The 60,948-nt window shown below is 35.4% G+C and overlaps 4 protein-coding genes across 5 annotated transcripts; all 4 read left to right on the top strand.

The window, feature by feature from the left end:
• Positions 1 to 4,161: 4,161 nt before the first annotated feature.
• On the top strand, positions 4,162 to 7,427 carry LOC135682856 (ATP synthase lipid-binding protein, mitochondrial). The gene is made up of 6 exons (XM_065197932.2): positions 4,162 to 4,319; positions 5,079 to 5,104; positions 5,881 to 5,930; positions 6,200 to 6,231; positions 6,442 to 6,574; positions 7,061 to 7,427. Exons 1-6 carry the CDS (start codon positions 4,275 to 4,277, stop codon positions 7,228 to 7,230), a joined length of 456 nt encoding a protein of 151 aa, XP_065054004.2. The 5' UTR covers positions 4,162 to 4,274; the 3' UTR covers positions 7,231 to 7,427.
• Positions 7,428 to 7,577: 150 nt separating this feature from the next.
• On the top strand, positions 7,578 to 29,252 carry LOC135682851 (uncharacterized). 2 transcript variants are annotated; one of them, XM_089113013.1, is made up of 23 exons: positions 7,578 to 9,681; positions 10,492 to 10,534; positions 12,060 to 12,096; positions 13,087 to 13,226; positions 13,957 to 14,029; positions 14,342 to 14,550; positions 15,579 to 15,736; positions 16,043 to 16,158; positions 16,364 to 16,409; positions 17,023 to 17,085; positions 17,445 to 17,529; positions 17,741 to 17,773; positions 17,926 to 17,958; positions 18,725 to 18,769; positions 19,068 to 19,184; positions 20,082 to 20,129; positions 20,909 to 20,998; positions 21,342 to 21,407; positions 21,787 to 21,866; positions 22,860 to 22,938; positions 23,567 to 23,617; positions 24,146 to 24,190; positions 25,197 to 29,252. In XM_089113013.1, the coding sequence occupies exons 1-23, from the start codon at positions 9,545 to 9,547 to the stop codon at positions 25,257 to 25,259; spliced, it is 1,857 nt and encodes a 618-aa protein (XP_088969139.1). In that variant the 5' UTR covers positions 7,578 to 9,544; the 3' UTR covers positions 25,260 to 29,252. The 2 variants fall into 2 exon arrangements, with proteins under 2 accessions (XP_088969139.1, XP_088969138.1); XM_089113012.1 differs by having other exon boundaries at positions 16,043 to 16,167.
• A 1,003-nt stretch (positions 29,253 to 30,255) lies between these two features.
• Positions 30,256 to 37,179, top strand: LOC135682848 (glutamate receptor ionotropic, NMDA 3A). Its single transcript, XM_065197920.2, has 5 exons — positions 30,256 to 31,715; positions 32,063 to 32,619; positions 34,525 to 35,509; positions 36,128 to 36,291; positions 36,623 to 37,179. Exons 1-5 carry the CDS (start codon positions 31,347 to 31,349, stop codon positions 37,017 to 37,019), a joined length of 2,472 nt encoding a protein of 823 aa, XP_065053992.2. The 5' UTR covers positions 30,256 to 31,346; the 3' UTR covers positions 37,020 to 37,179.
• Positions 37,180 to 43,770: 6,591 nt separating this feature from the next.
• Positions 43,771 to 50,360, top strand: LOC135682849 (glutamate receptor ionotropic, NMDA 3A). The gene is made up of 5 exons (XM_065197921.2): positions 43,771 to 45,444; positions 46,035 to 46,591; positions 47,154 to 48,138; positions 49,375 to 49,538; positions 49,858 to 50,360. The coding sequence occupies exons 1-5, from the start codon at positions 45,076 to 45,078 to the stop codon at positions 50,252 to 50,254; spliced, it is 2,472 nt and encodes an 823-aa protein (XP_065053993.2). The 5' UTR covers positions 43,771 to 45,075; the 3' UTR covers positions 50,255 to 50,360.
• Positions 50,361 to 60,948: the final 10,588 nt, after the last annotated feature.

The following is a 60,948-nucleotide window of genomic DNA, read 5'->3' as shown; positions in this document are numbered from 1 at the left end:
TTTTTCATTATCGAGGAAGAAGAAACACACAATCTGACCTTATGTTCACAATAATTTCATCCTTTACTTTGCTGTAAACGCAATTATCAAATGCAACAAATCTTATGCGTGAAACCAATAATATAACAAATTAATCTCAAAGTTGGTAAAGCACTACCCTGGGTACCAGACTCACTATATATGAAATGAGTCTGGTACCCAGGGTAGTAAAGCACTTCCTTATTTTCTAGGAGGGGCTCAGCCCCCCTCGGTTTTCGTCAGGAGGGGCTGAAGCCCCAGAGCCCCTCCTAAGTTTACGCCTATGTTCAAAGCTAACTCCCCACATGATGCTTCCAATTACCATCCAATATCTTTGTTGCCTTTAATAAACAAGATTTATGAGAAACTCATGTACTCTCGCTCAATTAAATTTCTCGAAAAAATAAAATACTGTATCCTCATCAATTTGGTTTTCAAAAGAAAAAGTCGACATCGTTGGCCATTTTTGATGTTTGTGCTAAGCAAATTGAAGCAATTGAAGCTAAAAAAGTGTCTTGCTGTATATTCCTTGATTTTGCAAAAGCTTTTGACACTGTTGACCACACAATACTATTTCGTAAACTCGAATATCATGGCATTAGAGGTGTTCCCTTGGAGTGGTTCAAATCCAATTTAAATGAGACATCCCAAAGAGTTTCTGTAGGTGGTGAGCTTTCTAACGACATGGATGTTAAATATAGCGTGCCTCAAGGTAGTGTTTTGGGCCCACTGCTCTTCTTGCTTTATATAAATGACATGCCAAATGCATCTAAAATTTTAAATTTTCATCTATTTGCTGATGATACCAGTTTGCTGTATTCTCATAATAACTTTAAAACTTTAGAAGAAACGTTATGTGCCGAATTGAATAACATCGCTGACTGGCTTGCTGCTAATATGTTGACCCTAAACACAAGTAAATCTCACTTCTTGGTTATCAAGCCACGTCATAAGAAAGCACCTTAAAACCATTAATATATCTTTTGATGGTGAACAATTAAAAGAGTCAGATTATGTTAAATACCTCGGAGTTCTGATAGACAAGAATCTCACCTGGAAACCACATATCCAAAATGTTAACATAAAAATTTCCATAAGCCTTGGTATTTTAGCCAAATTAAGACATTTTCTACCCAAGGATATATTACTTAGTATTTATAATTCTTTTATTTCCCCACATAATCATAGTCTGATAAACTGGGGGGGGGGGGGCATACTCGAATACTCTGGACCCTTTGAAGCAGAAGCTAAAACACGCCGTGCGATTAATTCTTTTCAAAAATAGTACATGTCATAGTAAGGCTCTCTTCAAGTCATTAGGCCTCCTAAATTTCGATTATATGTACAAACTTGAATGTGCTAAATTTATGTTTGAAGTTTCAAAAGGCAACATTGATAGCTACATTTGTGACTTCCTTCTTCTCACTACCGAGAGTCACAACATTGGAACCACAGACATGCTACTAGCGGTAACTTAGAACAAATTACAAATCTTTATTCATAACAAACTCTGGTATAAAAATTTGGAATAACATACCAAGTAACATAAAAAGCCTTTTCACGTCTTTTTAAACAATTGTTACTTCAAGAATACACCTAAAAATACAAGATGATCCTTAACCCCTTTTCCCCTTTCTTTTTTTACAATCGATTTAGTTCATTTTAATCTTTTCAATTTTTATCATTGTTTTTATCTTTATCATAAAAATGTCTTCTTAATTTTTAGTATTTAACGAATGTATATTAACTGATCTTGATCTTAAACATACTGGGGTATATGGCTCGAAAGCTATTTCAGAGCTCTTTCCATATATATATCCTTCAGCAATAATCTGTTAAATTGATGTATTGTTATTCTTTTGTTTGCATGATTGTCTAATGTAGCTTTAAAATATCAAAATTTTATTTTGATACTGTATTTAGTTGATTATTGTTGAAAATATACATGAATTGAACTCTTGTGACTATGATAAGTGTCCATGTACTGTAGGCAATGTCAGTTGGCACAACTCGAAACTCTGCTACCAATTTCATCCTCTGTGAAGGCTGAAGCCCCCCAACATTTTCAAAGATACAAATGTTTTGACCGTTTTCTATACTTATTTTTGAAACAGCGTATGTTATTTTTGAAAACGACAAAAAACTGTTTATTTACTGCTTGATTTTATTTTATTTATACTTTATTTATACTATTATTTGTCTATTGCAAATATCAATTCAGTAGATAACTCTCTGTATCATTGCAGTGTTTGCATTTTGGATGTGTAAACGTACAATGTTTTTCCTAAAAATAAATAATAAATAATTTTCTGAGAAACATTGAATTGTTTATTCTGAGTGGTATAGTGGTATATTTTGTTAAATTTGAATCTGGGAAGTGCATTTTTGTCCATTCTAAGAGGCTTAATTTCAAAATATTTTCTGCTGCGTCGGACCCAACTATGGGGGGGTCCTTCTATGTCACTTATCTTGAATCTTAGCCCCAAGGTCGCAGTGCCAACTCTGTATGAACTTTTCATTTAATAATAAATTACATAATTTACAATTTTTACACCTCAAAGTAAATAATGTTGAAATATTCTTTATTCTTCTAATCTGATTTCTAAAATTTTTGTTACACTTTTGCTACACGTTTTGATATGTTACACTTTTGTGTATCTGTGGGTGTTATTAAGTTTTCGAACTTTGATCAAGAATATACTCTACAAATTTCATTCCGTGGGCGAAATTTATACGTTAACATCCTCCACACCCCCCCCCCCTCCTTCCTAACATGATCCATGGTCCTTTATAAAACATTCAAGATGGGGTAATTTGAAGCATTAAATTTTCAATATTCAACGGCAAAGCATCCCTAGATGGCAAAAATCACACGATCAACAATCGTATATGGTAAGTTAATCTTTTCGTATACTTTCCATTTAATACGGTCTGATAAGCCATACTTCTTTAGATTTTATTCTCCCCTGCCTTTCACACTCTATTTTGATAAGAGTGCTAAAAATTTTGTCCAGCCTCGATATTCTTATTAAAGTTTTGTTCTGAACTTGAATATATTCTTCTAAAAATATTCTAATTTTCCAAATCTAGTATGGTTTTAGGGGAAGGTAGCTAAAGTAGAAGATTCAAACATCAAGAAAATGTTTTACAAGCAATACAAAGTGATACAAATATGTGAGCTAAAGCTTATCAATATTCTTATAAAATTTTGAAAAATTGGATGATTCTGACTTTCTGCGTCTACTTATAAAAATAATTTTTTGTTAGAAAGGGTTGTATTTTTAAAATCTGCATAAAACAATGTGAAACAACTCGTGATCTGAATGTGGCTCCTAGTTACAGCTTTAAATTTTTTGTTCTCATCAACCCTCCTCGTGGTCGTCAGCCATGTGCCATTGGTAACAGATTATGAGATTTCTAAGCAGAAGTCCTGGCAAATTATTAATTTAATGAAAGCTCCCTAAAAATTGTTGTAAGGCACTGCTTACCAGTCTAAAAGTTAGGGGGGGGGGGGCTTAAAAGGGGGCGTGACTAAAATATTTTAAGGCTTCGCCCTTTAGAACGCCAGAAAGCATCCCTTTCAGGAAATAACTGCCTATTTCTACTAATTTCTTTATAAACAGTTTGATTTAGAGAAGATATAAATACTATAAAATAAGATAAAATTAGCTGGAGGATAGTAAAACACCAAGCTAACCAAGTGTATTATGTCATTAAACAAGACAAAACACCTGGAAAATGAACAAAAAGGAGTCCTAGTCAGGATGTACGCTACTTAAAATCCTTATAAGGTAAACTTTCCAAAGTTGAGTTAGAGTAAACTTTCTAAAACTTTTCTAACCAATTATTGCAAAAAGTACGGGGCTATAGCCCCTGTTAGCCTAATGGCTGCGCAGTGCCTGGACCAGTCTGCCCTTTTTGCATCAAATGCCATAATTCTTATTCTTTTACGAAAGAGGTACCATCATTTTTCAAAACCTCTCGTGTCTTTTTTGCATCAATTCATAAATTTATTGTCGGATAAAATATTTTCCCTGTAAGATTTTTTGAACTGTCTTTTTTCGAATTTGTCCCGTCACCAGTCCCGTTTGAAGGCAGTACACGTGACCTAACGCATGCGCATTAAATGGTTAGATTAGACCTGGGCACGCGGCTCTTGTCTTCCCTCTCGCAATTTGCCTTCAAGTTGGTGGTAGTTGCAGGCTGTCGTGCAGTTCATACTTACCTTACAACAAGTCTCATTAAAAGCAATAACCATGTACTCTGCATCAAGATTCACCTTACCTCTTGTCAGGGCAGCGGTAAGAATACACAAAAGTTTTGTAAATTTCTTCAGTTGTTTCTACGAGAAACATCACAGCTTCGGACAGCTAGCCTGTTCTTAGGCCGACTTATGCTTGGCGAGGCGCTCCACGGGAAGGTCGACAAATGTGCTCAAAATTAAAGTGAAATATAGTTGTAAGGCCAGAATAAATTTCATGTAGTTCTTTTTTATGCATGCCAGCAACTTTTCAAGGAAGTTTACTGTCTATCTCGAAATTGTGAATGTTCTTTTCGGATTGTTTCAAGGGAAGAGCCTTCAGTAAGCTGCAAAAATATGTCTACAAGATTCTTAATTCAACAACTTATATCGACAGAAGTGACTTCAATCTTTGGATAGCTTCGTTCTCGAAGTTGATATGTCAAACTTGTAGCATGTTGTAGAGTAGACTTAGTCAACAACAATAACAGTAATTTTCTAACTGGCTATCCTTAATTTTTATCAATCTGCTCAATGTAAATCTCTCTCTAATCTATTTTCTTTTACTCTAGATTACAATAATTTTTTTCTTGCTCGTTTAACAGCATTTTGGCTGCTCTTCTACATCTCAATAATTCATATTCTGTTTACTTTGTCAGAAAGGTCAAAGTATATTTCTGCTCAAGCCCCCACCACCCCACCCCTACCGAAAAACTTCTTTCTTTTCTCTATCTTTGTCCATTTTCTTCCCTTGAAAAGCAAGCATACTTATAAGCTGCTGCAACATAGCTGAAAATAAATTTGCTTTTTTACATTCTAGGGATGCACTGGAAGGGTGGCAGCAAGGTACAGCCTTCCCCTTTTTGCATTTTTATGTCTATATTTTGCATCTTTGTGCTTTTACTAAAAATTAGAAATAAGAAAAACTCATTAGAATTTAGAAATTGAATTTAAGTTAAGTGTCTGGAGTGTAGTTATTGTATTGCTCTAAGTTGAAATGTTCAAATTTGGTTGAAACCTCTCTTGGGCTACATGTGGTTTACATATCCTACAATTTTTTATATCTGATTGTTGTGATATGTATATATAATGTATGCTTATAATAAATTGGTTTATAACAAGCTAGTACTAGGATGCCCTAAAATTTAAGAAACTTTCATACTTGGTCAAGAAAAATTAAGAAGCTATATATATATAAATTTTCCTTTTTTTATGAAAGAGTCCCAAAAGTTTTTATTTGGTGTATTTTTTCTTTGGAAAATATAGTATACTTTGGATTTTGATCTGCATGGGATTTTTCATAATAGCCTATGTTGATATTCTTCCAAAAATGCTAAACTTCAAAACAATAAGGCAATTTTAGGCCCCAAAGTAAGACCAAGAAACTTTTAGTAATAAAACACCAAAATTGTATGTACAATTAACAAACCTTAGGTACATAATGCTGATTCAAGTTTCATGTGTTTATTTATATATAGATAAATCATATGTAATAAATATGACTTAACTTTAATGAAGAAAGACATCAAGGTATCAAGAAAAATGTCTTTAAATTGTATATAATTTTTGTTTCTTGTATTTTAGTATCCTTAGTCTGATTCATTTTTAAATTTTTTCACTAGACCTATCCAAAGCCAGACTTTAATGACCATGTCAAAGGCAGCATCTGCAGGTACTGGTTGTTAAACTATGTGTTTGCCTGTTAATGCATCACACAATATATTAATGGAATAACTATATATATATATATATTTTTTTATATCTTTTTTGCTATTTTGGTTTCTGTTTTTGTGAAAGCTGTGTCAGCACCTTGCTCCTTTACCCCAGTTTTAAGTATAAAATGTTAACTTGGTAAAGAAGCGTCATATTTGCATCAAAAATTCTTTCCTTGCCATCTCTGAATCCTGTATAGATATTTTTTATCTTACGTTGTTTTTCCAGGAGTTGTTTCCAGCAATGGGGAGACCTCTCAGGTTTGTTGTTCTTTTCTGATTATTTACAATTACAATTACATAAGGTTTTAGGCTTTCAACAAAAACTGGCAACGGATAACAATCCTTAGCTCTAAAAAGATATAAATTTTATACTATATATATATATATACTAGAAAGTATTTTTCATATTAAAAATGTCATTTTTGTAACTTTTAAGTGTCTGATACCATAGCGTGTAACCCTTTGTAGGCTGCTGGAATGCAACTGGCACCATTAGCTAATCCATTCCTTGCAAGGAATTTTGGAACTACTGCCATTTCCAGGGACATTGAATCTGCTGCCAAATTTATTGGTGCTGGAGCTGCCACTGTTGGAGCTGCAGGTAACTACTTAGCATTTGCTTGTACTGAGAGGTTATCAGATGAGAAAAAGGCGCGGCAATTGCCATTTCATGGTTTAATTCTGTGGCTACCTCAACTTGCTCTGTTACAAATAGAAAATAAAATAATCTGTTTTAGGATCAATTCCTTAAACAGATTCCTTAAAGGAGTGATTAAGATTTAACTGAGAATAAAACACTAATTTTATTTGTATTCAGTAATCATCCTGTTTGTTTAAATGGTACTTATATCTATGATAGCCTTTCAGTAGAAATATATTTTTTGTCTTGAGCTCTATCTTTTGGAGGTAATAAAGTAAATCTATGACTCCAATTAGTTTCCATTCTCAATGTCATATCTTTTTATGTATAATGGTCATACAAATTTAAAGTAAAATTTGGTGCTACCCTTTTCCAGCAATTATCCCCATCATGGGAGGTATTAAAAAGGTTTTTCAATAATTAGTATCATCTTTTTTGTGTTTTTAGGTAGTGGTGCAGGTATTGGAACAGTCTTTGGTTCATTGATCATTGGTTATGCCAGAAATCCATCATTGAAGCAGCAGCTCTTCTCTTATGCCATTCTGGGATTTGCTCTTTCAGAGGCTATGGGACTGTTCTGTCTTATGATGGCATTCTTGATCTTATTCGCTCTTTAGACTGTTCAAAATGTTGAAAATATAATGTGTGTTATGATTCTTTGTCATACATCCAAGCCACTTCTTTACGAAAATCCCAACCATGCCCTTAAACTTGTGAGATATTGGTCTTATGAATGTTAACTTCCAAAAGTAAAAGTACTGTTCGTTTATTCAGAATTTCATATAGAATTTTAATGTGAAGAAGTGTGTTTGAATTGTTGTATTTCTCTGTGGCTGATTATACTGATCAACTCGAACTTTGAGGTGCAATTTAGAACTGTTCTGAGTTATACGCCCAAAATGTGTACAGCTTTACCTGTCACAGACCCACTAACAGTCACTCTTTTTTCTTTCTGGTCTTTGTCTATTTACACATCAATGCCTAAGCAACCAAATAAACCATTCCTTGCAAGTTTTCCATCTTCCAGTTCATTTTATTTGAACCTCATCAACTAAAGCTTTAACTGTTACTACAATGACATGTTCATGACAAGCTCAATAATTTTTCAAAGAAAAAGTGCAGTGAACGGCAAGTCTTGGGTTACATGTAACATGTGCAAATGGGTTTTTAGGCATAAATTTGATGTTTGGAAATCCTCCTCACAATTATAGCAGAAAAATCATATTAGCTAATGGTTTTTTTCATACAATCTATTAATCATTCAACCTTTTCATGATGATTTTAATAGCAAGTAATCCTTTGGATACAATTTTCTACAATAAAGTTGTTGTAGCATCAAAATAAGATAGCAGTATTTGCTTCAAGAAAATTCAGAAAGCTGCGACACATTGATAGGCATTTCTAATATAAATTTTGTCTGGTGAGTAAGTAAAATAGGTTCTGCAAAGCTATAAAATACAAAGCACATCAGAGCAGCCTTGTACATGATGTGAACTCTTGTCAACAATTTAAATTGCAAGCAATTTTTTAATTAATCTGTTAAAATATACTGTTAAAATGCAACCAATTAAACATTAACTGCTGTCTGTTAGACAACTGAATAATCTTTCACAGTAACTGCAATTCCAGATCTGTTGTTTTTGTTGGCTTCAAGGGTTTGATGATTTCTACTCCTTGGCATTAATTGCAGCATATAAACAAATATACAATATCTATTCTAATATTCATTTGATTTGAGTAATACCCACAAGGAATCATATGCACTTTCTGGAAACTAACAAACAGAACAGTGAGCATAGAAAGTAGGAAAATACTCAATTTGCCACCAGTGTTGTAGTGCTATCAAAATAACAATGTGCTCTTGCACATACTGTAATGTTGCTAAAACAATAGCAAAAGTAGAAATTGGCTAACTTTTGGCATTGCAAGGGGTGCAGCCCCTTTTTGTGACAATCCAGTTTGTTACTGTTGCCACTAATTGGGTTTTTTGCTGTTGCCATAGCCCATTAGGTTTACAAAATTCCCTTATTTTGCATAAAATAACACTTCAAAGTTTTTTCAACTTTAACAAAGTTTTTGTTGACAATGAGATATTTCCAGGGACGCTGGAGAGGGGGAGTTGCAGGGGGGGGGCGTCCTTGTTGCCTTTTAATAAGAGGAGGAAGAGAGTCCAAGTGCCCTTAGCACTGGCCATTTGTAATTTAAAAAGTTCATATGAAATTCTGACTGAACTGACTTTTTTATGACGACATTTTTCAAAACATTCAAAGAAATATCTTATGCCAAAAGCCAATTTTTAAGTTATCTACAAAAGATTGTAACAAATGACAATTACAAAAGAATTGTAGCTGGGAATTATTTTTCAAATGCCCTTTTTCTCAAGCCTGCCCCCCCTCCCCCTTAGTCGTTCCGGCATCCCTGGATTGTTCCAGACTGAGCTGGTGTTAAATCGTGAGACAACAAATTTCTTTGATGCTAAAGTGGTTCTCTTCTTTTCAAAAACTGAATGACTAATAACAAATAGTAATCAATAACAAGTAGCAAAAGGTAATGTCGAAAATAGGCACCAATTGTATGGTCAGTGGTATGGTCTCTTGAACTCAATGGCAAGATATATGCATATTAATGATTGTGACAGCTTTTATTTAGAATTGTCGCAGAAACCTGGGCAAAATAATGGAATTCTGGCATCATAACGAGCATGGAGAAACAGCAGAACCAATTAAATAAAACAATCCAATGTACAGGAATTTAAAAGGTAAGCAGGAAGGAAAAACATAAGGAAAATGTTCCCTAGTGTCCACATTTTCGAGTCGAGGCTCATAGAATCTGAAATCGAGGTGGATTTCAAATGGCGCTTGATTTTGTTTTGGCGCAAAAGAAGATGTGTTAACGTCGACAAACCTTGTAATCTGCCAGGCAGAGTAAATTATGCTACATTCGTTGAAGAAAACTATATCAGGAGCAATAAGTAGTATAAAAGATAAAGTAAGCCCATCGCTGCCCGAAGAAAGAATACAAGGGAAGTATGATAAACCGAACCTAAAAAGGGTCCGCCAGAGCCAAAGGTATAAGTTCTGGTTTTTTAGCCTGGTTTTTCAATAACAAGCTATCTTATCATGTATGGAAATTTTCCTTATCAACAAGTATGACATTATTACTAGGCAGGGTCCAAATTAGCATATTGCTCAGAGTGCAACAAGAAAATTGAGCGACTAGAAAAATTGTCGTTCTTGTCATCAAGATTCGAAAATGAGTCGAGTCATCAATTCTTTTATCTAGCATCTAAGAAACAAAACCATGTTAGACGCTTCGCTTCATTTTTCTATCTTGACAATTCCTTGCTAGTCTTAGGAAGGCTTACGGTAATTCTGTGATTGACTGTTCTGTGTAGATCTACATATGATAATCATATTGTTAAATGCTCATAAATTCAATTAATGGCCTTTTTCATAATATGATTCCTTCTGATGTTGTGATCACATATGCACACGATCTCAGTGCAAATAAAAGATTGGTAGCCTGTCCCAAAATATGTTTTCTTTCTTTGATATTTTATTAAAGTGTTTGATACTAAAAGTTGAATATCAAAAATTAATGGCTTCCCTAAGCTTTTGATCAGTTCAGTAATCAGATGCAGCTAATAACTTAGAAAAGAATGAAATGCGCTATAATATTATATAGTCCTAGAAAGTTTGAAAAACTTACTGGGCCTCTGAAGACAGCATATTATTTGCCTTGGGTTGTTTCTGCAAGATTGAGATTCACATGCACAGATGGTATCACACACATGTCTGTTTATAACTCTTGTTTTTTCTAAGGTCTATGTCCTGAAAACTATACTTTTTAGACTTATGTTTTGTATTTCTTTCTTTCAGCCAATTTCTTTCTGAGTCAAATTTGGACCAAGACATTTTTGGGGTATTCCAAACCATCAAAGATTTGTTCTATTACCTTGTCTTCTGGATAAGTTCTTTTTGAGTTTCTTCAATGAAAATGAAGTCTATTGATGGTTTTGTTTGCATGAAAATAATATTGACAGACCATTTATTAAGTCTTATGATAAATATAAAAGCAAACTTATTATATGATTAGATCAAGCTTCATGCCTTTTATGAAATAAAATCATAATCTTTCTAGTAGGGCAGTCCAAACCTTCGGATATTCCTATTTGGTTATTCGGCTTAAAATTTAACGAATATGGGTGTTGCAAAATGGGTGTGACAGGGTGGTGGTAAAAAGCTGCAATCTGAAAATTTCTTGTAATTTAACCAATCTATGAATATAGCTAATCAGTCATTACTATTCAACAAGTCAAAACCATAAATTTTTTGTTTTCCTATTGATATTTCCTGTGTTTTACGTAACTTCAAAGGGTGTGCTGCAAAGCAGCTTTTAAAACGATTTTTTGTCAAAAATAAATGTTTACTCGAACCTTCTCTAGCAATTTGTCACCTCTAATGGCCAGAAGGTCAGTATCAAATTAACAACAAACCAAAGTCATAACTTTATGACAACTAGTTTCAAAAAAGGGTTGTTTCCAACATTTTGAAACAAAGTGAAAAGCTTTCTAGCACAGGCTTCGACACAGGTTGGGAAGTGGAGGGGGTGGCAAGAGAAAATTTAACACCCATAACAAAAAGTTTTGTGAAAAGTTATATTATTCTGCAAAATAGTGGTAGGGCCATAGCCCCCTGGCTTCCCCTTCGTCGGAGGTCCTGTAGCACAAAAATTTCCTGAGAAAAAGCCCCATGACTCCACCCGCTACCAACACTCCACTTCCCTGCCCCCTTCCAATCTTGCTTTATTGGCTTTGTAACTTTTTCTTGGGTTTGCAATTTTTGAAGAAGGCCCATATCCATGAAACTCTCTCAAAGATTGAAGATAGGAAGTTGCCTTTCTCCTTTAGAACAATCCTTGCTATTTGACTAGTCAATGCTATTTGGTTGGCAATTGCTATTCGATCAGCCACTGCTATTCGATCAGTCACGGTTATTCGAACAGTCACAGCTATTTGATCAGTCACGATTATTTGAATAGTCAATGCTATTCGATGAGTTGCGGCTAATTAAATATTGTGACCTCCAACAGTGAGGTTATACGCACTATTCATCTCCAACCGAATAATCATACTATTCAAACTATTTGTTTGTAACTGAATAATTGTACTATTCGAACTATTCGCTTGTGACCGAAAATTTTCTTTGGGCTTCAGCTAGCCGAATAGTGAAACAAGTAACCAAATACCGATTATTCGACCTGCGGTGGACAGGCCTACTTTCTAGGTATTTTCTCTTATTTACAATGGCTAAAGTTTCTGTCTTAAGAAATATGCTGTACTCCAAAGTTATGTAAGTTATTGATACTTGGCCATTTTTAGCCTTAAAGAAAGTTGTCATTTTGATTTTGATTTATGAATATAAAGCCTCTTTTTCCTCTGTTGTAGGTGCCAACTAAAAAGAGATTGAAAAAGAACAATGAAGGTATGTAATCGGTACTAATATTTACATCTTATGTTTTTTTTAATGTTCTTTTACTGCTTATAGTTTTAATTTTCTGACTTAATTACATATTTCCCTAAACAGTTAGCATGAAAAGCACCCAAACTTTTAGCATGTTTTCTTTTTTGGTTAGGCTTTATCAATGATGTATTACCTAACTAAGCTGTTATGACGCTATTAGTAGAGAAATTTATGTAGAGTTTAAGTAAGTTGGTCAAAGTATTTTCAAATGGCCTCACAATTTGAGGAAAGTTCATTGTGAGCAGAACTTTTTGAAATAAATGGGGTCAAATATGAGATAGTATGAGGAAGTGGGTCAAATGGCCTCACAATTTGAGGAAAGTTCATTGTGAGCAGAACTTTTTGAAATAAATGGGGTCAAATATGAGATAGTATGAGGAAGTGGAAAGTATGAGATATATAAGATAGCAGAAAAAGATGGACATTTTTGTTGGTTTTGGTTGGTTAGAAAATGAAAATGTTCAGTGTTTTTGCAATCAACTACTTTTAAAAGCTCTAAAGTATTGTAGCATTGTAGCAAAAAAGTATTGAAGTTTTTATCAAAGAAAACACAGGTGACAGCAGTAATAGTATCTAAGGACCCAACTACTTGCCATCAGAAGCATGGGCTGTTGCTTGGTCTGTGTTTCATGCTTGGTGTCATCATCAGATAACTGACTAAAAGCATGTGCAGTTCTGCCTAAACAATATTGAGCATCTTATGACAGACTGGTAAACAATAATTTTCAAATTGCCTAAGGACATCTTATCTATCAATTTTTCTTTTATGTTGTACATAATAGCCCTGATTTGTTATTTTTATCATCATCATGGCAACTTTTGTGCTTGATCAACATTTCAAATGAAATTTTGAACATGGATAGCTGCTATAATTTAGAGATGTGTTTTATCATAACACTGATTCATCTAAGCTAGATTTTCTCAATTGCATTGTGTTTTTTTCTCGATCAGGCTTGAATAACTTTCTTGAAACAAACAAGGGTGGAGACAATAAATCAGATTCTACTCCAAAAAATTTACTTAGTTTTAAGGCAAGCCAGGCAGTCACCTCACTAGCAATGGCCTCTACAAAGGACCCTCAAAATTTTAAAGTAAGAGACTTTCAATACTATTTATTTTATATTCTTAGAGTAATCACATATACTGTTTTTGCCAACATCAATATTCTGGATATCTCCAGTACCATCTAATTGTATAATCCCCCATGCATATTAATTTTTTGACCCCCCACATTTATTCCAATCTATTTTTATTAAAATTGAATTGATTGTGAATTTTAATTTTTAAATGATTCCTCCTGAAAAAATATACTTTCATAAACTTATTAACTCTAGCCTATAAACTTAGTCTTAAGATGTCCATGTAACAAAACCAGATTTCATGAGTACAATGTGTCAGTAACAAAACCACTATAGAAAGCAAGGGGGTGATCTACAGTCCCCCTGATTAATTTCATCCCCTTTTCCGTTAATTTGGTACTCCAAATAAATAGGTCCATACCTTTTTCATTTGAATGTTGAGTTCTTTAACAGTAGCTGAATAGTTACAAGACATTGTGGTATTTTGATAAGCATTACATCATGCTAAAATATTTGAAAAACATTAAAAGTGGCCACATGTCACATAACACTTCAGTAGTTTTTGTCAAACATTCATCTAGCTATAATCAGTTAATTGCCAAAAAGTTAGAATTTTGTTCAACTGCAGATGAAAAGTAAATTGAGAGCAAGAAAAAAGCAATTGGTTCCTTGTTTTTGACAAACTATTAATGATTGATGGTTAATAATTGCACATAAAATGGTCTATTGCATTTTCTGCTAGAATCCCTTAAAGTTGAAGAAGATAGAAGAAGCCAAGGTTAGGATCCCTTCTATAGCACTCCAAAGAAGAAAATGTAAGTATATGTTTAATACTGCATGTTAAGTATCTTTTTACCCCAAATGCTTTATAGCTGGTTGCAGCCACCCGCTAATTTCACAAAATCAGAGCAAGACTTTTTACAGTTGTTTTTTGAATCAATTGAATTAATCATAACCATAATAAATATGTTAAAGCAATGTGTAAAAATATTACACTCCTCCTGTCAATAGGAAGGCAGAGTAGTTGTGTTCTTTCGATGCTGAATATATTTAGCTTATACATATAGTGTAAATCATGTTTCGCAAGATTCACTGTAGGTTTTATTGTAATTCTGTTAATCTCTTAGCACTTCATGGAAGCATAAGTGAAGATGATTCAGAATTGCTATCTTGTGTCACTGGAAAAGAGACAATAAGCAGTTCATTGCAGTTAAGTAGTGATAGAATTCTTAATGGAGCAAAAGGAAGTGGAAAAGTGTCTCTTCAAGAAGACAGCGAAGGATCAATGTTTTCAATATGGAATAGACAGAAACGAAAACTATATGCAGCTGAGACTGTAAGTATTGCATTGGCTGTGCTTTCTTCATTGTAAAAAAACATATGACTCCCTTTACGTTTTACACTATTGGTCATACTACCAGCCTGTTTCAGTAAGCTAAAACTGTGGGAAACCACATAATGTCTTAATTTGATTTAATTTTAATTGAATGCTGTTTGATTCTAATATTATGTTTATTTCACATCAAAATGAAGATAGATTTGTACTTCCAGTTGTAATGCACCCTTGAATTTTTAGAATTTCTCTAACAAATTGTTTAATTTTCTTTAACTTAACTGCCCACAGAATTTGTTTGTCAGTGTTTTTAGAATGAAATTAAGCTCCCATTCCCATGAAGAAGTGTAAATCAAATATGAATCAATGTCCCCAAACAGTATTTAGAAGTGTACATACATTTGTCCATTGTTTACTCTCATGTAAATCTTTATTGAATTTTGTAATAAAAAGCTGTGTCAACGATTAGAATAACCAATTTAAATGTTGTAGTGTCTGGATAGTTAACATGTGAATACAATGAATTATATATTATTGCTATTACTTACTTTTCAAAGGCAGTAGGTCACTTTTATTAAAATATCCTTGCTTCTTTTGGGTGTTCAAGGATGAGACATAGTTTGATACAATCTTGTAATTAGATAAAAACTTTACTCCTAAGAAAATTTTATTAGCAATTTCCAAAAATGGCTCCGTCAGAACAATGGGTACAGAATTAATGTCTAAATGCGCACATGTTGTTTAAAAGTAAACCTCCTGAGAATGCATAGACATAAATCCGCAGTATACATTTTGGTACAAAGTGGTGATGGCACAAATTTTAACAAAGCACAGTCTGTCACTGTCTATTCCTATTAGTTTCGAAATCGTTTTTATGCATAAGGAAATACTGGCAACCAAAGCTTTTCAGCTTACACCGAGAGTACCAGGTTTCCTAATTTCAGTTTAAGTATGCAAGAAGCTAATATGTATCGTTTAATAACACCTACTGGAACCTATTTCATCTGCTGCTACGCATCTGTCTCTTGTAGGTTATTCGACTAGAAGAGCGTGATCGATACAAAAAGCTTCTTGAAGAGTACACAAATGCGTCATCGGCTTTTTCATCGAATTCTGTTCCTGAATCAAGACTTAACAAGGAAATGCACGAAAGATCTCAGCACTTATTTGAAGATGACAGTTATCCAAGGTATTTTAATTTTAACTTGATTCGTTTTCAGTGTTTACCTTCTAAAATGTTTAATAGTAATAAAATGTTTTACATAACCTTCTTTAGTATCAGCTTACTTACTTGTTAAAGAGATTAAAGAACAACTCTAAAGAAGAAGGTTAAAGAAGAATCTGTGAACCTATTTGTAGTTTGATATCTTGCTCTTAAATAATAGATATGTACTAATTAGTTCTATTTGTATATCTTAATTTCTCTTATTATTAAAATCTAAGATTATTTCCAATGCCATTTTTAACAAAGCCTTTATTCTTGTTGTTATTCAAGGTTGCGAAACGCTGGCGCAATTCTTGACAAATTCAGCAAGGCATTTGAAGTGAATTCGTCTACAAATTCTCTACTATCATCCACTGCTATTGCTTCAGAAGCCGATTTACTCAGAAGTGCGAACTGTATGAGAAAAATTTAACTTATTTATCTTGAAATTTAGGATTTATAATACTGCTAGGATAGATACTTCTATGTTACATTCTGTAAATCTTTGTGATCCATTACATTTTTCACGGTTACATAGCTAATTTAAGAGACAATAAGATGGTAAGATTTTATTCTGTTGCATTAGCTAACTTGCTTTATTGCTTTTTTCAGCCAAGGCAAGAAGTTTTAATGGCACGGACACAACTAATATCAATAGGTATATATTATTTTGTCATTTTTTCTCTTGATATATTGATATAAACATTGTTATTTTTAGTCCGTATTATAGAGCAAACTTCAAATTTATAAACTTATTAGGTTGGTTGTTCGTTTTTCTGTTATTTGAGATTGAATAATTGCGAAATAAGTCTTGGGTTAATATTTTTTGTGTTGTATTGATCGGGGTGCAGGTTCTTGATATAGACAAAAAAGGATTCTACGAATAGTCCCTCCCTTCTATTTGCTAATGTTATTTGGCGAAACGCAGTGGCTACACTAGTAGCAATACATCCTTGGGTTGAGTAACATATGTAACGTCGTCACATGGGCGACTCATTAAAAAGCAGAGAGCATATGTTTTTCCTTATTCCTTTCCCAACTTCGTTCTTTTGATGCAAGGAACAAAAAGAACAGTTACTTTCTTTAATAGAGCATTAATCCCTTTTCTTAACTTCTGAGTTTGGATGTAGGGAGTCATTTAAATTTCCTTCGCACAATCGCCGGTTCCCTGGATCTGGGTACGCTATTTGTGGCAATACATAGGCAATAAATTTTGCAGTATACATCAATAAGGCAGTTCATAAGTACCGGGCTTGTTACTTATGACGTAGGTCTCCTGAGAGTCCACTACATGAAGACGCAAACCCATTAGGGAATATTTGGACGGCAAGATGGTACGTATACATCTTCTTTTATTCATGCATACTTTGTTTCTATATCTTGTATTTCGGTCACGCAAAATAACGATTGTCATGGGTCAACACAAACATCAAGTTGAAGACTTTGTTGTACTAGTTTGCTAAAAATTTGTCAAGTAATTATGTTTATCGTCATCATTATGAAATGTGTAAAGATATGATCGCAAATTAAGATTTCGTTGTACTTCGGATTTTTTAGGCACAGCCATGTTGTCCTCTCCATTGCATAATTTTCAATTTATTGTATGTCTGCTGTAGCAATTTGTCATTTCACCTTTTTTTCGATCATTTCTACCTAGCGGCAATCACATATCTCATAAGATATTTTTTATTAGGAGAAAGATTTTAGACGAAAAAGAAGTAGATCGACAAAAAAGAATTCAACACGAGGAATCCAAACTGAGAAGTTTAGAGAGAAAGGTTTTTTGAGATTTTGAAGTTGTTCGACCTTTATATTAGCTTTTCATGAACTGTTAAGTAACCTTGATTGTTATTCTTGACGATAGTGAACCAATAAGCGTTCTAATATCCACATTTCTATCTCCTTTTTTGTATCCAGAGTATTTAATAGGGTAAAAATGTTACATGTCGATAGATTGTCGAAATAACAATGTAATATTTGACTTTTCAGCGGAAAGAAAGAGAAACAGAGCTGCTACGAAAGGTATACTCACCACGAAGCGATTATTTTGATATCAGTGATTAATACTAATATTAACAAGCAGCATTACTCTATGTAATATCGATTCATCATTGATGATATGTTCTTGGTGTTTGCTTCTTGCCATTAAACGTTTTTTTATTCATCATTTGTAGATCGAAGATCGAAAGAACCTTGACAAGAAAAAAGTAAATTTTTCCTTCAATGTCTTTTTTTAAGTGTAGTATATTCTTGCTTTATAATTGTGGTGTGAGTTAATATCCAGTATTTAAGTCAAAATTTGTAGATTTTTTTGCTTTTAAGCAAAACTATTTTACGCGTTCTTAAAGTATTACTTCTGGCGAAGGAGTGTCAATTTTATGTTTATCATGTTGTTGTGTATATCAACTGGCAGCTTTATTCTAGTTCTTGACTTTTTAGCATTATGAAAACTTTTGTTTACAATTCAGATTTTTGAGATTTCAAGAAACAACAAGTGCTATTATAATTTTATATCGCCTTGTTGATTAACAAATAGGCTACAATCACTGCCAAAATTACTTGGAACACCCGACACGTTGCGCTGTGCTTTTCTATTTCTCAATTGTTTTCCCGAGTACTACTACTTCCGTCCCCTTTTTCCCCAAACAATGTAAAAAATATAGAAAAATGTCAAACAAGGCAGACGAAAAAGTGTTCTCCATAACCCCTTTATTTTTTCTATAGTGAATCAACATTGTTCATAGGGGTAGAAGGGGTGGCTGAAATTGCCTTTGAACAGTGACGTTAGTGTTCCAACACTTTTGGCAGTGATTGTAGTGATTTAAAAACACCGGAATAGGTGAATGCCGTGATGAGGACGATTTTGTGTAAAGTTTAATTTACGCGTGTTTTTCATTCAGCTCTTTCGAATCTTTGACCTAATATCTTCAAAATGCTCCATGCATTAAAGCAATATACCTGTATATTTATAAGGTTGAACCAAAGTTGCCGCCTTTGACGGATGAAATGTGCAAATTGGTGAGTAGAACGTCTACTGATCGACTCCTAGCTATGTTTGATTTCATTTGCCATGTCTTAGCATTGTTTGATTAATATTGTAGCATCGTTGTCTTGCAAGGGCTGCTTTAGTTTCAACACACTATTTTTATTTCGTGATAATATTGATCTCACATGCAAGATATGTGAAAATAGCTGTTAATCACAGGCTTGAAATAATGACGACATTGCGAAACCTTGCTTTTACAGCCTTCTGTTGTTTTGCTTTTTGCACTACATCATTTTCACACGTAGGTATCTTATTGATAAAAATTTTTAGATATCATATGCCTGGTGCGCGGGAAACCCGCAGGAATGTTTAGTTGATGCATTCAATGTATCAATAACGAGACACGACATGGCAACACTTGCTCAGCTGAACTGGCTTAATGATGAGGTGATTCATTTGATTCTATATTATGTCATGCTATTTAGTATAATATAATATAATATAATATAATATAATATAATATAATATAATATAATATAATATAATATAATATAATATAATATAATATAATATAATATAATATAATATAATATAATATAATATAATATAATATAATATAATATAATATAATATAATATAATATAATATAATATAATATAATATAATATAATATAATATAATATAATATAATATGTAATATAATATAATATGTAATATAATATGTAATATAATATGTAATATAATATGTAATATAATATGTAATATAATATGTAATATAATATGTAATATAATATGTAATATAATATGTAATATAATATGTAATATAATATGTAATATAATATGTAATATAATATGTAATATAATATGTAATATAATATGTAATATAATATGTAATATAATATGTAATATAATATGTAATATAATATGTAATATAATATGTAATAAATATGTAATATTATGCTATATAATGTAATTTATTTTTTCCATTCATTTCTCTTTTATCCAAATGTAGTTTACTATATAGTATTATGAAGTAATTGCATGATATCTTATCACATTTCATGAGCAAACTACTATGTTATACCCAGGGGTGTAGAACTAGGGGGCTCAGAGGGGCTGAGAGGGGCTGAGCCCCCCTTGTTAATGCCTAAAATTGGCAATTTACTATTTTTGCTATTGTTTTTTGGAAAATTTTGTGCAAGAGCCCCCCTTGTTACTTTGATAGCACTACACCACTGGTTATACCTTGCTATGTAAAATGTTATATCCAATTTTTCTTTAACCTTCTTTCCAAGTTATAATTTCTTTACAGTTTAAATTTACTGTAGCTGTGATTCCTTACAGATCGTTAACTTTTACTTCAATTTATTGAAAGAAAGAAGCAAGCAGCCGGTAAGACAAATTCGATTTTCTTTGAAGGAAGGCTGAATTGTGTTTGTATGCATAGAGTGAAGTTTTCATTGTCAATTATTCTTGATTCATTGTTTATAGCCCAGGAAAGTTGAAAATCAGCAAATGTATTTATAAGCTAGAAAGAACGCAGAAAATTTCTATTGTATCAAGTTTAGTTTAAAAACTAGTGCTTTGTTCCTTTAACCTTCAGATATACCAGCAGCCCTGGGACTTACGGGGGTGGGGGAGGGGGGAGGAGCAATGTCCGTTTCGTTGCCGTGGTGTTTTCATAATCTCCAACTGAGGGCAACGATAGAGCGTTTTCGGCACGTTTGATGTTCTTATTGGCTTTATGCGTCTCTTTTCTTGATTTCGATCAACCATGCAGATATCTTCGTATTTTTCAAATTTTGTGCGATCAAAACATAGTAACAAAGTAGCATCATTTTTCATTGTTTCCATCATTAATGCATCGTTTTCACGATGACAGCGAAACAATGTTGGGTCATTTCCGCAAATTGTCAATCACCGCAATGAAAACTCGTTGCCATTAAGGCTGAATTTTTTCCAGGCCTGAAGGAATGTAAGATCAAAAGAATGAATTTGATAAACTGAGACCATAATTAGCTTTAAAGTGGGACAATATTCTTATTATAAAAGATATTGATTTACAAACTATCTCGAGGAAGTCCTGTCACACAGCTTTTATTTCTTTTGATTCCGTTAAATTTCATCACAAAATAAAGTTGGTCATGTATTCTTTATTGTTGCTGTTTTAGGGACAGTTAAAGATGCATTTCTTCAATTCCTTTTTTTATCCAAAATTATTGAAGACTGGTTACGCTGGAGTTCGAAGATGGACTAAAAAGGTGAAAGATAAATACCACTGTTACATGAAGATTGGAAATCTTACCCCATTATTTAAACTATGTACTTTAAAATATTTTTGGAATCTATTTAAAATATCTTTAATAAGAATTGTAAAATATCTATTGGGTTGGCCTAATTCTCAGTCTGGTAAGCTGTTGAATCTGCCAAACCCTTCTTTGCCAAAAATATATCGTATATATCAGACCAAAGCTGGTGGAGTTACTGAACCTAACCTATATCATGAAAGTTCGCCACAGTTTTGCAGATGTTTAATAATTTATGCTTTTACTTTGTCCTAGTTTTTTGTGTTATTTCACTAATGATTATTTTCCCCGTTTATAGGTTGACATTTTTTCAGTTGACATAGTTGTGTTGCCAGTTCATCTGGGTATGCACTGGTGTCTGGCCGTGAGTATTCAGCTTCCTCAGGGTTGATATTGACAACTGGCTTAGAAGTCACGATTGCTCTTTATTAAATCTTCTGAACTATTATGTGGCTTCTTTTCAGTATGCAAAGGATGCGTCAGTTTTTAATAAACAAATCTTGCCACCTGTTTGTTTACATTAATTTAAGTTCATAGATTTTTTATTGAAGTTCATAGATGGCTTATGCATTGCAGGGAGCTTTGCTTGTACTTTTGAACGCTTTGAAAGTAATTGCAATTTGCGGTACAAGTGAGCGTTTATAGAATTTGCAATAAAAGTAAGATTTAATCTTTTTGGTTCTTTTGAACCTATAGTTTAAAAGTAAAATATCTTACGTTCAACGAAATGTTTTCCTACCTAGGCGATCGATATGCGAAAGAAGCAAATAGCGTATTACGATTCGCTGAAGGGAAACAATGCACAATGCATCAGTGCCTTAAGGTATTTTTGTATCCCCATGCCTATTTACTGTTTTGAAAAGTGTTGTAATCTAATGGCCATAAAAACATGATTTTAGGAAGACATTTTTGACAGTGTTCGACTGAATATTTGTTCGACTGCTCATTTTGGAGACAGGTTTTTTCAACTCCAGCCTTCTTTCCTTGAGTTTTGTTATTTGTTTTTACTTCGCTTATTTGAAGTCGTACAAAGGTGGCTTAGGAGATTTTCACATACCTGCTTTCCGAGCTTTACGTCAGCAGAGAAACTTTTGTATCTAGGCTGTCACAGGCATATCACAGCGTCTCTAATTTCTTCTGAGTTGTATTCTTTTTTAAACTTCGGACTGTAAACTATGAATTTCATCTCTGACCACATTTAATTTAGATGCTGATCACATTTCGTTTTGGCGCTAATAAATGCTTGTTGCAAGAAATGTTATCCTAACTGCGCAACCTGTTAATTAATTTTCGTTTCGGGTGTAGAAGCAATGAAACTTCTTCTGCTTTCGGCAACAACCCTTTCAGGCCACCATTTATTTTGGTTGACTTTGATTGAAAAGCGTGCTTTTAAGTAGCAGTTCTGATTTTTTTCTTTGCTAATTATATTTGCTTGTAATAGGACATCGTTAGCTGTGACACATAAATAGTCATAATTTATTGCAATATAATGCGCTTTACAGTATACATGTTTGCAATTTTCGTGGTATTTTTAAATCTTGCGATATCAGATCTGATTTAGTATACAGCACTCCAACCTGTCATTCTCAATCCTTGCTCTTTCTATTTCATTTACATTTTCACCGTTTTCAGTGTAATAGCCATGCAAGAGAATTTCTGTGGTTCAGCATCATCCGTGCATTTTGCGCTATATATATCATAGTTTTGAACGGATTTCAAGTTGATCACGCTGTTTATGATTCATGTTGCACTGCTCGCCTATTTGACAAATAAGCCAATTTTTCAACGTCAGTTGTACGCTGAATTCCTTTTGCAGGAAATATATCTCTGAAGAGCATAAAGACAAAAAGAAATCTCCGCTTAATATCGACGAATGGACGGAGTGTTCGCCTAAGGTTTGCCAAATTACTCGTTTCTTCAACTTTATTTAAAGAAATCATCATATTGAATTACTTTGATACATAAAATAACTTTTTCTCCAAATTTCAACCGTTGCTTGTTCTTTTGAATATGTATAATGGAACGCCAGGATGAAAGCTTTATACATTTGGTTTTTGCTTGAAGGTGAAATTGACCAAATTGATATGTAAAAACTTGATTTGTCAAAAAGTTTGTTTTATTATAAGCCAATATGTTCATATAGTCAATAAAGTCTTGCACGCTTCATCCCTACGGTTCACTTTACTGTTTATTGGATTTTTCCCGATACATAACCACTTTCCTCAAGTTTTATTTTGGAATATTTTTTATATCTTTTGCTTGCATACGTTCATATGGATATTTAAGTTCATCGCGAACCGTATGATGATTTTTAAGTATGTTTTGACTTTTTGAAAACTGATATATTTTAACAAGTTTTGAACACTTTCTTTAATGAATCCTTAGTTTTTGTTTCTCGTCAACATCATTAGCTTTCCCAGACACACATTCTTTGTATTGAGCTAAGAACACTGATTATGAAATTCTTCCTTGAAAGTAGAATTAATTAATTTTTGTTTGGAGCCTTTTCAAATTGCCCTGCAGGACATTCCAGAACAACTAAACGGGTGCGATTGTGGTGTTTTCACCTGCAAGGTACGGAATCTTTGGAATTGATCTTATCATGTAGATACCATCTATATTGAAGTAAATGCTTTGATTTTTTTCCAGCTATGTGCTAATCTTTCGATTCTTCTTCGTAAAATGCTTAGCTCGGGTCAATAGCTTACTATATAGCTGGTCTCTACAAACTTCTGGACTTTCCACAGTCGATTAGCCTGCAGCTGGTGCTGTTTCATGTTCTTTAGTTATCTACTTGAGTTATCAGGGCTATCTCGATGATCCTGCTCTATGAAAAGTTCTACCTATACCAGCAATACAACTTTACAGGCAGAATCGTTCTTGAAGACAATGCGAGTTGTTGCCGTTTCCAGCAAAAGTTTCTTAAATGTATGCAAGAGATAGACTTTGCTCGTTAAAGTGTTCGATCAAAAATTGCAATATGCATGCTGTTTAATTTCTGCTGATTTTCTAAAACTTTATCAATACGACTTTGATTATGGCGATATTTAATGTTACTTTTTTCATGATGACGGAGATACAACTAATTGCTTTTTTACTCAGTTTGCAGAATGTCTTACAAAAGACTCACCAATGAATTTCAGTCAGGCAAGTATAGCTATTCACTCCCGATTGACTGTTTTTGCAGACGACATCGTTAAATTGTAGTTGCTTCCTGCTGTTGTTTTGTCATCACCCCCTATCTATTGCATTCAATATCTATTCAAGCCATACCACCTGGTTTGTCCTTTGATAACCTCGATCGCTTATTCATTAGAAGCATCCAGTGCTTAATTAGCCTTTATTCTAACAATTTCGTGGGCGGAAGCTGACATTTCAAATCTTAGGCCGTTGATGAAAATTAGTTTCGTAGAATAAGTTGTCCTTTTGACAGAATTATAATTCTGAGTTGTTGATAGAATGATATTGAGCGGTTTTATTTTCAGAGTTCTTTAGAGTTATCTACACATTATTTATAGCGATAATACATTTTGATGCCATGAGAAATGCCTGATCTTGTTACGAAGAGCAATGCTTAGAGATTGAATATGTACAATGCTTGCCAAAAGTATTGCTACACTACGCTAAAATTTCGCATAAGTTCAATAGCTTCCCCATCTCTCCCTTAAAAAAATGTTAAACAAAAACAGTATCAACGCTGAAAATTCATCCAGTGTATCTCTATTAGCTAGTTTAAGTAATAGGCTTTTCAAACAACATTGTGTTGTGAAGGAGGGGAAATATTTCTGTATCTTATGACCGGAAAAGTATATTTTATCAAAATCTTCCATTGACCGCTGGATATTCTAAAGGTTGTATGTATATGTATGTAATGCGTGATCTTGTTACGAGAAGCAATTCTTAGAGGTTGAATGCAGATTTATTTGATCAACTGAGAAAATCAATGTTTTTCAGATCTGTTTTGCGTTTTCGCCACTGATCAGTTTGATGAGAATTTATTGCAAAATATTTTATAAATATAGTGTTTTGTCTTATTTTGTTTTCTTTTAGGGGTTATTGTGTAATGTAATCAAAAGGCTGTTTGCAATATAATTGCATTGTCGTCGCTGTTACTATGAAATGTTTATGCGGATAACATGTCTTTGTCTTACAGACAGATATGCCGTACTTTCGGAAAAGAATGGTCTACGAAATCATGACGAAAAAATTGCTTTAGAACCATAAGGACGGAGGGAGCATTTGTGTCAGTGACGACCCCTGGTATAAGAAGTTCGAGGTACTTGAAACTGGGATTGGTTTTAATTCCATTATAAAAGACGTTTCACGAAGAAAAACCAGTTCAAGAATAAATGATACAGAAGGAAAAGGAAACAACAACAATTTTTATGCATAAAAACACATAATGAAATTAGCAGCCTAACGAGGCTATTTTAGCAGCCTAATGAAATTATTGACTATGAGCTAGAAGATTTATTTGAGAAATAAATGTCCATGAATTGTTTAATCCTCGAATTGTTCTGCTTCAATGGTTTAATAGTAAACCCTTTACAGTAATATGAGCTAGTTAGTGCAATGTCAACAAGCCCGTTCTATATTAACAATTCCATTCTCATTTTCTCTATATATCTATTATTAATTATAAAACCCTAAACAAGCCGCCTGTGAAATATATTTGATCATATTTGATTTTGAAAAAGTCATTTTAATCTCAGAGAACTCCGCAGCAAAATATAGGTCGTCTCATTTATGGTTCCAATGTTTAATTTCATTTTTTTTATTTTAAATTATTTCTACACGAAAATCCGTTCAGCTCGTTCTAATAATACAAAAAATAAACTGCTAATAATTGGGATGAAATTTATATTAATTGATAGTTTACTTACAGCTTATCAATAAAATATAAAGCATCAAAACCTAGGTCGCTGCTGATCTTCCAGGGGGTCGTGTTTTAGTTGGTTTTCAGCTCATCAAATGTGTTTTTCAATGTTTTTTTAATTGGTATATGGTAGAAAGCTCCCTGATAGTTATTGGAATTTCTTTCCAAACCTTAAGGGCTGAAAAGGAAAATCCTTTTTGGCATAGCCCAGATTATACTTCAGGAGATGAGGATCTCTGCAGAATTGCGTGTTATTCCGTATTATAGCAAAGAGTATTTGGATCTTTTATCAAATTTGTTCCAGAGATTTCCTAGGCTGTGTCTGTGCATGATCTTAAAGGCCATATACGCAAGATCAAATGTAATAAGTTGGTCGGTATTATAAAATGTTTTGACCATTCGTCTTTTGTCGTCTTTTATGATTAAAGAATATACAACTAAATTGATTAGACTTGTGTCAGCCAAGGTTCGCGTGAGTATGAAAGTGAGTTATTGCATCTTTTACATTTGCTGGGCATGCGCAGATCGGTTGTCCTTCTGTTGATAAATGTACGCAGTACAGTAGGTAGGAAAGTATTATCAAAGGGTTCCTATTGATTAAGAACAATAGGAACAAAAGGTATTGTTCATTGGAAGACAATAACTTTTATAGCTTTTGGAGTGCGCGCATCCCCTAAGAACAATAGTAGTTATGGCTCTGCAGCAGGACAAGTAGTGAAATAGAAAATTTAAAAGCTGTAGCAAAAACCAAAAAACTAGGAGGGGAAAGAAGAAAAATCACAAACTCTGAGATCCCAAGAAGTAATATTGAATCTACAGAACTGTGTAAACAATAAGGAAACCCATTCATGTAGATATTGGAGACTGAGAAATTCCGTCAGCCGGGCAACCTACTAAGAATGAAAAATGGTTAAAGAAAGTAATGAACAAGCAAGGAAGGTACCATTAAACTAAAACCAGCAATGAAACAGGCAACTGGGATTGTTGCAATTGACAGAAAAAGAATAGTTAAACGCTGTAGAGAGTGTCTTCAAAAAGTCAAGAATGTTTTCAACGAATTAAAGATTGAGATTCCCGATACAATTGTCGATCGCGCGCACAGATTGGCAAGGTCATAAAGGTCAACGGCGTAAACGTTCGGCAGATGATACTGCGTTTTACCACATGGCCGCACAGAACCATGGTGTATAATGCCCGGAAAAACAGTGGTAAATATAAAATAAAACTCGATCTCACAAAGCATCGAGTAGATTTGTTAAAGAAGGCAAATGAGCTGTTGAAAACGTATCAACATTTGTATCAACACTCGTTTGCTTTCTGTAACATAAATTGCCAGCCCTGTTGGTATAATAATGGAAAATACCACTTCTTCAATGATTTACATGAACTCGAGAGGCTGTTTAATAATCGTTATTTATTATTAAGGTTTGGAGTTTGTTTCTTTTTTATTTTCAAAATAAACATGTTCCTTTTAAATAATTTTTGTATTCAAATAATTCATACGCTATACAATACTTTCTCAAGTTTTGTTAAGAAGCATTTGTATCTGCTTTTTCATACACGAAACAATAGTTTCTCACTTTTGATAAGAACCCTTTGTAACTGCTATTCATACGCTGAACAATAATTTCTCAAGTTTTGTCGAGCACCATTTGTATTTGCTAGTAATGCACAATAAATACTCACATGTTGACAACAGCCTTTGGCTCAACACAGCCTACAGCTACAGAACTTAATAGAACCAAAACAAATTATTTGATGTCAAATTAAAATTGCCGCTTGGTACAAGCAGGCTAGTTTTTTGGCATCCTTGTGTAACTACCAGTCAGCTATATGCATCTGCAGTAATTAATTAATCACCACAAGTTTTTATAGTTATTTTTTATTGTCCTTAATCAGCTGAGTTTTTTATTTAATCTATAATTCAGTTTAGTTTACAGTATCGTCTAAGGAATAATGACATATTTCCATAACCTGGGACTGCCCTCAAATATCGATGGACTTCCAACCTTCGAGTCAACTTCAAATCTAACAGAAATGCCAAATCTAAGTGATTTTGATGTTGATGAGCAAATGCCTCAAACAATCGAGTCCCGCTATTTTACTATTCATGAACTTGCCTCTCTTAGCTCTAATTATCAGGACCTCTCTATTCTCCATACAAATATTAGGAGCCTTTCTCTTCATCACGACGAAAGTCTCTCTTACTGATTTTTCAAAAAAGTCCTTTGATGTTATTAGAGTATCTGAGATGTGGCACTCGGTACAAAACCCAATAATGGCCAATATAGATATTGAAGGATATAAATTTTACGATACTAAATCATTGAGTCAGAATGGGGGTGTCGGACTATATGTTAAGACATCTCTTATCCCTTGTAATGAATTGAGCTTCAAATGTATGGGTTGGTATTGGAATTTGAAACTATATGGGTTGAAATAGAAGTAAAAGACAAAAAAACCTCTTCTTCTGTTGCGCTTATAGACATCTCGTTTCCGATATTAATATTTTTACTGCTCATTTCAAATCTCTTCTTCCCAAACTGATTAACAAACGGATTTTCATAATGGGTGACTTTAACATAAATATTTTGAATTATGATTCCAACATACCTACCAATGACTTTACTAACACCTTATTCACCAACAACTTCTTACCATGTATACATCACCCTACTAGAGTCCCGGACCACTCTGCAACAATTATTGATAATATATTCACAAACTTAGGAAATTCTAACATTTTACCTGTGGGAACACTTTAACTCAAATATCTGACCACCTCCTTCAATTTCTTTTTTTAAAAAACGTTAAGCTACCGTGCACTAAACCAAAGATACTGAAATACGATTATTCAAGATTTGATGAAAGAAAATTTGTTGAAGAATCGATCTTTGGAATAAATTGATCCGACATATTTAAATTGCTCGTCTGATGCTGAAACTAACTATAACAAATTTCTTGAAGATGTTACCTTTTTGGTTGAAAAACATGTGCCAATTAAAAAGTGCACGAAACGAGAAATAAAACTTAAAACCAAACCATGGATCAATAGCAAAATCCAAAAAATGATGCGAATTCGAGATCGCATTTTAAGGAAGACTAAGAAAGGTAGATCAAAGACTAATCATGATCTCTACAAAAAATTTAGAAACTGTGTGGCTAATGATTTGAAGAAATCGCGAGTCAATTATTTTCAAAGCTACTTTTCTATAAACAGTCAAAATATGAAAAAGCTGTGGTCAGGAATTAAATCAATTATTTCCAATAAAGCCTTTACTGCTTCTAGCATAAATAAAATCAAAGACGAAAACGGAAATACAACGTCTGACCCAGTTAAAGTGTCTAATATTCTAAATAACTTTTTTGTAAAAATTGCAGACAATATTACCAGAAACATGCCAAGAACACCAAAATCGCCTCTAGACTATATTACTAATACAAATCAAAATTCAATATTTCTTCTCCTGTCACCTACATAGAAGTAGAGGAAATAATTCTAAACCTTGACCCGTCAAAATCTGTAGGACCACACAGTGTTCCAATTGACTTATTGAAAATTCTAGGCCCTCACATCTCTAAAGGCCTAGCCAAACTGGTCAAGCAAACTTTTCTTGAAGGCATCTTTCCTTCTAAACTCAAGCTCGCTTAAGTGATATCCCTTTACAAAAAAGATGATCCTGAAATAGCCTCTAATTACAAACCTATCTCTCTATTACCTCTATTCAATAAGTTGTATGAGCGATTAATGTACAGAAGACTTTACTCCTTTCTCATCTACCACAAAATAATATATCCCTTGCAATTTGGATTTCAGGAAAATCATTCAGTTAAACATACGCTTATTAGTATGACTGAAGTCGTGAGGTCAACTCTTGACAATAAAAAATATGGCTGTAGTATATTTCTCGATTTACAAAAAGCCTTCGATACTGTTAATCACAATATTTTGTTCTCTAAACTTGAATGCTATGGTATCAGAGGAAATGCCCTTAGATGTTTTAATTCATATCTATCAGATAGAACCCAATATGTTTCAAATAATGGAACCAACTCTGATTGTATGAATGTTACTTGTGGTGTACCTCGAGGATCTTTACTTGGACCTCTTCTCTTTCTAATTTTCATTAATGCCTTGCCTAATGTCTCAAGAAAATTGAAATTTTATCTCTTTGCCGATGACACCAACATTTACTATGATACGGAAACTCTTGATAATCTTGTTAAAACAGTTAATATTGAGCTTAAATTTGTAAAAAGATGGCTTGATGCCAATAAGTTATCATTGAACATAGACAAAACTAATTATGTTATCTTCCATTCTACCTCATTGTCAATACCTCCAGACACTGTAATTAAAATAGGAAAAAACACATCACCAGAGTCAAATATTTTAAGTTTCTAGGTCCTTTGCTTGATGAAAACCTAAGCTGGAAGTATCATCTTGGTGAACTTTCCAAAAAAAATTGGCAAGAACGTGTGGCATTCTTTTCAGAATTCGAAATCTTCTTACATCTGAATCACTGATATGTATCTACAATGCTTTATTCATGTCATTTCTACAATATGGCATCACTGTTTGGGGACAAACATATGACTCGTACCTGGAGCCAATATTTAAGCTGCAAAAAAAGGCTGTCAGAGCTATTTCTCATCAATCCTTTCGTTCTCCCTCTCTTCCCAGTTTTAAAAAGCTTAAAATCCTTAGACTTCGATACATTTTTCAGCTAAGACTATTAACATTTGTTTATGAATCTATAAATAAAAAAAAATTCCTCTTGCTTTCATGATTACTTGTCTTTCTATGCAAATATTCACCAACACTTTACTAGGCAATCTAATCGTGGTAATTTGTTTTTGACTTTAAGGAACAGTTTTTTACAATTTGACAATTTTAGACTACACTTTGAGTGGTACGCAAATTGGGAATACGTTTTCTCAAAATGCGCCTGCCGAAAGTTATAAATATTTATTTAGAAATGAAGTTTGTTCACTTTGTTTGTTTGATAGCCTAGTAAATAGCCGAAGAAATTAATTCCATGAACCCATCACCAAGTAACAGGCTTACACATGTTTTGAATGAGTAAAACTAGTCTTTTAGGGAAACAATAAGCGAAACCTCGAATACATGAATGCTGATCAAATATTAATGAAATTTCATAATATTCTCATCGAACGCTTGGCTTTGTCAAAGGCTTAAGTGAAAAGCTGATTCACTGATTCTCTTCGCTCAAAACTTCAAGGAGAAGAATATCGACGCCATAGTTTTGACTTTTGTTAGTAATCGGGTGATATTGACTGCAAAAAAGTTAACAGCTTTAGCATGTTCGATGAATCACTTTCGGTAAAGAATTCGTCCGTGCGCTGCGGCTAACCTCTGATCTTAAATTTTTCGAAGATGAACGAGGAAGAGCCTGCTAGTGAAGGATGAAAATGAAAGATGCAGAACTATGCACGACAATCTTCTGCTTCACGTTGTTGATGTCATCTACAGTAGCTTGTCGTGCATTGGAATACAACATCACAACGTTTGTTGAGAATGCGAACGTCATCGGAAGATCGAATAGTTCTTATCAGCATGTTAACATAAGGAATGCTTCATTTAACATGCGATATGAACTTTTGGACAAGAACAAGGGGCTTGCGAATATCATAGAGGTGTTATCTGAAAATAGTTCAAAAAACAGAGTGGGGCTAGAAACCTACTTTGTTGGAGATAAAATAGAACAGATCTTGCAGGAAGTGCATGCCATCAAGAAAGATGTTCATTCATTGGAAATTGAAAACTGCTCTGAGGTAATAAAGAAAATATCTAAGATTATACTTTAGTAAAATTTGATTCTTAAATCAACGCAAACATGAATTTTTTTAATCTTAATATTCATTGGCCTGCGTCACTTATCATATCGAACATCGACTTGATATAGTTAACAGTAAGAAGGCTGTTGACGGGTCAGGAAAAGCCTACGTTAAAAAGATCAAGACGATATTCGATTTGGTCATTGAGGCGTGTTAAATTGTCTTGCGATCTAGTAATGTCAATGATTTTCTGATTAAATGTTGTTGACAAAAGGCATCACTACTTGCATTATTTGAAATTGTTTTTCATTCTTTTCATGTTTTCTATGCTTTCGTCATAACAGGTGTCAATGTTTACCATCAAAGAGCTCAAATTCTGTAAAAGATATAAACAAGTCTATGTCAATGCTCTGGAAACATTAATGAAGGATGTGTTCACTCAGCCAATCATGATTATTGTAGAAGAAGATCAATGTGCCCATTACTTTGCTGACAAACTAGCTCATGTCACGGATAAACAACGCCAGGAAGGCTCAAGGCAGGACACAGGTGAACTATACTTTCACAGGATTGGCGGTGGTTCCACAATGATAGAGGATATTCGTACAATGCTCTATAAGGCTATAACAACATCAACAGCAACAATCATTTTATTATCCTCTGATGGTTTGACAGAACTAATTTTGGCAAGATCAAAATCAATTGCTACCTTGAAATCAAATGTGATTTGGGTGACGCTTGAGTCAAACATCGAAGAAAGATTTGTTCCTTCAATTTTGCTGAATCTCGAGTCGGATGGAAATGATGATAATTTGCCATCATTAAGTTGGAGCAGCCTAAACTTATTGAACATTAAAAGGGCAATGATAGTTGGAACTAAAGAGAATCAACTGTCGAACTCGTAAGTATTCATTTTATTTGCATTCATGCATTTGTAGTTGAAAGAAGCGATACAAATTTCAAATGGCGCTCTCTTAAAGGCTCTTGGGCAACCGGCATGCTTTGCGACTGTAATTTGAAGAACCGGCCTAATATCGTGCGGCATGAAAATACAAAACACAGTCAATTTCTCAAGACAACTACCGCTATGCATTCCGATCTTAATCGCTGTTTTTGTCTTCAGCAAGAAGGGTTCTTTGAAGATAAGCTGTCACCACATCTAAATAGCAAAGACATGATTCAGTAATATCTTCAAATTTTCACCCACACCTGTTTACTCATAGCCGCTGCCCAAACTGTAGGTCGAGCAAGAGGACCTACTTGGAAAACAATGCAAAGAAAATAATTTTCTTGAAATATTCATCTCCTAAGTTGCTCTGGAGATAGACTGCATATAATGGGAACAAGGGTAAGGAATATCTCTCTTGTTAATAAAGGCATAAAGCATCAATCCTATTGTCATTCAATTCCAGATTTCTCTGTCCCAAAATTTTCGACAGATTCAAAGCCATTGCCGATAACTACAAATTTGTGAGTCCACAAAACTCATTTCTGCGTAAATTTTCGATTACACGGACCCCGCGGAAATAAGATATTCTAAAAAAGAATGTAAAATGAAAGCTGTGCGCCAATTAAATGACTTCAAGAATTCAATATTTACTTCTTCCATATATGCCGACAAAAATCCGTACATATTGAGCGATTACGAAAACAATAAGGTTCAATCAAAACAACGATTTCTTTTATTTGGAGTTATACTGTATCCTAGATGAACCTGTAACCTTATCATAATCACAACCTTTTCGCAAACGATCTATTTTCTGCACGTTACCCCATTCCTGACTACTTTCAGATTCATTCCTTGATTTTGACAGGCTTATCTCGCACTGTTATTCTTTAAAGGCTTCGAAGCTCATTGTATTAGGCTATTTATCAATGCAGCGCCGTCAGCTAAAACGAGGCCTCGCTCTAGTCATTTTCTGTTGAAGGCAGTGTGTCGCGCTGTTCATTTTGTTGAATTTCGAGGGTCCTCGAAATTAGGGAAGCATGACAAATTAGAACAACTCATCGTTAGCATCATTAAGCGTCCTTTGTTACGAAATGAAAACTCACTGAAATAGATACTTTGTTCTTTGTTTTGATAAACCAATGAACGGCGCAACGTACTGCCTTTAATCAAATCTCTCTCCCAGACTTATGTTTCTTATGTTGCTTCTTGTTAGGTTGCTTTATGTGCAGCTTTTGCATCGAAGGTTCACATCAGCTAATAGCTGCCAGAATTGCTTTTTTGCTGAGAAATCTAAAAGAGGGTTGCAGTGCAAAGAGGTTGAAAAATATTAAATGACTGATATTTTGCCTTTGCAGTTTGCACGGAAAAGATCTAAAGTTGCTAACTGCCTTCAATAATTTAAGCTGCTATGTTTTAGTAGTTTAATAACACTGTAGAATGGGCAAGGACTGTAGTGTAGCTTCCATCCTTTGTGGCTTTAAAATGTACGACGGCAGGACTTCTGTAGAAGCATAGTTAGAAAAGACGCTTCCATCTACTGAGCTGCGCAAACGTCTCATTAAAGGGCTTTACTGTTATCGGTCCAATGTCCAGAAACATTTTCATCATTCTACCGGCTAGTAAGCCAAATTTTCTGTATTTGTCCTTAAAATGAGCCGCATCTAGGTGCAACTCAGTGCGATAACTGAGAGATTCGCTTGTTTTTGATGTGCTCCCTCACAATCGTCAACCGTTCATGTGCCATATATTCTGTAGTGACTTATTTCTATGAATTCTAATCTAGATAATTTTTACTCGCTTCTTTCACAACTGGATATGATTATGATTATGTTTTAACAAATGGTATTTCTACAACAGGGATGCCAAGCTGGTGATTCGGGATGCATTCAATTTGACAAAAAGTGTTTGTCGTACCAAAAATGACAGAAAACAAACTGTTCTGGTTTCTTTGCGACGATCAAATTTCAACTGGTTACCGATGTATTCCTGGTCAAATGAAAAACAAATAACATTACTCTCGTTTGATCCTAAATTGTCATGGCTTTCTAGATCAAAATTTCACAAATCATTGTTAAGGGTTGTGACAATTCTCGAAGAGCCATTTGTTGCGACTGTTTCTGAGTACTTTGATAAGGAGTCGCAGTCGTGTAGTCAAGGTATTCCTTGTAGGGTTCCACACTCGGTACATAATGTTACAAACTGGCAAAGATCTTGCTGTATTGGGTTTACAATGGACCTTCTTGAACGGCTGCAAGACGATTTGTGGATCTTGATAGATCTTTACGTAGTTGGAGACGGGCTATACGGGAGTGTTGTTGATGGAGAATGGAACGGGATGGTTGGAGAACTTGTTAAAGGAAATGCTGATTTGATTATGGCACCTATAACAACAACTTCAAAAAGATCTAATGTCATTGACTTTGGGGAAACGGTTCTAGATGTAGCTTTTGCCATTGTTCTTCTCTCCAATCAAAAGACTGAGTTTCCATTCGTCAACCTGAGCTTTGTAGAAAATATCGACGGATCTTTATTGTTAGTTCTTCTTGCAATGTTTTTGTTCGGACTTTTCTTCATTTATCTCCTGGAAAACACGCTATTTTATAAAAGAAACGAGAGCTCAAAGAAGATTTATAACTTTAAGGATGGCTTCTCGTACATTTCGGGGATTACATTTCAAAGAGATCTTGGTGGAAAGAACCCGAAGAAAAGCTCGGCAAGGATCAGTTTTGTCGTCTTTGCTTTTGCAATGGTGATTGCTATGTCTACGTACACTGCAACTCTGACTGCTGTAAAAGTCAAACAAGAAGATCAGGATGTTTTTCAAGGAATGAACGACCCAAAGGTATGGTGTTAAAGCTTTTTGGCAGCTATTTTCACAACTGTATTGACAAATTTCTGGTTTATTCATAAAGGAAATTTTATAGGAAAAGGCAATCATAAAGCCTAGTTTTGTTTGGAAAATACAATATTCCCAGGTGATGGCTGGGTGATTTATTTGTGCAAAATATCAGGTACCTTAAATCTTGAAAAAAATTCCTTGTTTAATTAACAAAAAATTCATAAGAAATAAATTACGGGGTGGGCATTTTTGGCGGTAGGGCCGAGGTAGAAAATAGGTAATGTTTCACTGCAGATATTTTTCCAACCGTTTGTGTTCCTGCTTAGGGCTCCTAGATTCGTATCAAAAAATTACTCTAGAAAGTAAGTTTAAAAAATCTTCTTCGTAGAAAAACGTAAATTTTTCTCCCGGGTAAAAGTATAGGGGTAGGTTTTTCTCCACAGCAACTGTGTTTTTGTTTGAAATATTGAAAAATCTAGCTCGAAATGGAGGCAGGTGATTGGCTAATGACATTTTGTAAACAAACTCGTTGATTGGTCTAGAACAAAATGTGTCCTTGTTTCTAAGGGTGGCATATTTCTAAGCACCTTTATATCATTCTAAACTCTTTTCTTATCACAGCTACAGAATCCTACAAGTAATTTCAAATTTGCTACAATAAAAAGTTCAAGCCTTGAGGAATACTTCAGGTTTTCTACCAATTCACACTTCCATAACATGCACTTATTCATGCATCAATACAACATCAATACAACTGAAGATGGGATAAAGAAACTTCTCAATGGGTAGGCTCTTAAACGTTTCTTGAATAAAAATTGCTATAAAAATAAAAAAGATTCACTTCATGTTTATGTCTCTTATAACAAGTTAGCTTACCAATGCATTATGTCCTAGCCTCAGTGTACTGCTTCAATATTGATTAAACGAAAATCCTGAGTCATCCTAAAACCTGACAAAGTCTCGCATTTGAGCCTTTTTTAATGTTTCATACTGCCAGAATTCCTCAGTTATATCAAAAGCTCTGCTAATGGTTAGAGTTACTGTTTTATTTTGTACTTATATTTTCTAAGTTTTCAAGCGGAATTTCTTTTGTGAATACAAATTTATCCTACGCAGGCAACTTCAAGCTCTTATTCTGGAAAATCCCATGGCCCAATATCGTGCTTCCAAACAAAAGGATTGTAATTTCCAAGTTGTCACAACTTCATCAGGGAAATCTACGTGGAATGTCGCATTCCAACGCGGTTCTGCCTGGAATAGTGTAATCTCTACGAAAATACTGGAGTACAAGGAGCAAGGATTAATTTCAGATTTCTATAAGAAGTGGATGCATAGCAGCTGCATGACTCAAGGTGGAGTTACAGCAACACATTATGAATTTACGATAAAGCATTTTGGGGGATTCATAGTTATTCTTAGCGTCTCTTTCATCATTTCTTTTGTCATTCTTTTGTTGGAACACATTTTCTTTAAGAAAAAAGAGCACACAAATAGATATAAATTGAAAGCTTAGGTTCTCCTGCTACACATGGTACAAGAAAGCATCTAGACGCATTAAAAAGTGGTCGTAACTAGTCAACATTAACTTGCTCACAAAATCAAAATTGCTCACTTTATTTTGTAGTATTCATTAAGTTTGTAATGCCAAAATCAATGCGTTCTTATGTTTCTTTGTCTCAGCATTTTTCATTAACTAATTCAGCTGTGAACTGAGCCCCAGATGATTTGTCGGGAAAGGATATCCTGGACCTGGAGTGCCCCCACCTGGAGTGTCCCCACCTAGTTTTCCCCCCACCTGGTGTGCCCCCACCTTGACTGCAATCATATCCACTTCTTAATAAGTTCATTGATGTGAAAATCCGTGGATACGTAACTTTTCCTTAACTGTTTTGTTTCGAGAGCAAACGTATTCGTAACGTAACGTAACGTTCGAAACGTTTTCGAAACACACAGGACAATAATTAACAATATACTACCATGCTTCTTAAGCTTTATTTCGTGAAAAAATGAGGAAATTTACGATGTACGCCCTTCTTTCTGAGTTTCAACGTTACTGTGGGAAGTTTCCCTTTTTTTCAAAAATTTCTTTTCCAAAACGTCCCAGTAGCGTTTATTACTTCTGGAACCAGACTTATCTAGTTGTCTCTCAGAGTTTCACGCTAAGTGCGATCATCATTAGATGTTTTTATAAACATATTGCCAAGGAAGAGTGAAAAAAATCAATAAACACCCCCTCTTTTAAACGCCCCCTCGAATAGACACCCCCTAAAATATCAAAATATTTAATAAATGCCCCGGGCGTTTAATCAAAGCATTGCAGTACCCGTAGCTAGACTAGAAGCTTGATAAAGCATCCCCTTGCTCGCGGCACATCTCAAAGTACCTTTACTACGGAAGACCTAGCCCCCCCCCCCTTGACTCTTGCCGAGTAAAACGAAGTGCAAAACTGGAATGCATGATATTACAACCAGAGGCGGATCCCAGGTGCGAATCTAGACCGGTTGCACAGGTTTAAAAAAACCAGTCAAATTAAAAGAGCCATGTTTTTCTGTGAATCTTTAATTTCTATCTAAAGTTCCCAGCTTCCTAATTCATCTTCTATCCCAAAATATCCGAGGAATTCAAAATCGAGGAAATCAGTCGCCACTCGAAGTGACAGTTTGGAGTATGCTATCTATGCGCCCATATCTCTATGATTGAAACCGGTGGCTTTTGTTTCCTGAAAACCTTAGGAAACCGGTGCGCATGTGTTTTCTTTATGCGAAAAAACCGTTGGCTAAAAAGCATATTCGATATCGATATCCATAGCTCGAAAGTGTGGACGCTTCAAAACGAAATCATACAATATGAAATACTGATGCAAATAAGAATCTGAAGTTTTGTATTGAGGGAATAGAATTTCTTTCTCGAAAAAAATTCATGAAAATCAGTTGTTTCGGAAAAATTTTGGGAAAAATAAACGAAGTTGCAAGATAAGGATCAAAGGCCATGATGAACCGAGTAAAATTGTGACATTTTAGATAAGTATGGGCAAATTAATCACATTTTACTAACCTCATTAGCAACTTTTAGCAATATTTATGGACCAATAACACACAGGACCGTAACGGGGTAAAGCACCCCGAAACTGGTCATAATTTTGGCTAGATCCGCGCCTGGATCCAGACTACAGCAACCTATGCAGAAGCATAAGTCAGATCTTTACAACAACAAAATAAATGGAGATGGAAAATTCTTAATTAATAGTTTCTTTGGCAAATTCTTTAGCAACGTCCGTCCTAGACCTTCCCCCGTTGATACCAACAACCTGCCGACGACAGGGCATATTTTTTGCTGACTATCTTTCGGCTTTTTGCACAGATTAGTCGAGAGGCGATTCTTGGCATTGATGTGGTTCGTATTTTCTGAATCCAGAAACTTGTTTGTCCCTCAAGAGCTGGTTTGACTTATGCAAGCGTCTTGTAAGCCAATCAGAGTGTACTTTACCTCTGCAATCTTTGGCGCGAGCATAGGTGAGATTTGATTTATCAAATCAGAAGTCGAGCTTGCCTCTGCAGCGGTACAGCCAACCAATAGGAATCAGAGTTGACCTATGCAATTGTTTACAGTCGACCTCTGCAAATGTTTGTTGCAACTAATGAAATGAGAATTGACAATCGCTGCTTCACCCCTGCTAAGGAACCTCTAGCTAAGTCAGTCAACCTTGCAATGTCTATTCTGTAGTGTTGTAGGATAACTACTGCGTTCGGAATGCGGGGGGGGGGGCTGGTTCAACTCCTATCGAGATCGGGCTACTAAAAACCTTTTTCCTTTGAATTGCAGGTAAATTTAGTCTTCTCTTTGGGAGTGGCTTCCTTAGAATTCCTTTTGGAACCCCCTATTCAATACCAGTGATACTGATTTTATTCAGAAAAAAATGGGCGTTTCCAACATTAAAGGGCGTGGCATCTCTTTCTGACAACCTTTGCATAGGTAAGAATTCAGGCTGGATCCGCACCTGACAACAACTATCAGCAATGCACGATGGTCTATTGCTGGTCAACAATACGTAAACAAGCTGTCTTCCATGGTACTTTGCAAATCGGAGCAATAGTTTGCGAGTAATTCTAGAATAGACATTCCCAACAATTTCAATGAAAGTACAGGCTTAGGGTGCTTTGCGTGAATTATTTTCAATATTAATTTTTGGCTATTGCTATCAGTGGTGATTTTGTGAATGCCAATTCTTCTATTGATCCTTGCTATATCAATGTTAAGTAAGCGATTTCAATGGGGCACACCCTGTTGATTTTGCTTTCGCTTCATTCGTCTATCTCAATTCTATCTTCCTGTAATTAAATTCTTTATGAAGATCTGAAATGTGAATTGGTCTCTCATTATGGCAGGTTACGAGCTCAGTATTTATTCATAATGCATATTTCAGCCTAAAAAGCTTTTATGGTACTGCCAGGCCTTTCTCAAGCGCTACTTGTACGAGCTAAACCTTAGCTCTCTAAACTCAATCTCTGGATTTGTGGCGCGTGATTTATGTGTTTTGCTAGTTCCTTATATGAAAGTCTCAAGTATCTACATTGGAAAAAAAACAAGCTAGAGAATACTTCTAGATACTTATGTATGAGTAAAGTCATTCAATGGTATCGTTTCTACTTTTATAGAGGGTTGATTTCCTTAATGAGGAATGTCACTGCCTTTATACGCAATGAAACAACGGGAGTGATGCAAGTTTGATGCAGAGAGAGTATGCACAAAAAAGGTGAAATAAGCTGGGAAAGTGGATGAGTGGGGCGAAGGAAATGTACAAACAAGGTAGATTAAAGCGAGGCTGAGCGCTGGGCGTAGGTAGCGTTATTGCGTAATTTAAGACAGAAGGATTGTTGTTATCTAGGATCTTGTCAAACAGAGAGGTGCTATGATTGTATCAAAAAGGGAAGTAGCATAGCTGACGATGAGCTTAAAGCCATGGCTATGGGAGGCGTGGAAATGTGATTGAAAAAATTCTATGCTAGAGTTTTTTTCTATCTAAAGGTGCTTCGAATTTTGAACTTTTCAACAAATATAAGATGGCTCTTTGTTAGAAAATGAGACTTGGACAGCCCTCTTCCCTCTTGATCACTATAGCCAGTGCTCATATATATCGGATGAACTGGGAGAAACTTAATATAGAGTGGTCAAAATATTCCTGCTTTATGTAGATGATGTCATAGTAGAGAGGCTTGCTCACAATACAGTACAATATCATTCAATAAAATACAATACAATGCAATTTTGTTTTTCATTTCTATTCCAAATGTAATAATTTTTCCCTTTCTTACATCCAAAAAAATGTTGAAAGTTTACTTAAATATTTTACAAGTCACACGAAAAACGTTTGAGCCGTTGGTACCACAAAGTTTGAGAATAGCAGCGAAAAGCGAAAACTGGTCTTACTAAAGTAGATTTCGCATGACACCCTTCAGATTATAAGCGTTGGATAACGTCCAAGGGTAAGCAGAAATTTTACATCAAGGTGTGGATCGAAAGAGGAAGACGTGAGAGGGAGAATAGCGCGATTGATTGTTTTTTGTTTCTGACCAATCGCAGCCGCTTATCTCACACCTAGTTAAAGATTCAGAGAGAGAAAACTATCTCTATCTACACAAGTCGGGGTCCCTCTTTTTGCGCCCTTTTTCAGGTAGACAGACTCCAAAACACCTAGACGAAAATACGAGCATTTTACGTCTGATCTTAAACCTCGTTTTGTATGAAGCCAACAGGAGTGAGGGGGATTGTTGAATTTGTCCTTGAAAACTATGGTCAGTGCTCCAAGACTCGTAGCATTATCAAATATGAAACAATGCGCTCTTACTTTCCTTGTACAATTCCATCTTAAAATGATGATTTAATGAAATTTAATCAGAGTTAATTTCACGAGAGGCTTTTGCATTGGCTGTTACTCCTGAGTTGATTATTGACTGTTATTCATATTTTTGGTCTCATGGTTCTCGTGGTTCTCTTGCATTTGCATTACTCGTTTATTGGTATTGCGAAGTAGTCTTGGCCTCCGGGGGTTTTGTTTAGTAATGCTAGGGCAAGATTTATGGCTCATGGCGGTTTTCATTCCCCAGGTTATTCTTGGGGGTATTTAAGGTTTTTGGCATAGTGTTGGTTTCACTTTGCTTGGTGAAAGGCGACTAATAGAGTGTGTTGTTTATTTACCCGGCCATCCCTCCCTCTTTTTCCTCTTGATGCCTTCAATAAAATTTCTCGTACCTTTAGGCATTCCTTTATGCTGTTAGCATTTATTTGGATGCTATTAGGTAGGACTGGTGCATAGGCTGTTAGTGGGGAAAAGAGTCTTTTCTTGTCCTTTCCCTCCCCTTTATCAATTAAATTATTATGGAATTATGGTTATTATGGAAATTCCAAAGTAACCGCTTCCTGCTTAAATCAGTGGTAGGTTTAGCGATTTGCGCCGATGCACCAACGGCCCAACTCGCTCTCGATGATGTGGGAACGTAGCCTCATGACTGAATTTCTGATGTCTAGGGCATGATTTCTGAGGGAGCTCTTTGCCCTTCATTTTGTTGGTATTTTATTCATGAGTTAGAAAATTAATTCAAAGATATATTGTCACACGATGTTGTACGATATGCAATCTATAATATTTATGAAATGTTTATGTAAAATATTACACCTTGAAACGGCAATCGGAAGGAAGTAAAGTTTGTAGTTGCATGATTGTATGAAAGCACATTAGGGAGAGGTTTAATCTGCAGTGATGACTAATTTGGGCAGAGATGCAATTGTTTTTATAGGCATAAAGATAAAAACTAAAAAAACCAATGTGTAAATATAAAATGAGAAAGGGACAAATGAGAAAAAAGGAGATAAGGAGTAATCACTACCACGTGGTTACAGCCTCAAACTCAGATGGGTGTTGATTGTGTGTGCCCTTTGTACGTTTTGGGCAATAAGCTTTAAAGTGGGCAGAAAATGATAAAATAGCAACTCATCAGCCAGAAACCCACGAGGGACATTTTGGGACCTTAATTCGGTAGGTCCATTTCTCGTAGGCGCCCCTCGCAATCCTGTGCCCATTATCACGGTTGCAAACGTAAGGAAATACAGATAAAAAGATATATATATATATGTTATAAAGATAATCAAAATGTAGGAATCAACACAGAATGCTTATCAAAATACTGTAGAGTGTCTGGAGGCACCTTAATTGAGTGCGTGGGGATAAACATGATTTGACGTGGCTCTAGAGACAAGGGGCTGGGAGAAGTATGAAGATTAAGGTGTATAACCTGTACATAGAGGCATAAAGTTAGAGTGGGCAGGGCTTAGTGTGACTATGGGAAGGAAGGGGCAAGTGGGTAGGGAAAAGGAAGAAGTAGGGTACCTGAACTGGAAATGGGTTTGGATGGATGAAGTGGATGGAAATGGACAGGGTTGTTGATAGCCTGGGACAAGGGGGTGGCTGTGGGATGCCTTATCTGTTTCAGGGGCCCCGATTCGGAGCCCCAATTAATAAATGTAAACTTTAGATTTTGAACATGTGCATGTTTCCTTGTATCGGACGCCACAATATCGTTTTCTATAGAGGATGTGGCAAGATTATTGGTGGGAAAAATATTTGTTTTTGTTATATTAACAGTTATATCAACGAGCTATTGTAAAATCACAATACGAATACACCTGAGGGGTCTAGTAGATGAGTTGTAATGGCAGGTATGTGACGCTATGTCACTGAATGAGCCGTTTGATTTGAATATAAAATTGTATTATTATATTTCCAATAGGTGAGATAAGGAGAAATCGTATGTCGAAAGCCATCATCAGATTGTCGAATTCGATTTTTCAAATATCGAACGTGTTCTATTTCATTCGACAAATCGAAAGGTGAATGAATGACATTTTATCTCGCCCACGCTGCTACGTCACCCGAATTGCCATGTTCTGCCTTGGTTCAACAAAAAGTTCAACAAAAAATGAAAAAAAATTATTCATTGCTAAATACTCATGTATTTCATGTAGTCCTTTACTTCGGTGAAGCACAACTCGTTCAAATATGTAGCGATGTTCCAAATACAGGACATTGATTCAGCCATTCTTTTGTCCATTTTGTTCGTTTTCGTCTCTTTATTTCTTCGTTTTTTTGATACCAGTGCTATAACTATGGCAGCTGAAGCAACCTACTCCATTTCATAAACAGAATTGAGGAAGTTTACTCTTATCTAATTCGACAAAATCTGATCGTGTAAAAGGGGCATTCGATGCGACAAATCTAAAGGAAAACTAGATTCGACGTTATCGAATTCGACAAAATCTGACCGTGTAAGAGCGGCTTAAATATTCGTTCATTGACCGCTGGCAGGGGTGGCGCTAGAAACCAAACTACTATGTGCCGACAGTCATAGAAAAATTCACGTGCCGACGAATATAAAATTGGCTGCCGACATATTTCATGAACTCCCATTTACTGTTTCTTGAAATCTTAAAATGTTTTGAAAATGAATGAAAAAACGTTTTAATCTGTCAATTAAATCGTGTATACGTGTATAATCTTTAAACTAACAATTTCGTTGTATGTGCCTAGCTTGTAGGCCTTTACACCGTTTACTGGCTAAGCAAGTTTGAGCCATTTGTTGCCTGGTTTCTGCTAAAGACAGTATAATCTTACTGTTTGGAAATCTTTTTTTTTAAAAGATCGAGGACAACGTCAAGAGCAAGCATATAGGCCCTCTTTGACTGAATATCATGGAAATATCTTGTTGACAGTGACAATGGTTATGCATTTAATAGTTATAACAAGCCCTTGGACAAGAAACCAGAAGAGACCTTCCTGCAAGCGAAGCGAGCAGCAAAATTTTGCGATTACACCCTTTAGTTTAGCTTAAAATACATTTCAGAATATTTCTTGGAAATTTCGGCACTCTGAAACTGTCAAATGAGGAATTTACTTTTTTTATAAGAACAATTATAAGAATCAATCAATACAATTCACATATTGCATACTTCTAGTCGAGGTGTTTTATAACATATTTGAATCTAACGAGGCTCCACACAGCAACCAGTGGTATGAAAACAGCCCGGTTTTTGCAAGAAGTAATAAAATAGAATTAAAGAAGTATACAAATAACATAATTTAAGCAACAGCAAACAAGCAGAACCGAGCAGATTAAAACGTGGATGAATAAAATTAGTCTTTGCGGGAGACAATAAGCAAAAACGTCGAAAATATGGATGCTGATGAATTATTAATGAGAAATCTAAATTGTCTCATCAAGCGCTTGGTTTTGTGAAAAGGACACTCACTGGTTCCCTTCTCTCTTAATGTAGATACCAACGTCGTAGCTAGGATAATAGTTTGAAATCGTGCTCGGTGCCACGGATTCTCGAGATTACGTTGACTCGAATAAAGTTAACAGTTAAAGTTGACTGGAATAAAGTTAATCTAAGCATGTTCAATTGATCTTGGTATACATAACAGAAGTCTATCGGTAAAGGATTCGTTTTGTGCGCCATGGCTTACTTCTGATCTGAAATTTATAGAAGATGAACCAGGAAGAGCCTGCTGGTGAAGGATGAAGATGAAAGATGCAGAACTATGCACGACAATCTTCTGCTTCACGTTGTTGATGTCATCTACAGTAGGTTGTCGTGCATTGGAATACAACATCACAACGTTTGTTGAGAATGCGAACGTCATCGGAAGATCGAATAGTTCTTATCAGCATGTTAACATAAGGAATGCTTCATTTAACATGCGATATGAACTTTTGGACAAGAACAAGGGGCTTGCGAATATCATAGAGGTGTTATCTGAAAATAGTTCAAAAAACAGAGTGGGGCTAGAAACCTACTTTGTTGGAGATAAAATAGAACAGATCTTGCAGGAAGTGCATGCCATCAAGAAAGATGTTCATTCATTGGAAATTGAAAACTGCTCTGAGGTAATAAAGAAAATATCTAGGATTATACTTTAGTGAAATTTGATTTGTGAGTCAACGCAAGCAAAAAATCAAATTGTGTTTGAATTTTTTTTAATCTTAATATTCATTGGCCTACGTCACTTATTATATCGAACATCGACTTGATATAGTTAAAAGTAAGAAGGCTGTCTTGCCCCTACGTATGGCGCATAAATTAGTCGAAGCTTCATGTGTGTGTGACCCGATTAGAGGTCAAACAACATAAATGTTTTGACTGTTAGCAACATCAGTTTAAGAGGGCTGTTTAAAACTTTATCATTTCTTCTCGATATACGAAGCGGGAAAGACATATCTTGAAAACTCCCTTCTTTCCTAGCTAATATTTCCTCTTCCTACGTTTTTGGGACTTTTGTCACATGACGGGACAGGAAAGCCTACGTTAAAAAGATCAAGACGGTTTCGATTTGGTCTTGAGGCGGGCTAAATATTCTTGTGATCTAATAGTGTCAGTGATTTTCTGATTAAATGTTGTTGACAAAAGGCATCAATACTTGAGTGCTTTGAAATTGTTCTTCATTCTTTTCAAGTTTCCTATGTTTTCGTGATAACAGGTATCCATGTTTACCAACAAAGAGCACAAATTCTGTAAAAGATATAAACAAGTGTACGTCAATGCTCTGGAAACATTGATGAAGGATGTGTTCACCCGGCCAGTCATTATTGTTGTAGAAGAAGATCATTGTGCCCATTACTTTGCTGACAAACTAGCTCATGTCACAGATAAACAACGCCAGGATGGCTCAAGGCAGGACACAGGTGAACTATACTTTCACAGGATTGGCGGTGGTTCCACAATGATAGAGGATATTCGTACAATGCTCTATAAGGCTATAACAACATCAACAGCAACAATCATTTTGTTATCCTCGAATGGTTTGACAGAACTAATTTTGGCAAGATCAAAATCAATTGCTACCTTGAAATCAAATGTGATTTGGGTGACGCTTGAGTCAAACATCGAAGAAAGATTTGTTCCTTCAATTTTGCTGAATCTCGAGACCGATGAAAGTGATAATAATTTGCCATCATTAAGTTGGAGCAGCCTAAACTTATTGAACATTAAACAGGCAATGATAGTTGGAACTAAAGAGAATCAACTGTCGAACTCGTAAGTATTCATTTTATTTGCATTCATGCATTTGCATTTGAAAGATGCGAGAATAGTTTCAATTCAAAAAGTGCTCTCTTTAAAAAGAGATTTCTTTGAAAAGAAACGTGGATAATACAACTTCAAAGGCTTAAAAATTATAATTTTTCTGTGCTCCCTCCCCACCTAATAATTAAAAGGGTTCGAAAAAGACAGTTTCAAGCCTTCGTAACTAACGATAGCGAAACAAAATTCATTGAGTACAATGGCTATTTTTTCATAAATTCATCAAAGATTCAATCTTTTGAAGAAAATTTAGAATATCTTTCAGCACATTTTACACATTTTTGTGGAAAGTGGTAAAAATGTCCTTAAAATGAGCCATAATAAGGTGCAACTCAGTGCGATAACTGAGAGATTCGCTTGTTTTTGATGTGCTCCCTCACAATCGTCAACCATCCATGTGCCATATATTGTGTAGTGACTTATTTCTATGAATTCTAATCTACATAATTTTTACTCGCTTCTTTCACAACTGGATATGATTATGATTATGTTTTAACAAATGGTATTTCTACAACAGGGATGCCAAGCTGGTGATTCGGGATGCATTCAATTTGACGCAAAGTGTTTGTCGTACCAAAAATGACAAAAAACAAACTGTTCTGGTTTCTTTGCGACGATCAAATTTCAACTGGTTACCGATGTATTCCTGGTCAAATGAAAAACAAATAACATTACTCTCGTTTGATCCTAAATTGTCATGGCTTACAAGATCAAAATTTCATAAATCACTGTTAAGGGTTGTCACGATTCTCGAAAAGCCTTTTGTGGCGGTTGTTCCTGAATACCTTGATAAGGAGTCGCAGTCGTGTAGTCAAGGTATTCCTTGTAGGGTTCCACACTCGGTACATAATGTTACAAACTGGCAAAGATCTTGCTGTATTGGGTTTACAATGGACCTTCTTGAACGGCTGCAAGACGATTTGTGGATCTTGATTGATCTTTACGTAGTTGGAGACGGGCTATACGGGAGTGTTGTTGATGGAGAATGGAACGGGATGGTTGGAGAACTTGTTAAAGGAAATGCTGATTTGATTATGGCACCTATAACAACAACTTCAAAAAGATCTAATGTCATTGACTTTGGGGAAACGGTTCTAGATGTAGCTTTTGCCATTGTTCTTCTCTCCAATCAAAAGACTGAGTTTCCATTCGTCAACCTGAGCTTTGTAGAAAATATTGACGGATCTTTATTGTTAGTTCTTCTTGCAATGTTTTTGTTCGGACTTTTCTTCATTTATCTCCTAGAAAACACGCTATTTTTTAAAAGAAACGAGAGCTCAAAGAAGATTTATAACTTTAAGGATGGCTTCTCGTACATTTCGGGGATTACATTTCAAAGAGATCTTGGTGGAAAGAACCCGAAGAAAAGCTCGGCAAGGATCAGTTTTGTCGTCTTTGCTTTTGCAATGGTGATTGCTATGTCTACGTACACTGCAACTCTGACTGCTGTAAAAGTCAAACAAGAAGATCAGGATGTTTTTCAAGGAATGAACGACCCAAAGGTATGGTGTTAAAGCTTTTTGGCAGCTTTTTTTCACAACTGTATTGACAAATTTCTTTTTTTCTAGCTTTAAGCGATTGCTTAAAAAAGCCTGTAGTGATTGAGTCATGTTTATATAATTACTTCCAACAGAGATTTCCAAACTTGTTACCCCAAGACACTTAGGTGGGTGATGATCCTGAATTGAGATGCCTCATAGAAGCGTTTTTAATTCTTGCTTCTTATCTTCATGTGATTATGTAAGTTTCCTCTACTACCATTAAACAAAAACTAAAGAAATACACTGCAAGCCGTGTCCTCAAGACCCCACTCAATATGCAAGAACAGTTGTCTTTGAAAATATGATCTAAGTTTCAGTGCCATAGAGTTGCAATACCTCTATTACGAAATCTGAGTAGCTTTTTATATGAAGGTATAAAAGGTTGATTTAACGATAACAGATTTAATCTAAATAGGCCTAACGGAATATTGTTTTGATTGCTTTTAATCAATGATGGATTCAGACATTTTATAGCGAATGAGTTTTGCGTTGAAATTCCCTTTACAATGAAAACTCTGGTTATTTGGTCTGTGCAACTTTCTCCGCTGGTTTAACAAGACTGCGAGAACAAAAATTAAGCTAAAGTTCTCCACATTTCTTCCAAATTTGAAAGCGAGCTTAAAAGTACGTCTTGGTTCTATACAGTCATGCTGCAACTTCCTACAGAGTAATTTGTCCATAAATTTTCAAACAAGCCTGTGTTTTGGAGCAAAGGATAAAGGTTCTGAGGCTTCTTCCAGTGGACTGCTAAAATGTGAGTATCAAACAATGGGAGTTTTCAAACTTCATTTTTCCGTAAAATCAAAAATACGAGCACAAACAATAAGAAAAAATCTATATGACCAAAAAGCATGGCGATAAAACTGAATCTGAGCTCAAAAAAGTCGTACAATGCAGTTCAGAGTAGTGTCCAAAACGAGGCCAGAGCTTGAATTGGTGTATTGACTTGGTTCGACACGGCATGGCTCGACGTATAAAACGGCCCGTGGTTGGAAACATGATTTAGCAAATAGACAAGTTCAGTGACAGCTCTGAACTTTCCGTGCTATTTTCAACGTCATTTGACTCTGGTAATGAAAACCATAAAAGTGTTTCTGTAGCTATTGCATTATGTCTTAAGTGAAATCCCAAACATTTTATAAGGGTGGCATATTTTTAAGCACCTTCATATCATTCTAAACTCTCTTCTTATCACAGCTACAGAATCCTACAAGTAATTTCAAATTTGCTACAATCAAAAGCTCAAGCCTTGAGGAATACTTCAGGTTTTCTACCAATTCACACTTCCATAACATGCACTTATTCATGCATCAATACAACAGCAATACAACTGAAGATGGGCTAAAGAAACTTCTCAATGGGTAGGCTCTTAAACGTTTCTTGAATAAAAATTGCTAAGATTCACTTCATTTTTATGTCTCTTATAACAAGTTATCTTATCAATGCATCATGTCCTAGCCTCAGTGTACTGCTTCAATATTGATTAAACGAAAATCCCGAGCCATCCTAAAACCTGACAAAGTCTCGCATTTGAGCCTTTTTTAATGTTTCATACTGCCAGAATTCCTCAGTTATATCAAAAGCTCTGCTAATGGTTAGAGTTACTGTTTTATTTTGTACTTATATTTTCTAAGTTTTCATGCGGAATTTCTTTTGTGAATACGAATTTATCCTACGCAGGCAACTTCAAGCTTTTATCATGGAATATCCATTGGCCCAATATCATTCTTCCAAACATAAGAATTGTAATCTCCAAGTTGTCACAACTTCATCAGGGAAATCTTCGTGGAATGTCGCATTCCAACACAGTTCTGCCTGGAATAGCGTTATCTCTAAGAAAATACTGGAGTACAAGGAGCAAGGATTAATTTCTGATGTCTATAGGAAGTGGATGCATAGCAGGTGCACGACTCAAAGTGGAGTTTCAGTAACACATAATGAATTTACAATAAAACATTTTGGGGGATTCATAGTTATTCTTAGCGTATCTTTTATCATTTCTTTTGTCATTCTTTTTTTGGAACACATTTTTTATAAGAAAAAGGAGCACACTGATAGATATAAATTGAAAGCTTAGGTCCTTCTGCTACATGTGGTACAAGAAAGCAACTAGACGTATACTGACCATTATCTAACCGTAATATGTCTTCCATTGTATTTTAGTGTACATCGGAACTGCGATGAATGTACAATGCCTGCCAAAAGTCTTGGAACACTGACATCAATTTCCAAGGTCAAAACCAATCATCCCCCTCTCCCCCACGGAACAATGTTGGTTTACTATCAAACGGACTAGGATTTTAGGAAGCACTTTCTTTTGCGCTTCTTTTATGATATTTCTCTAAATCATCAACATTGTTTGAGGGGGAAGGGGGCGGAAGTAGCAAATTTTTTTCATGAAAGGAATGAAAGATATCAAATGCAGCGTAAATTGGTGGGTGTTCCAAGTACTTTTGGCAGGCATTGTCTGAATTTCATTTTGAAGCTTATTAGATATTCCACCAAAACCAATATCCTCCTATAGGTTTTTGATGGTGCTGATTCCATTTCTGCCATTTTCAACATCGTACGTGTTACCGATTAGGAGATATGGGGGTATTGTCTCTTTTCGGGGGTGGGGGCAAGCTACCCCCATAAAACTAAATGCCATATTTCAATTAAGGTGAAAATTGCTAAAATCAAAATCGATTTCCAATAAATAAGATCAAGATTGTATTTTGAATCTTTTCAAAGGCTCGTAGCCAGATGGCTGTCTAAGAAATAACGGGATAGATGAAGGAGACAAATATGAGTGGCAGCTAGAAAATAATCTAAAATTGGAAAGGATGCAATTTTATAAAAGTGACATCGATTCCTCTGTTTCATGTTTCTAATTATAGATAAGGTCGTATTTGAGAATTATGTCGGGTAGTTGCTCTCCTTTTATCACGGATTTACAAGTTGTCATTCATATAGGCCCTTGTTGTGCAATTCAGTGCCCAAATGACAAATTTCAGAGTGTTTACCTAAATTGTAGAAAGGAACCCCGTGTTTCCCACATCAGAGTTCCCAACTGATTGATCTTCTATTCCATGTTGGTTGGTAAGGGAACTGAAATAAAACTGACATCCACTCGCCTTCCTGCGCTCCTAAATGCTTGGCCCAGAAGCACTACAAAGGAAGCCCTCTTCCCTACTGTTACTGCATTGCCAAAATGGCCTTTAAGTTAGACTCTACCTGCTACTTTTGTCTTCATAAAGCGCAAGGCAGATTATTTCATCGTTAATTGATTGCTGTATTTGTTTGCGTGACATTTGCCACAACAAAATATATTATTTCATCGAATGTAGCGCGCGTCGATGTGAAGGACAAGGCCCCGCAAGGCAACTCTCACCCTCGGAAATGAACGCTTGTAGACCGTTGTGTAGACCGTGGCTGTTTCTTCGCAATTTTCTGACTTGTCAGGGGGATGTTTGCCCCCAAATTCACCCAAAAGGTGTATAATAATACCCCTCAAAGATAAAATTAACCTTTGTATGAATTCCATGAAGAAAACGGCAAAATATGACGAAAATCCCACGGTCTACACTCAAAAGGAGAATAAGATCTAGAGTACTTCAAATTCAATTCTCAGAAAGTGTAGACCGTTGACACTTTCCTGAATTTCTTCAGTTTTACAACTTGTATCGATCTGAAAACCTACAATATTTTTTATACCAGCCATGCACACCTACTGACGAGGTTTCGTCTACTTTCTTTGAAAAATACGATTTTTATGAACATTTTAAATGTGTAGACCGTGGCTGTAGACCGTTGGTAACCATTGGCAATAGGCATTTTCATACTACATCACGTGCCCATTAGGAAAGGAGCGTTCTTTCAATTCCTAGCATACTTTAACAATGGAAAACGAACAATTATAATTGGCACAAACCATTTTCCAATTACTGGGACAAGGGAAGATAGAAAATAATAGGGAATGGGGTGTCTATGAGCGCTACCATGTTGCCACATGTGAATGCGAAGGAGCATAGCCTAAGCAAATTTATTAAATTCGTAGATGGTTTTGGGAGGGTTATGGTGCATAAAATTGAGCCATTTGCACAGTTTCTCACCAGCATGTTGTTCGCAATTATTTATATCATGCATGGTTTGTAGACATTCTCATGAATTTTTTTGTTTTTTCATCAACAATTAAACCATAAATAAGGGGACTTTTCAGCAAAAAAACACTTTTTCAAAAGCACTAAACTATACTGTTTTTCCTTTGAAAATTGATAGTTTTCTTAAACCGATGATCGAATTCTGCACAAAATACTTGTATTCAATAATGATTTAAATGATATTGACGGAAAAAATCAGTAGAATGTTTTTTGTAACAAATAACAATACTCGGACTATATCATACTATATCAATCGTTCAGAGTCCAAACCCCCTCCCCCCTTTTAACTGGGTAAAGAGTGAAAATTTCGAATTTTCATTAGTAGCATTGAGATCAGCACCATCGAAAACCCTAGGGTAGCACAATGTTTTGATATCGCAGATTGCTGTTTTCGAGAAAATTTTCAGACAATGCCTGCCAAAAGTCTTGGAACACTGACATCAATTTCCAAGGTCAAAACCAATCATCCCCCTCTCCCCCACGGAACAATGTTGGTTTACTATCAAACGGACTAGGATTTTAGGAAGCACTTTCTTTTGCGCTTCTTTTATGATATTTCTCTAAATCATCAACATTGTTTGAGGGGGAAGGGGGCGGAAGTAGCAAATTTTTTTCATGAAAGGAATGAAAGATATCAAATGCAGCGTAAATTGGTGGGTGTTCCAAGTACTTTTGGCAGGCATTGTCTGAATTTCATTTTGAAGCTTATTAGATATTCCACCAAAACCAATATCCTCCTATAGGTTTTTGATGGTGCTGATTCCATTTCTGCCATTTTCAACATCGTACGTGTTACCGATTAGGAGATATGGGGGTATTGTCTCTTTTCGGGGGTGGGGGCAAGCTACCCCCATAAAACTAAATGCCATATTTCAATTAAGGTGAAAATTGCTAAAATCAAAATCGATTTCCAATAAATAAGATCAAGATTGTATTTTGAATCTTTTCAAAGGCTCGTAGCCAGATGGCTGTCTAAGAAATAACGGGATAGATGAAGGAGACAAATATGAGTGGCAGCTAGAAAATAATCTAAAATTGGAAAGGATGCAATTTTATAAAAGTGACATCGATTCCTCTGTTTCATGTTTCTAATTATAGATAAGGTCGTATTTGAGAATTATGTCGGGTAGTTGCTCTCCTTTTATCACGGATTTACAAGTTGTCATTCATATAGGCCCTTGTTGTGCAATTCAGTGCCCAAATGACAAATTTCAGAGTGTTTACCTAAATTGTAGAAAGGAACCCCGTGTTTCCCACATCAGAGTTCCCAACTGATTGATCTTCTATTCCATGTTGGTTGGTAAGGGAACTGAAATAAAACTGACATCCACTCGCCTTCCTGCGCTCCTAAATGCTTGGCCCAGAAGCACTACAAAGGAAGCCCTCTTCCCTACTGTTACTGCATTGCCAAAATGGCCTTTAAGTTAGACTCTACCTGCTACTTTTGTCTTCATAAAGCGCAAGGCAGATTATTTCATCGTTAATTGATTGCTGTATTTGTTTGCGTGACATTTGCCACAACAAAATATATTATTTCATCGAATGTAGCGCGCGTCGATGTGAAGGACAAGGCCCCGCAAGGCAACTCTCACCCTCGGAAATGAACGCTTGTAGACCGTTGTGTAGACCGTGGCTGTTTCTTCGCAATTTTCTGACTTGTCAGGGGGATGTTTGCCCCCAAATTCACCCAAAAGGTGTATAATAATACCCCTCAAAGATAAAATTAACCTTTGTATGAATTCCATGAAGAAAACGGCAAAATATGACGAAAATCCCACGGTCTACACTCAAAAGGAGAATAAGATCTAGAGTACTTCAAATTCAATTCTCAGAAAGTGTAGACCGTTGACACTTTCCTGAATTTCTTCAGTTTTACAACTTGTATCGATCTGAAAACCTACAATATTTTTTATACCAGCCATGCACACCTACTGACGAGGTTTCGTCTACTTTCTTTGAAAAATACGATTTTTATGAACATTTTAAATGTGTAGACCGTGGCTGTAGACCGTTGGTAACCATTGGCAATAGGCATTTTCATACTACATCACGTGCCCATTAGGAAAGGAGCGTTCTTTCAATTCCTAGCATACTTTAACAATGGAAAACGAACAATTATAATTGGCACAAACCATTTTCCAATTACTGGGACAAGGGAAGATAGAAAATAATAGGGAATGGGGTGTCTATGAGCGCTACCATGTTGCCACATGTGAATGCGAAGGAGCATAGCCTAAGCAAATTTATTAAATTCGTAGATGGTTTTGGGAGGGTTATGGTGCATAAAATTGAGCCATTTGCACAGTTTCTCACCAGCATGTTGTTCGCAATTATTTATATCATGCATGGTTTGTAGACATTCTCATGAATTTTTTTGTTTTTTCATCAACAATTAAACCATAAATAAGGGGACTTTTCAGCAAAAAAACACTTTTTCAAAAGCACTAAACTATACTGTTTTTCCTTTGAAAATTGATAGTTTTCTTAAACCGATGATCGAATTCTGCACAAAATACTTGTATTCAATAATGATTTAAATGATATTGACGGAAAAAATCAGTAGAATGTTTTTTGTAACAAATAACAATACTCGGACTATATCATACTATATCAATCGTTCAGAGTCCAAACCCCCTCCCCCCTTTTAACTGGGTAAAGAGTGAAAATTTCGAATTTTCATTAGTAGCATTGAGATCAGCACCATCGAAAACCCTAGGGTAGCACAATGTTTTGATATCGCAGATTGCTGTTTTCGAGAAAATTTTCAGACAATGCCTGCCAAAAGTCTTGGAACACTGACATCAATTTCCAAGGTCAAAACCAATCATCCCCCTCTCCCCCACGGAACAATGTTGGTTTACTATCAAACGGACTAGGATTTTAGGAAGCACTTTCTTTTGCGCTTCTTTTATGATATTTCTCTAAATCATCAACATTGTTTGAGGGGGAAGGGGGCGGAAGTAGCAAATTTTTTTCATGAAAGGAATGAAAGATATCAAATGCAGCGTAAATTGGTGGGTGTTCCAAGTACTTTTGGCAGGCATTGTCTGAATTTCATTTTGAAGCTTATTAGATATTCCACCAAAACCAATATCCTCCTATAGGTTTTTGATGGTGCTGATTCCATTTCTGCCATTTTCAACATCGTACGTGTTACCGATTAGGAGATATGGGGGTATTGTCTCTTTTCGGGGGTGGGGGCAAGCTACCCCCATAAAACTAAATGCCATATTTCAATTAAGGTGAAAATTGCTAAAATCAAAATCGATTTCCAATAAATAAGATCAAGATTGTATTTTGAATCTTTTCAAAGGCTCGTAGCCAGATGGCTGTCTAAGAAATAACGGGATAGATGAAGGAGACAAATATGAGTGGCAGCTAGAAAATAATCTAAAATTGGAAAGGATGCAATTTTATAAAAGTGACATCGATTCCTCTGTTTCATGTTTCTAATTATAGATAAGGTCGTATTTGAGAATTATGTCGGGTAGTTGCTCTCCTTTTATCACGGATTTACAAGTTGTCATTCATATAGGCCCTTGTTGTGCAATTCAGTGCCCAAATGACAAATTTCAGAGTGTTTACCTAAATTGTAGAAAGGAACCCCGTGTTTCCCACATCAGAGTTCCCAACTGATTGATCTTCTATTCCATGTTGGTTGGTAAGGGAACTGAAATAAAACTGACATCCACTCGCCTTCCTGCGCTCCTAAATGCTTGGCCCAGAAGCACTACAAAGGAAGCCCTCTTCCCTACTGTTACTGCATTGCCAAAATGGCCTTTAAGTTAGACTCTACCTGCTACTTTTGTCTTCATAAAGCGCAAGGCAGATTATTTCATCGTTAATTGATTGCTGTATTTGTTTGCGTGACATTTGCCACAACAAAATATATTATTTCATCGAATGTAGCGCGCGTCGATGTGAAGGACAAGGCCCCGCAAGGCAACTCTCACCCTCGGAAATGAACGCTTGTAGACCGTTGTGTAGACCGTGGCTGTTTCTTCGCAATTTTCTGACTTGTCAGGGGGATGTTTGCCCCCAAATTCACCCAAAAGGTGTATAATAATACCCCTCAAAGATAAAATTAACCTTTGTATGAATTCCATGAAGAAAACGGCAAAATATGACGAAAATCCCACGGTCTACACTCAAAAGGAGAATAAGATCTAGAGTACTTCAAATTCAATTCTCAGAAAGTGTAGACCGTTGACACTTTCCTGAATTTCTTCAGTTTTACAACTTGTATCGATCTGAAAACCTACAATATTTTTTATACCAGCCATGCACACCTACTGACGAGGTTTCGTCTACTTTCTTTGAAAAATACGATTTTTATGAACATTTTAAATGTGTAGACCGTGGCTGTAGACCGTTGGTAACCATTGGCAATAGGCATTTTCATACTACATCACGTGCCCATTAGGAAAGGAGCGTTCTTTCAATTCCTAGCATACTTTAACAATGGAAAACGAACAATTATAATTGGCACAAACCATTTTCCAATTACTGGGACAAGGGAAGATAGAAAATAATAGGGAATGGGGTGTCTATGAGCGCTACCATGTTGCCACATGTGAATGCGAAGGAGCATAGCCTAAGCAAATTTATTAAATTCGTAGATGGTTTTGGGAGGGTTATGGTGCATAAAATTGAGCCATTTGCACAGTTTCTCACCAGCATGTTGTTCGCAATTATTTATATCATGCATGGTTTGTAGACATTCTCATGAATTTTTTTGTTTTTTCATCAACAATTAAACCATAAATAAGGGGACTTTTCAGCAAAAAAACACTTTTTCAAAAGCACTAAACTATACTGTTTTTCCTTTGAAAATTGATAGTTTTCTTAAACCGATGATCGAATTCTGCACAAAATACTTGTATTCAATAATGATTTAAATGATATTGACGGAAAAAATCAGTAGAATGTTTTTTGTAACAAATAACAATACTCGGACTATATCATACTATATCAATCGTTCAGAGTCCAAACCCCCTCCCCCCTTTTAACTGGGTAAAGAGTGAAAATTTCGAATTTTCATTAGTAGCATTGAGATCAGCACCATCGAAAACCCTAGGGTAGCACAATGTTTTGATATCGCAGATTGCTGTTTTCGAGAAAATTTTCAGACAATGCCTGCCAAAAGTCTTGGAACACTGACATCAATTTCCAAGGTCAAAACCAATCATCCCCCTCTCCCCCACGGAACAATGTTGGTTTACTATCAAACGGACTAGGATTTTAGGAAGCACTTTCTTTTGCGCTTCTTTTATGATATTTCTCTAAATCATCAACATTGTTTGAGGGGGAAGGGGGCGGAAGTAGCAAATTTTTTTCATGAAAGGAATGAAAGATATCAAATGCAGCGTAAATTGGTGGGTGTTCCAAGTACTTTTGGCAGGCATTGTCTGAATTTCATTTTGAAGCTTATTAGATATTCCACCAAAACCAATATCCTCCTATAGGTTTTTGATGGTGCTGATTCCATTTCTGCCATTTTCAACATCGTACGTGTTACCGATTAGGAGATATGGGGGTATTGTCTCTTTTCGGGGGTGGGGGCAAGCTACCCCCATAAAACTAAATGCCATATTTCAATTAAGGTGAAAATTGCTAAAATCAAAATCGATTTCCAATAAATAAGATCAAGATTGTATTTTGAATCTTTTCAAAGGCTCGTAGCCAGATGGCTGTCTAAGAAATAACGGGATAGATGAAGGAGACAAATATGAGTGGCAGCTAGAAAATAATCTAAAATTGGAAAGGATGCAATTTTATAAAAGTGACATCGATTCCTCTGTTTCATGTTTCTAATTATAGATAAGGTCGTATTTGAGAATTATGTCGGGTAGTTGCTCTCCTTTTATCACGGATTTACAAGTTGTCATTCATATAGGCCCTTGTTGTGCAATTCAGTGCCCAAATGACAAATTTCAGAGTGTTTACCTAAATTGTAGAAAGGAACCCCGTGTTTCCCACATCAGAGTTCCCAACTGATTGATCTTCTATTCCATGTTGGTTGGTAAGGGAACTGAAATAAAACTGACATCCACTCGCCTTCCTGCGCTCCTAAATGCTTGGCCCAGAAGCACTACAAAGGAAGCCCTCTTCCCTACTGTTACTGCATTGCCAAAATGGCCTTTAAGTTAGACTCTACCTGCTACTTTTGTCTTCATAAAGCGCAAGGCAGATTATTTCATCGTTAATTGATTGCTGTATTTGTTTGCGTGACATTTGCCACAACAAAATATATTATTTCATCGAATGTAGCGCGCGTCGATGTGAAGGACAAGGCCCCGCAAGGCAACTCTCACCCTCGGAAATGAACGCTTGTAGACCGTTGTGTAGACCGTGGCTGTTTCTTCGCAATTTTCTGACTTGTCAGGGGGATGTTTGCCCCCAAATTCACCCAAAAGGTGTATAATAATACCCCTCAAAGATAAAATTAACCTTTGTATGAATTCCATGAAGAAAACGGCAAAATATGACGAAAATCCCACGGTCTACACTCAAAAGGAGAATAAGATCTAGAGTACTTCAAATTCAATTCTCAGAAAGTGTAGACCGTTGACACTTTCCTGAATTTCTTCAGTTTTACAACTTGTATCGATCTGAAAACCTACAATATTTTTTATACCAGCCATGCACACCTACTGACGAGGTTTCGTCTACTTTCTTTGAAAAATACGATTTTTATGAACATTTTAAATGTGTAGACCGTGGCTGTAGACCGTTGGTAACCATTGGCAATAGGCATTTTCATACTACATCACGTGCCCATTAGGAAAGGAGCGTTCTTTCAATTCCTAGCATACTTTAACAATGGAAAACGAACAATTATAATTGGCACAAACCATTTTCCAATTACTGGGACAAGGGAAGATAGAAAATAATAGGGAATGGGGTGTCTATGAGCGCTACCATGTTGCCACATGTGAATGCGAAGGAGCATAGCCTAAGCAAATTTATTAAATTCGTAGATGGTTTTGGGAGGGTTATGGTGCATAAAATTGAGCCATTTGCACAGTTTCTCACCAGCATGTTGTTCGCAATTATTTATATCATGCATGGTTTGTAGACATTCTCATGAATTTTTTTGTTTTTTCATCAACAATTAAACCATAAATAAGGGGACTTTTCAGCAAAAAAACACTTTTTCAAAAGCACTAAACTATACTGTTTTTCCTTTGAAAATTGATAGTTTTCTTAAACCGATGATCGAATTCTGCACAAAATACTTGTATTCAATAATGATTTAAATGATATTGACGGAAAAAATCAGTAGAATGTTTTTTGTAACAAATAACAATACTCGGACTATATCATACTATATCAATCGTTCAGAGTCCAAACCCCCTCCCCCCTTTTAACTGGGTAAAGAGTGAAAATTTCGAATTTTCATTAGTAGCATTGAGATCAGCACCATCGAAAACCCTAGGGTAGCACAATGTTTTGATATCGCAGATTGCTGTTTTCGAGAAAATTTTCAGACAATGCCTGCCAAAAGTCTTGGAACACTGACATCAATTTCCAAGGTCAAAACCAATCATCCCCCTCTCCCCCACGGAACAATGTTGGTTTACTATCAAACGGACTAGGATTTTAGGAAGCACTTTCTTTTGCGCTTCTTTTATGATATTTCTCTAAATCATCAACATTGTTTGAGGGGGAAGGGGGCGGAAGTAGCAAATTTTTTTCATGAAAGGAATGAAAGATATCAAATGCAGCGTAAATTGGTGGGTGTTCCAAGTACTTTTGGCAGGCATTGTCTGAATTTCATTTTGAAGCTTATTAGATATTCCACCAAAACCAATATCCTCCTATAGGTTTTTGATGGTGCTGATTCCATTTCTGCCATTTTCAACATCGTACGTGTTACCGATTAGGAGATATGGGGGTATTGTCTCTTTTCGGGGGTGGGGGCAAGCTACCCCCATAAAACTAAATGCCATATTTCAATTAAGGTGAAAATTGCTAAAATCAAAATCGATTTCCAATAAATAAGATCAAGATTGTATTTTGAATCTTTTCAAAGGCTCGTAGCCAGATGGCTGTCTAAGAAATAACGGGATAGATGAAGGAGACAAATATGAGTGGCAGCTAGAAAATAATCTAAAATTGGAAAGGATGCAATTTTATAAAAGTGACATCGATTCCTCTGTTTCATGTTTCTAATTATAGATAAGGTCGTATTTGAGAATTATGTCGGGTAGTTGCTCTCCTTTTATCACGGATTTACAAGTTGTCATTCATATAGGCCCTTGTTGTGCAATTCAGTGCCCAAATGACAAATTTCAGAGTGTTTACCTAAATTGTAGAAAGGAACCCCGTGTTTCCCACATCAGAGTTCCCAACTGATTGATCTTCTATTCCATGTTGGTTGGTAAGGGAACTGAAATAAAACTGACATCCACTCGCCTTCCTGCGCTCCTAAATGCTTGGCCCAGAAGCACTACAAAGGAAGCCCTCTTCCCTACTGTTACTGCATTGCCAAAATGGCCTTTAAGTTAGACTCTACCTGCTACTTTTGTCTTCATAAAGCGCAAGGCAGATTATTTCATCGTTAATTGATTGCTGTATTTGTTTGCGTGACATTTGCCACAACAAAATATATTATTTCATCGAATGT

Source organism: Rhopilema esculentum, chromosome 16 (assembly GCF_057945365.1).
Source record: "Rhopilema esculentum isolate cy_ngs chromosome 16, ASM5794536v1, whole genome shotgun sequence".
NCBI classification, from domain to species: domain Eukaryota; kingdom Metazoa; phylum Cnidaria; class Scyphozoa; order Rhizostomeae; family Rhizostomatidae; genus Rhopilema; species Rhopilema esculentum.
This window is presented reverse-complemented; position numbering and strand designations above follow the sequence as displayed.

Excerpts from the sequence above, each read along its gene's own strand:
- LOC135682856 (XM_065197932.2), top strand. The coding sequence starts at position 4,275 with ATGTACTCTGCATCAAGATTCACCTTACCTCTTGTCAGGGCAGCG. Across the intron at positions 4,320-5,078 it reads TACCTCTTGTCAGGGCAGCG|GGATGCACTGGAAGGGTGGC; the intron begins GTAAGAATACAC and ends TTTACATTCTAG. Across the intron at positions 6,232-6,441 it reads GCAATGGGGAGACCTCTCAG|GCTGCTGGAATGCAACTGGC; the intron begins GTTTGTTGTTCT and ends AACCCTTTGTAG.
- LOC135682851 (XM_089113012.1), top strand. The coding sequence starts at position 9,545 with ATGCTACATTCGTTGAAGAAAACTATATCAGGAGCAATAAGTAGTATA. Across the intron at positions 17,086-17,444 it reads AATATTTGGACGGCAAGATG|GAGAAAGATTTTAGACGAAA; the intron begins GTACGTATACAT and ends ATTTTTTATTAG. Across the intron at positions 17,774-17,925 it reads AAACAGAGCTGCTACGAAAG|ATCGAAGATCGAAAGAACCT; the intron begins GTATACTCACCA and ends CATCATTTGTAG.
- LOC135682848 (XM_065197920.2), top strand. The coding sequence starts at position 31,347 with ATGAAAATGAAAGATGCAGAACTATGCACGACAATCTTCTGCTTCACG. Across the intron at positions 31,716-32,062 it reads AAATTGAAAACTGCTCTGAG|GTGTCAATGTTTACCATCAA; the intron begins GTAATAAAGAAA and ends TCGTCATAACAG. Across the intron at positions 32,620-34,524 it reads GAGAATCAACTGTCGAACTC|GGATGCCAAGCTGGTGATTC; the intron begins GTAAGTATTCAT and ends TTTCTACAACAG.
- LOC135682849 (XM_065197921.2), top strand. The coding sequence starts at position 45,076 with ATGAAGATGAAAGATGCAGAACTATGCACGACAATCTTCTGCTTCACG. Across the intron at positions 45,445-46,034 it reads AAATTGAAAACTGCTCTGAG|GTATCCATGTTTACCAACAA; the intron begins GTAATAAAGAAA and ends TCGTGATAACAG. Across the intron at positions 46,592-47,153 it reads GAGAATCAACTGTCGAACTC|GGATGCCAAGCTGGTGATTC; the intron begins GTAAGTATTCAT and ends TTTCTACAACAG.